Source organism: Mesoplodon mirus, assembly GCF_964341445.2.
Source record: "Mesoplodon mirus genome assembly, chromosome: 2".
Taxonomy (NCBI): Eukaryota; Metazoa; Chordata; class Mammalia; order Artiodactyla; family Ziphiidae; genus Mesoplodon; species Mesoplodon mirus.
In genome coordinates, this window is record NC_138977.1 from 151,567,403 (window position 1) to 151,639,491 (window position 72,089).

General features: G+C 38.7%; 2 protein-coding genes across 2 annotated transcripts; one reads left to right on the top strand and one right to left on the bottom strand.

Annotated features, from left to right (window-relative positions):
* Positions 1–1,131: 1,131 nt before the first annotated feature.
* On the bottom strand, positions 1,132–42,150 carry FAM241A (family with sequence similarity 241 member A). Its single transcript, XM_082641262.1, has 2 exons — positions 41,813–42,150; positions 1,132–6,514 (listed from the first exon to the last, which is right to left on the bottom strand). Exons 1-2 carry the CDS (start codon positions 41,975–41,977, stop codon positions 6,269–6,271), a joined length of 411 nt encoding a protein of 136 aa, XP_082497388.1. The 5' UTR covers positions 41,978–42,150; the 3' UTR covers positions 1,132–6,268.
* A 10,017-nt stretch (positions 42,151–52,167) lies between these two features.
* On the top strand, positions 52,168–52,724 carry LOC309795754 (small integral membrane protein 7-like). Its single transcript, XM_082608463.1, has one exon. It carries the CDS (start codon positions 52,186–52,188, stop codon positions 52,411–52,413), a length of 228 nt encoding a protein of 75 aa, XP_082464589.1. The 5' UTR covers positions 52,168–52,185; the 3' UTR covers positions 52,414–52,724.
* Positions 52,725–72,089: the final 19,365 nt, after the last annotated feature.

The following is a 72,089-nucleotide window of genomic DNA, read 5'->3' on the forward strand; positions in this document are numbered from 1 at the left end:
AATTAAACAATGTTTCACCTTATATGAAAAATCATCATTATGGTTTTGTGCAAGATTAATTTATGTAGGTTAACCTTTCCAAACCAACATCTAAGGAGTGTAATTGTTTCTTCTTGATCTTTATTTGTATGTTACATTTACACATATACTCTTGTGCCTTTTAAAAAGCTGAGAATACATTAAATAATAGACAGGAATATTTTTTATATTACATAGTAAAACCAGGAAAATATATAACAAGCTATCATGAGAGACCTGAGAAGGGCATTCAGTAGATGGCACATATTCTCAAATATTGAGTTTTTACATATCCCACTCCCCTAGCCCCACAAAAATAATTCTTAAGATTTTGTCTTAAAGCAACTATGGTATAAATAAGTATATTGTATATAGAATTTTCATTCTTCCCTTTAAAAAAAATCTCACATTAAAAAATATACCATCAGCTATCCTCTCGTAATACAGGGGTTAAACCCATAACAAAAAAGGTCCGTGGTCTTGTGGTAAAAGTCACTATATTCTATGGTGCTTTGGAAAACTAGCAAAGAAATTTCCAACTGATTAACTTGATCAAAGGTTAAATGATAAAACTTTAGCTGCTGATGTTTATAAAATGGATGACTAATAAGAACCTGCTGTATAAAAAATATATATATAAAATTCAAAAATTCCACCAAAAAAAAAGTCCAAGATGGTACCTGTTAAAACTATGCTATGGTCCCACCTTTGAACTCGGCTCCCCTCCTCAAAAAAAAAAAAAAAAAAAAAAAAAAAAAAACTTTAGCTGCTGAAAAGGTAACAATTCAAATTTAATAAGCATACGAATGACCAAGTCCTGAATCTTAGCAGGCTCCTGCTAAGCTCATTCAATAATTCTAATTTACACAGTAGTCAACAGAAAGAAGAAATACAATTTGGTTGTTATTGATCTAGATTTTCCCACTACTCTATTGCCTGGGAAGCCATACATATATCAGGCCTTGGCTTTCTGCTTCAGCAATATGGATGAGGAAAATAAACAAGCTGTTTTCACTCTCAGGTGGCAATTTCCAAACTTGATGTGGCGGCAATTAACTGACAAGTAGAACACAATATAAGGAGTCAGAAGGGAGACTCAGAATGCAGGGTTGTGAAAGAGTATTCTTTATTAGAAAGAATAACAAAGTATTTATTCTGGAGCCCAAAATACTAAGCTTACATACTTGAGAATTCCTGCCCACAATTCTGAGATTTTTAGAAAATTAAAGTTTAGTAAATAAAGGTCTATTGAAAAATACTGGAAAAATATGAAATTCAGATAACATGAGTGACCCTATGCATTTTGGAGAAACAGTGATTCCACCAAGCACAGCACTGAAAATACATTTTCTCCTAAAAAAGGCAAGCATATAGTAGCAATACTGTATATGTATGCAAATAACAGCAATATTCTTCCATCAGAAGCGAATAAACTTTTTAAATGATAACATATACATCACTCGCTCTATGCACAATAAGTACATTTTTGTAGTCAAAAAACTCTAATGTACAACCAACTCTAGATCTTCTGTTAATGCACTCTGGGGAGAGCATGAATAAATGAAGCTGATTTATTCATTTGACAAAGATTTTGAGCACATACTGTATGCCAGGCATTGTTAGGCAGTGCAGTTATGAACATGAGAGACGTTTTCTGCGGTGTGAAGCCTATTGTTTAATGGAAGAAGCTGACCATAAGCTTTTACAATATATCAATAACATGATAAATGCTGATAGGGGAAATACAGGGTTCTCTGAAAGCATGTGAAGTACCAAAACTGGATTTAAAAGAGTCAGAGAAGTTTTCCCTGGGGACACAATGTCTAAATTGTGGCCTTACAGTTGTGGATATTTTGGTCAGTTTGGTAGGGAGGAGTTAAAGAAAGAAGATAAAGTATGCACAGAGTCATGGAAGGGAGAAACACATCACTCAACTGAAAACAAAATTAGTATAGTGAATCTTGGAAAGAGAAAGTGGAAGTATAGAGAGGTGAGGTCTGTAAGAACCAGTTCATGAAGGACCTTGTAAAACATATTAAGGAGTAAGGATTTTATCATAATGGTAACAGGAAGCCATTGAAGAGATTTAGGCCAAGGAGATTAGAGTCACATTTTAGAAAGATTATTCTGATTATAAAGTGGAAAAACGAAGGCAGGAGACCAATGAGGATTCTGAGATAGCAATCTATGGATGGTGGTATGGACTAAGTGATACTGGGAATGGAGAGAAGTGGAAAGGTTAAAGACACATTTTTAGGAAGTAAAAGAGCAGAGCTTGGTGACTGGTTACAATGTGGGCAGTGTAGGAGGGGATTTTGTCATTGGCTGAGACTGGAAACATAGGAAGAAGAAAAAGTTTGGGAGAAGGATGTTGAGTTCCTTTTTGGACATATTAAATTTGGGGTACTAAGGGATAAGCAAGTACAAATGTTGGGCAAGCAACTGAATGTATGAATCTTATATTCTGTATGGAACTCTCTGAACTGGAGATGTAGACGGGAGAGCTGTTAGTATGAAATGCTAACTGAAGCCATGGGAGTGGTGATATTGCCCAGGGCAAGGTGTAGAGTGATGAGAGAACAGTCAAAACACCAAAAATTAAGGGTTGGGCAGAGAAGTAGGACTTACAAAATACGCTAAATCCAGCAATAATTCTGAAGCCATAATTTGTACATTAGTTTATATTCTCCTTGGTCAAGTCCAGTACTAGAAGTCCTAATAGGTATGAAAGTCTTATTTGATTTTTTTCTCTTCTTTGACCTTGTAAAGCCATTAATTTGCAATGAAAACATTTAAAATAAAGTGAAATCAATAAACTTTTGTAAAATAACTCAAAATAATCACAAACCAAACAAACAGTCCTTTATTGCTCAGTACCTAGCTTAGATTATTTTGAGGTTAATACTTTACAACAGACCTTTACTTATGCTGTAATTTGCCCTCTATCAGTTCTGTAACTGTTTCTTATTTCCTGATCATCTGGATAGTCTTTAATGGATTTGCAGATTAGTGATAGCCTGGAGAGATTTTCTCTGATCAAAAGGTGATTAAACAGAGATATATGTTGGTCAGAAGACAACCATGGTCCATAGTTCCCACATGAAAAATATTCAAATACAGTTTTGGATGGGTCCATGGGGATTTCCCTTAATATGCTTCCTTTATATTTGTAAGGAGTAGAAATGGAAATGTGGCCTCTAGAATGGCTAATCAGTGATGCGCTGGTATATGTTTAACAACTGGCTTGCCAGGAAAAAAGAGCCCTGATTTGTTGTGTTTGCCAGTTTTTATAGTGTAAATACTGCCCCCATACTCAATAACATGCTACCAACTTGATGTCACTAAAGGGAGAGTAGGGATAAAATGTATGCAGTTGGCTCTTGCAAGCCAGTGAAAGCTGGCTCCAGCACCCTACTGGACCAAGAATGATCTGACTGGAGCCTAGGAATGGAAGAATGCCTTGTATATGACAGCTTAACATATGAGACAACTGAATTCTACAAAACTGAGTTTTTCCCTTAATGAAATTGATTTATTCAACTATAGTCAGTTTACTTGTAGGTCTTGACTGTTTCCCTTTGAATTGAGGGCTGGTGGTATGAGTGATATATACACTAATAATCTAGTAATGCAGCCTTGTAACTTCTATCTCTTTATTCATAGCAGTACTAGTTTCTAAACTGGCTCGTATCTGAGATTGAAATGATTGAGAATCATTTTTTCTCCTCCCCCCCACGTTTTTTTGGCCGCACTGCGCGGCATGTGGGATCGAAACTGGGCCCCCTGCAGTGGAAGCACGGAGTCTTAACCACTGGACCACCAGGGAAGTCCCTGAGAACCATTTTGGAACAAATTCCTTATACCGGTGGTCTCTTTTTGGCACCAGAGACCGGTTTTGTGGAAGCCGTTTATTCCATGGACAGGGTGAGGCGGGCGGCAATGGTTCAGGCGGTAATGTGAGCGATGGTTCAGGCAGTAGTGCGTCGGCAGACGAAGCTTCGCTCACTCGCCCGCTGCTTGCCTCCTGCTGTTCCTAACAGGCCCCCGACTGTACCGGTCTGTGGCCCATGGGTTGGGGACCCCTGCCTTATATCATGAAGCAAAGAAATGACCAGTTTCTTTTCATTTCAAGGTATCAGTATAATTTGCATTCTATTATATTTCATAAGAGAAAATATTTTATTTCCATCAAATGAGCAAAGTTTGTTTTTTCCTTATAAAAGCAAATAATTTGATGGTATACTGCTCTAATAATATATGCAAAAAGAATAGCAGCAAACTATCTCATTTTTTTATAGAATTTAATATATACTCTATTAACAGCAGTGTGCAGATGCATAGTATTTGACAGTATACTAAATAATTACAATTAAAACTTACTTTAAAAATATTTTCAATATTAGGCACTGGTGGCACCAGAGCTTTTATTATGCATACATATCTTTTTATATTCCAAAAGGAAATTAAAATTCTTAGTAGTATTAGAAAAGAATACACTTTTTAATATTGAATGCAGATATACAAAATCTCATGACTTCTATTAAAAACCTCTCAATTCTACTGGACACAAAGACACCTTTTCAAATAACTTGCACTTATGCCAGGTTCTATAAAATATTCTATAAAAATATTACAAATCCAATAAAAACACAATAATATAGTACAAGGTCATTTTTTTAAGTCAAACTTTAAAAGTTCTGTATTTATACAAATGCACAATACTTTTTAGTGCCCTCTGACTGGTATTGTTGGTTCAGGATGGTCTAATTTTAGAAATCTAAATTGAACATTTTCATCATTTTTCTGCTTCGGAATGGAAGACACTGAGAACTTACAGAATAAATTTTAAAACTAGGATTGGATAAAAACTTTATAAAGTAGAATAGTAAACACATTACACACTTTAGTTATTGCCCTGCCAAAGATAAAAATGCTCCATTGTTCCATTTTTCCTCTATTTAACTTAAATTTCTAGATAATTATCTTAACTACCTATCCTTTGTCTACATAGAAAGTCTTTCAGATGAAAGTGTAAAGATTTTAGATTCTCTAACAAAATCCAAAATATCAGTAAGCCATTTTCATTTTCTAAGTATATTGAAAGAAATGCTTATTTCAATATAAAACCCCAAAGTGCTGAATTAAGACACATTAATAACATGCCTGGCCAATTACTGTCTTGGCTTTAGTCTTAGAAGAATATTATACAATTGGCTGCTGAGTTCCAAATTTAAGCATTTGGTTTTATACTGTAATACTGTACTTTCTAATACAGATATCAAAGAAAATGAGATGATTTTTTTAAAAAAAAAGAAATAGTAAAGAATTTCAGCCATAATACAAATCAATTTTGGGGGAAAAATATCCATGTCAAGATAGGAAATAGATTTTTTAAATCTTAGAATAATTGCTATAAAAGAACTATAAAATATAAATTTCTGAAAAAAGTACACTGAAAATGTCTCTCTAGGAAAAAAATACACAACTGGTTAGATACAAGAAAATATTCATTACCATGGGGTACAGCCAACTATGAACCTGGCTTATGAGACTTTAAAAATTCACAAAAAGTAATTAGCACCAAAACTGTCTAAAACTTCAAATGACATACTGAAGTGATTCTAAGCCCAAGTATTACATTATAAAAAAGTTACATTTAACTTGGGAAGTTTCCCCATCAATAATAAATATATTTCTTTTCAATCTTTAGAAAATGTGCTAGCTTTACTGATTTTCATCAAAATTTTAAGGTAGTAGTATATAGAAGTTATCATTTACATTGGATTGGGCTAAGCAGGGACAATGGGAATTCAAATTATTTCCCAAATAATATGGGTTTATTTGGTGGGGGTAGGTGGGGAGCAGTTCTCCAATTACAACTTATTTTTAGCTCCTTGTTTCATCCTTTTTCTTCTAAAATGTTTTAGAACATTTAGAAGAGTGAACAGGGGAACATTCCCTGCTCACTTTTTGGTGTTATTCAAGATTTGGCATTGGAATAGGAGTGTTTAAAAGTGGGCACAGATCACAGTAGTTAAACAAGAGTTATGAATAAGCTACAAAATATATATTCAACCCTGTTATAATCGAGTTGAGTTTAATTTTATAACAACATCAACTTATAAATTTAATTACAAAACAGCACACAATTTGAAACAAGGCAAAATTTTCAGCCTTTATGTGGTGAAATACATAACTTCACTTATTACATATATGGCTGCCAAATGTCAGTAGTTCATTCGGCCATATTTTACTGTTGCACATAAATAATGACAAGGCAAAGAATAGCAACTAGTCCAAGGGCTGGTAGGCCAAGGAACCACAGCATAAGCCAAAAGAAAATGACTATTACTGGTTCTACAGTTTGTTCTCCAAAATACATCCTTGTGAAGCCCATGTCAATGAGGCTTTTGTTCAGTTCACCAAAAAGTGTTCCCATCTTTTTGTAGTCATCGCCAACAGGCTCGCCAGTGGGGTTTTGTGATTCTTCAATATCCTTAAAAAACAGAACAAGACAAAACAAAACATAAACATAAAATGAGAAATAGGTGAAGGTCTTTAAGAATAATGACTATCTCATAGTTCTTCTTTATCTTCCAAAGTATGTACTGGGCATACTTCTGATAATCATTCAGTAACACTTGGGAACGTTCCTTTTGATTGTCATAAAAAACAACTGTGTCTGTGCCCACCTTTCAAGAATATGAAAAGCACTGATTTATTGATTTGTGTGGACTCAGCATTGACTGGACACTCAACTGCTAGAACACTGATTTACAAGATGAAGGAAGTAGCTGATTCATTTCCATTCATTTTCTAGTTGCCTGGAATTGCACAAAGACAACTTCTTAAATGAAAAATCATGTTTGTATTTCTCTTATCAATGACCGTGATTTCAGAACAACCTTTTTCTACCAATCTCCTGTTTCGAGGCAGGCTCTGATTGCTCTGTCCTGGTAAATAGGCCTCTTTTTTAGTCCATTCCTTTGACACTAAGACTTTAAGGAACCCAGCCTCAGCTGACTGGAGCAGGGCTTGCTGCTACTATTGAGCCATCCTCAGCTATTACGGCTGTGATCTTTCAGTTTTAGCTGGGGAGCTAAGAACACTTCAGTGTAGGTCCTTGCATAGTTTCCTGTCCAAATTCTATAGATGACCTAAATGTTTCTTATTAATCTCATCAGGAGAAACATATAGTCTCCAAATAGGAATCATTTTGTAAAATAAGCCCAAAAGTCTACGTAGATATCAGTCGCCTAGAAAATGTCCATCTGTACCCAATTATAGATACCAAAAATTAAGTACTATTTCTATTACCTCTCAGTCTTATTACAATTATGGTCTTTATGTCAGTTAATTAAGCTACTATCTCTCAGCTTCAACCCCACCCTTTGGAATTCTGGAAACAATCTGTCTCCCTGTTAGGCTATGCCAATAGAGGAACTTGAGAGACATTGCACAGCTGGAAGAGGAAGGGATTTGCTCTTTCCTTGTTTGCCTCTCATGGGTTTCTTGATCCTGTCAGTCTCTAGTGATAGTTCACTCTGGCAGTAGTAGGTCCTTACAGTAGCAGCCACTGATCTAAATTTAGTGGCTTCCCAACACTTGCAGAATCAATCTCAATGTGCCTTCTTGAGACACCAGATCAAACTCGTGGGTTCCTTTTCCTCAGATATCTGGTTCCCAAGGCCTATGGTGTCTCTCCTTTGAGCTCAGAAACACCAGCACCAGGTGAGCAGTGATTGGTTCTTGGAGGTCTGAGTTTCAGCTGCGTGGGATGGGGCCTTCCTCAGTCTTCTCAGTTTTAGTATTCTACCTCTCTTCTTTACTCTCTCAGGCCCAGGAGTGGTCGCTGCTTCCTGCTGTTACTATCTGTGGCCCTCTAGCCTACTTTAGTGCAGTGGTTTTTAAAATTTAGCATAAGTTACGATCCCTTGGAGGGCTTTTAAAGCATGGATTGCTGGCCCACTGCCAGGGTTTCTGATTTAGTAAGCCATGAGTGGGGCTTGGAGTCTGAGAATTTGTACTTCTAGCAAGTTTCCAGGGGATGCTTATGATGCTGTCTTTTTACCATCTTTTGAATATCACTGCCTTAATGTTTTTGCCTTTTCTATTCTTCAATGCCTACTTAACAATTCTTTATATTAGATTATCTTTGTTAAAATAATTGGTATAGTTTCCCTCTCTTCACTAGCCCTTAATGCAGTCACAAAAGAAAAACTGTCATGTAGATGACATAGTTGTAATTATAATTTATTAAAACTAATTTCTTATAGGAGTGATGATTCAAATCAGTAATTATTTGTTGAACATATACTTGCTCATAGTAGGTGCAAGGTAGAAAATTACTCATGTGTAAAAAGAAGACTTTGGGTATAGGGTTTCACATAATAACAGGTAAGTATTAAATGCCATTAATTTTGCTGTCTATGCCAAAAAAAGTTAATTAGCTTAACTTGAGGCACTCTTCAAACACATGAATCAAACTTAGATTCCTTTAGTAGAAACCAAAGCTTAATCATTTCAGTAATCAATACGTAAATAACTAAATTTTTTTTTTTTTTTTTTTTTTTTTTTGCGTTACGCAGGCCTCTCACTGTTGTGGCCTCTCCCGCTGCGGAGCACAGGCTCCAGACGCGCAGGCCCAGCGGCCATGGCTTACAGGCCCAGCCGCTCCGCCGCATGTGGGATCTTCCCGTACCGGGGCACGAACCCGTGTCCCCTGCATCGGCAGGCGGACTCTCAACCACTGCGCCACCAGGGAAGCCCTAAAAATATTTTTTCATTTAAAAAATGCCTTATTTTCTGTTCTACATATACAGTTTAAGGAAAGAGAGTGAAAAAATCTAATTTTATTTGCAATAGTCAGAAAAAATGATTTTCAATATGATTTTAAGGTGGTGTTTTCCCATATAACAGTAATTCGTGTAGCACACAGAGTGTCATTGGTGTTGTGGAAAAATGAGACTCAAAGGGGCATCACTGTTAAGTCTATATTTTAAGTTTAAGCCAGAATTATTTTTGAGTTAACAAGTACATATAATTTAATAAATTACTTTTGGATTTCCATTTCTACCAAAAAAAGAGAAAAACCAAATGTTGTAGAGATATCTGGAGCGTTCACATCTAGCCTCCCTACACTTCAACTGAATCACCTTGACCAAGTTACTTCATTTTCCTGAGCTTCAGTTTTCTAATCCGTAAAATGGGATTTATATGAACCCCTTTTGATACTGATAATACCCTCTTGAATTATAATTTATTTGTTAACCCTTCCTTATTTTTTGTATTTTAACTTCTAAATTATCTTTTCCTTCACTGATGTGCTGTAATCAATTTTATGTTTCTCAGCTTCTCATACTTTTCTATGTGTTCCATGATAATATACTATATTAAAAAAGAAAAACAAAAATCTTGTTCTTTCCTGAGATTAAGGCTTTCTTCTCATTAGGATAGAACTTGAACAGTTCTTGATTTAGTTTGTAATTCTTCTGGTCCCTCAACTCTCTCTTCTACTCCAGTGTCTAGCATTGCTGGTATCATTTTTGGCCTCTTTTTTTCATTTTTTTATTAAAGTTTTTTTTTCTTTTTTACCACCTCGAATTTCTTTTAATCTATGCACTTATTGTACTTTGGGGTTTTCTGTTGTTACTGAAGCTTTTTAAGACTTTTTCAGTATTTTTGTGGTTTTAGTACAAAGCAAGTACCCTAATCTGAAATGGTTCTTTCTGAAGATTTCTTTGAATTCTTTTACAAACTGCTTGTGGGTTTTTCAGGGGAAGAAGTAGGTGTTGCAATGCTTAGTTAACTCCTAGAGGTCAGGTGGGGAGGCAGCAGTTAATCATATCATCTCAGATCCTGGGAGTAGCTGGGGGGACTGAGAAGGGAAGTAGAAGGCCCAGTAAGGACTGGCCTAGGCGTGCTGTGGCAGCCTGCCGCTTCTTTTTTTAATATGAAAAATTTCAAACACACAAAATTAGAGAAAATAGTACAATCCTTAAATACCTATCAACCAGATTAAATAATTACTAAAAATTTGCCACTTTACCAAAGCACTTCTTAATCTGGGCAATCTAAAGGAGAGGAAAAAAGTAAAGTCACTAGAAGAATGCCTAAAAGCGGCATATGTTCACAAATGAAGTTCTGTGGAAACATCAAAGATATCCAGCAATGAACTGGATGGGGGTTTGAATAATCCTAGAGGAAAGACACTTAAAAACATGGAAAAGAAAATAGGCAGCATTCTTAAATCACTGGCATTACAGTTAATCTCATTACAGTATTTTCTGTATCAGTAAATATTTGTTGAATAGATGGAGAGAATTTATCATGTGTCTGGCAAGCATTAAAGCAATATCTTGATAGGTTTTCTACCTGCTCCACTTTTTGCCAAACAAAAGATGGTCTTATTTTTCCAAAGTATTATTTATTATAGTAATCTCAAAGCAATGTATCAATTTTATGGAATTAGCAGTCTTTTTTTGTTGTGGATATTAATAAGCATCCATCCACTCTTTCCTCTTTCCTATTAGAACCTTAATCCAGTCTGCATTTTTTTTTTTTTTTTTTTTTTTTTTTTTTTTTGCGTTACGCGGGCCTCTCACTGTTGTGGCCTCTCCCGTTGCGGAGCACAGGCTCCGGATGCGCAGGCCCAGCGGCCATGGCTTACGGGCCCAGCTGCTCTGCGGCATGCGGGATCCTCCCGGACCGGGGCACGAACCCGTATCCCCTGCATCGGCAGGCGGACTCTCAACCACTGTGCCACCAGGGAAGCCCCAGTCTGCATTCTTTATGTGAGGAAAATCCCATCTACAGCTTCTGAGGTGATGGGTCTAAGAGTAATCCCCTTCCCTTTACTAGAAGCTGGCTTTTGGAAAGGTCATGTGATCTACTTTGGAATGATGACGTTTGTGGCTTTTCTGGGAAAATTCTTCCTAGCTCTTCTGATACAACTTTGGAAAGTGATCCTTCTTCTATTTCTCCACATATAGACCTTAAGTAGAGAGAATTTACTGTATTTGTATTAATTTTCTATTGGTGCCATACAAAATTACTACAAATTTAGTGGCTTAAAACAACACAAATGTATCGCTTTATAGTTCTGCAGGTTAGAAGTTATGTCAGCAGGATTGTGTTTCTTTCTGAAGGCTCTAGGAGAGAATCTATTCCTCTACCTTTTCTAACTGCTAGAGGATGTCCATATTGCTTGGCTCCTGGTCCCCTTCCTCTGTCTTCAAAGCCAGCAATGTTGCAGCTCTCAGACCATCCTTCTGTAGTTAACTTTTCCCTCTGACCACAGCAGGGGAAGGTTCTCTGCTTTTAAGAACCCATGTGATTAGGTCTAGTCCAGTTAGATAATCCAGGATCATTTCCCCATCTCAAAGTCCTTAAATTTGATCACATCTACAAAAATCTCTTTTGCCATGTAAGGTATCATATTCATAGGTATTAAGGATTAAGATGTGGACATCTTTGGGGGGGATGGGGAGAAACCATTATTCTGTGCACCACAATATTTAATTTTAAAATTATTTCTTTATATATCTATTTCTCACTATCTTTGATAGGAAAGATCAAGTCATTAAAGGCAAGAACCATATCTTATAGTACTAACATGAGTACTTAGTACAGTGCCTTGTGCCTGGCCCATTGTAGGCTCACAATAAATATTTGTTGAATAAACAATAGAAATATTCTAGAATAACATATCAGGTAAAAAAAACTCGAAAAATAAAAACAAACTTTACATGTAACATAAATTATTTTATTTTCCCATGAGTACAGTTGTGAATTTGTTCAAATATTTATAAATAAGTTCTAGATTTAGATTATAAGATATGGGAGCTGTTAGCTAAAATTCACATGCTCAGTTCAATTCCTAAACCACTGTATTTTAAGAGCAGAGGCTAATATGAACGGATGAGTTCTTGAGTCCTTGACTCACTCTCAGATGTGTGTAATTTTCAGAGTAATAGTAGTGGTGGTACTATTGTTAATGGTATAGTAGAACAGCTAACACTCAGTGCTTACTATATGGCAGGCTCTGTGTTGTGCATGCATTCTCTTGTTTAGTCTTTCCAACGGGCTGTGAGGGAGGCACTATTATTTTCCCCATCTGCAGATAAGGAAACTAACTTTCAGGGGAGTTAAATGTCTGGCCATTGACTTATACTTAGTAACTGAAGGAGCTATGATATGAACTCAGATATTCTTACTCCAGAGACAACACCATTAATCCCTATGTTATACTCCCTCCAGTTATTATTATATTATTAATAGCTAACAGCTGTCTAATGCTGCAGAGAGAAATACTGATCTCTGAAAAAAGACAAGCTATGTAAGCACATTTTCATTTTTCATAGAAAAAGTACACTTAACATAGTGAAATCAACATCAGTATCTTTTTTTGCATTACATCTTTTTTCAGTTTACACTTGAAGGTGAGTTTATCAAGCACAAAACTTGCTCAAATTTTAATTTTCATCTTATATAAAAATTTAAACAAGGTAAAGCTATTTGCAGCAGTTTAGCAAATTTTTCATAGCCCTTTCAGTATTGACTAGAATTCAGATTCAAATGTGAGAAAAAAAAAAAAAGAAAGACTCCAAGCAAGAATGAGGAGATAGGCTTGGCTGAGCTGAAATTAGGCAAAAATCCAACCAACCAACCAAACACACACACACAAACACTTCACACATAAAATACACCAATGCAAAAATGCAGATGGCATTTCCCCCCTGTTCTAACATTAGTCACTTTGTGTCTTTGCCAAATTTTTTTCTTTGTATGTGAGGTCCCAATGGAAGAATATTTGTCAAATGTACAGTTTCCTTCATGATCATATGATAGTACTGACTATGACATGCACATTAAAAAGTGTCCTCACCAAAATAGTGATATTATTTTTGTCCATGATTAATGACATAGGGGTGTTATAATTGACTGAAAATCCTTCTTTAAAAATATGCAAAATTAGTGATGAGAAATTAAAGGTGGGTACTTCCCTGGTGGCGCTGTGGTTAAGAATCCGCCTGCCAAGACAGGGGACATGGGTTCCATCCCTAGTCCAGGAAGATCCCACAGGCTGCAGAGCAACTAAGCCCATGTGCCACAACTACTGAGCCTGAGCTCTAGGGTCCGCGAGCCACAACTACTGAGCCCTTGTGCCACAACCACTGAAGCCTGCGTGCCTAGAGCCTGTGCTCTGCAACAAGAGAAGCCACCGCAATGAGAAGCCAGCGCACCGAAATGAAGAGTAGCCCCCACTCACTGCAACTAGAGAAAGCCCGCATGCAGCAACGAAGACTCAACACAGCCAAAAATAAATAAATTTATTTAAAAAAAAGAAGTTAAAGGTGAACCCTTAAATAATCATAGGATTATTAAGAGCAAAGGATCCTTAAAGATAATTTAAACAAAGCCTCTTACTTCAGAAACAAGAAATAACAGGTTAAGTCACACAGCTTATTAACAAAAAACACAGGCTTTGGAAGCAAGGTGGACAGATTCAAATCTTTCTCTGTCACTTATACGGGGCAAATTACTTAACCGCTGACCCTCAGTTTCCCCAGGTATAAAAGGAGCGTATTAATATCTACTTCATAGAGTTGTGATAATAAAATGAGGAAGCAGATAAAAAGCTTTTAGAATAGATACAACAATCATTCAATATATGGTAACTAATATTATTACTACAGTTTTGGTAGAATTTATGTCTTGTGATTTTTACTTCTATTCTCTTTCTATTGTAACATGCTGCCTGAGATAATTAATACCTTATGATCACCTTTCTTGTGATAATTAAATTCAGTTGTATTTTTCTTCAAGTGTTATATGACAATTTCATTATATAGAAGTTGAGGTGGGATGTTTTCTATGGCACATCCTTACCTATGGAACAATCTGTGCACATTAGTATGGCAAAGCCTGCTTATTTACTTTAAGAAGAGTACAAGCTACATTCTATAAACAGGCTTTCACCGAGTGGGTGACAGTTTAAGATTCACTTTCAGCTGTTTTCCTGAGTGCAGTATTGGAAGTCTGCTGTTTTTGCCTGTCTGATTTTTATGCTACTTTCTTCTGCAGGTATCACCTTGATTTAACTTTGGGAAAACCCTCCCCCGCCCACTCGTGGTCCATGTGTTTTGGTTGAATGTGTGCCCATTCCCCAGTTCCAGGCCTGAACAATCAGAACATTTCATTTCCTTGGGCATATGATTAGTTAAGGAATGAGCATGTGACCCAAGACAGGCCGGTGAAAGCTCTACCTGAGACTTTTGCTGCAACTATTGAAAAAGTGACATTTTTTCCCCCCACCGATATTGGTTAGCTGGCAAAATGGAGGGCATCTTATTGGGTTGGCCAAAAAGTTCATTGGGTTTTAACTAAAAATAAAAGACACATTTTTCATTTTCACCAAGAACTTTATTGAACAACATATTCATTAACCAAACTTTTCGGCCAACCCAATATTACAATGAGGAGAAAGCTTGCTATGAATGAAGTTAATATAAAGTAAAGCCAAGAAATTACATAGTTGATGTTGTTTGAATACATGAATCCAGTTAGGGCATCTACCTGTTTTGGGTTTTTTTTTTTTTAATAACATGAGCCAGTAAATTCCTATTTTGCAAAACATAGTAAAAGTTGAATTTTTGTTGCTTGGAACTAAGAGTTCGGACTACAGATGATGATGATGATGATGATGATGATGCTAAAAAGTAGTAATAGCTACCATTAGGGACTTCCCTGGCGGGCCAGTGGTTAAGACTCCACACTTGCAATGCAGGGCATGTGGGGTCAATCCCTGATCAGGGAACTAAGGTCCCACATGCTCTGCAGACAAAAAAAAAGGGCCTGAAACTTGGAGGCGGAAGTAGGGTTTGGGACTTCCCTGGTGGTCCAGTGGGTATGACTCCGTGCTCCCAGTTCAGAGGGCATGGGTTCGATCCCTGGTTGGGGTTGGGGAACTAAGTTCCCACATGCCGTGCAGCCAAAAAAAAAAAAAAAAAAAAAAGTAGTAATAGCTACCATTAACTGAATGTTTTCTACTGCTAGATATTGTGTTAAGCACTTTACATTCATTATGCCATCTAATTATTATTTATTATAATAAGTATTATTAGTTAATTTTGAAGCTTGTGTTTTTAACTGTAGTGCTCAAGAACTTCCTCATTAATTTGGTCTTAATTAACATGATTAGCAATAATTAACATGAAGAATGTATTAATAATATTAAAAAATAATAATGGGGGCTATGCAAGTAGAAGTTTTTAGATATAACTTTCTAAAAGTGTTTAAAAACTACATAAGAATACATGGATAAATGGTTATTGTATTCAGATAACATGAATACAGAGTAGAGACTAAGATGCTGATTTCTCCTTGCCACTTTAGGTTAACCTTCCCTAGCTACCAAGAGGAGCCAGCCTCAATAACCCAAGCCCATGGAAATCATAACTGGGAAGGTAAATTTATTTTGGTATACATATCAAGATGCATACTGAGCAAAAGTATTTTTGGATAGCACATAGTAGTCTGTGAACTGAGGTTTATTAAATGAATGAAGAAATGAATGAATGAACAACTCCTAAATCTTCTTGCTGCAACCTCTTCTCCTTTCAACTTGTTTACTCAACTGTAGGTTTCCCCTGCTATCCAAAAGTAAAGTGTTCCTATAAAAGCTTTCGTAAACCAAAATGGTGTAAAGCAAAGAAGCAATTATCTTAGGGCACGTCTTGCTAATGGATACACAAAATAAACTGAGAAAAAGCACAGATGCTCACAGACACAGTTCAAAACTATGGTGTCCTGATGCTGAGATGCTGAGTGTAGTTCCTGGGGAAGGAGCTTGATGTTGTCACTCTAGCTACTTGGGATGTGTGCTTCCTCTCTAACTTGCTACAAAACAAATGCTGAATGCTATTTTCGCTTTACATCTTTTTTTCTTAAAAGCAAAAATCCTCTTTGGATTTCTTTTGCTTATCGAAAACAGGTACAAACTAATGTAGGTCTTTCATAAAAGTGAAGTGGCAGAAAGCAAATTTTCGAAAGCAGGGAATACCTGTACTCCCACTGTTTTTCAACTTCACTGGGCTTGTAGTCCCGTCTCTAACTTCTCTCAATCCACTAGCCCTCTTCTTCACTTTTCACATTCAGCTTGATTTCTATGATGCAAAGTTTAAAAAACTTTAATAAAACTCCTTTGTCTCATAGGGGAAACCCTAATCTTAGAGTAACAACTATTTTCTATGTCTGCACCTGAGTACCTGTGGTGCTAGAGAAAAGTCACACCATAGGGTGCCAAGAATTTATGACAACCCCAAACAGATCTTCAAGTACATTCCTACTTCATTTCTCTGCTCTACTCTTTTTGTTTTGGGGTTTTTTTTTGCTCTCTACACAGGGCTGTTTCAAATCTCTTCTTTTAAAAATCTTGAACTGCCTCCTACTCCTCTCTTTATCCCTCTCCTCCAGCAAATTACCTGACCTCCTATTTCTCAGGAAAAAGGGAAGAAGTCAGAAGAGTTTCCTTAACTTTGTGATACTAAATGTATCAACTACCAAAGTTTACATCCAACTTCTCTTCATTCTCTTTTGTTACAAATAAAGAAATAAGGAAGTATTCCTCTTTCTATGTCCAATTTCTCTTACCTATGCTTAGGCTCGCATCCTTTCCTACCTTATACTATCCCTTTTCCATTATCCCTCTGTCTCATATATATTCAGTCTTCCCCTTTCAGTTGGCTGCTTCTCATCAGTATTTATACATGCTTAGATTTTTCCCCCTTAATGCCACTAGCTCTGCCTTGCCTTTTCTTCTCCTTCATAACCAAACTGTTTGAAACAATTCACTCTGCTTGTTTCCATATTTTCATCTTTGTCAGGAACTGTGAAGGGACTGATGTTTTATCCTAGTTGCAAGTTAACAAGTTAGCCTGTCTTGGTTTCATGGATACTGGCAGGAGACACAAGCCTCCTCGGTCAGAGACAAAGGACTTCATTCCTCATGCCACAGGAAGCAGCCTGAGTTTCATGTTGATGTTGGTTCCCTTTACCTCCTAAGTCCCACAGGGTGACAGAGTGGCACAAGTTGATGCTGCATACAATGGGCTTATGTCTCAGCTGAAGAACTCTGAGCTTAGGGAACTCTCATCTTTTACAATGGGCTGTAAGCAAATCTGCCTGATGTTTGTCCTAGAGGGAGACATCATTTTTATTACACTGGGTATCAGGAAATCTGCCCTCTGCTCCAAAAGGAGACAATATTCCTATCTTCCAAGTCTGTTCATTTAACAAACATCCTTGAAAAACAGTCCTAAACAAAAGTGCTCAATGCAAGAGATCCATGGAGAATTGCTCCCCACAATCTTCCAGTCAGACCTCAACTTACTCCAGTGTGGCCTCTGTTCCTATTACACCACCAAAACAGTTCTTGAAAAGGTTACCAGTAAACTACCATATCAGTAAATTAGAGGGTTTCTTTTGGTGGCGGTGGGGAGGAGCACTCCCTGGCGGTCCAGTGGTTAGGACTCCACGCTCTCACTGCCAAGGGCCCACGTTCAATCCCTGGTTGGGGAACTAGGATCCCACAGGCCACGCAGCGGGGCCAAGAAAAAAGAAAAAAAAATTAGAGTTTTTCAGTTCTAATTTTATTCAAACCCTAAGCAGAATTAATAACCATTTTTTTCTTTTCTTTTGAATTATATGGTATTACATTCTCCTGGTTCTACTCATTCTATTTTCATCCCTCTGGCTATGCCTTTCTCAGTCTGCTTTGTGGGTTCACCATCCTCAACCTAGCTATTAAATATTGATCCTCAACCTCTGGTCTTAAGCCCTTATCTCTCTCTCTTTTTTTAAAAATAAATTTATTTGTTTATTTACTTATTGCTTTTTGGCTGTGTTGGGTCTTCGTTGCTGCGCATGGGCTTTCTCTAGTTGCGTCAAGCGGGGGCTACTCTTCCTTGCGGTGCATGGGCTTCTCATTGCAGAGGCTTCTCTTGCTGCAGATCATGGGCTCTAGGAAGGAGCACGGTCTTCCGTAGCTGTGGCTCGCGGGCTCCAGAGCGCAGGAGCAGTAGTTGTGGTGCACAGGCTTAGTTGCTCTGTGGCATGTGGGATCTTCCCAGACCAGGGCTCGAACCCATGTCCCCTGCATTGGCAGGCAGATTCCTAACCACTGTGCCACCAGGGAAGTCCCCAGCCCTTATCTCTTTTCTTTCCATATTCTCTTCCCAAATAAGCTCATCCAAACTTTACAGTTTCAATTACCACCAGTAAATCAGTTATTTAAGTATTAGAGCCAGCTCAGACCTTTCTTCTGCACTCTAGACCCATATATTCAACTGCCTTCTCGACATTTACACTTGGATATCTTGAATATACTTCAGTATTCAACACACCCAAGGCCAAACCCATGATTTTCCTCCTCAAAACTGGTCTTCATTCAATGAACAGATTCTCAGGGATAAAATCCATCCTTAATTTCTGCAAGTAAGAAACTCAGGAATGATCTGCAAAACCTTCTTTTCCCTAATTTCCTATATCCAAATTATCAGTGGGTTCTGTTGATTTTAAATCCTAAAATCTCAGGCATTTATAGTTTTCTAATCTTTCTTGTTTGTTGGCTGGTATACAATCTGTCTTCTCAACACCTTCCTTTCTGGTTCTTTTTATTCCTTCCTGTGGATGTGAGTCACTATTTGGTGTCATTTCCTTACTCCAATACAACTTTGTTTCCACCTTTGTATTTTGTGCTGATATTGTCAAATATATTATATTTCAGTATGTTATAGGCTCAACAATACAATTATATATACATATTGTTTTATGCCACTGCTTTTAAATCAGTCAAGAGAAGATGGTGCGATTATACTATCTTTTGTAATTATCTACATCATTGCCTTTACCAGTGCTCTTTGTTTTTTTGTGTGGATTCAAAGTACTGTCTGATATCAGATGCTTTCATCCTTATAATTTCCTTTGATCATTCTTGTAAGACAGGTGTCTGGCAAAAAATTCTGTTTTTATCTGGGAATGTGTTTTACCTTTATTTTTGAAAGATAATTTTGCTGAATATAAGACTGTGGACAGGTTTTTACTTTCAGCACTTTGAATGTGTTGTCCAATTGCTTCTGTCCTCCAAGTCTCTGATGAGAAATCAACTATTGATCTTACTGGGGTTTTCTTTTATGTGATGAGTTGTTTTTCCTTTGCTGCTTTCAAGATTTTCTCTTTCTCTTTCAACATTTTGACCATAATGTGTCTAGATGTGGATCACTCTGTTTATCCTCCTTGGATTTCATCGAATTTCTTGTATGTGTAGCTTAATGCTTTTCATTAAGTTTGAAACATTTTCAGCCATATATATCTCAGAATATTTCTTCTGTCCCTTTCTCTCCTCTCCTCATAGTCCCATTATTTGTGTGTTGATGTGTCTAATCATGTCCTACAGTTCTCTGAGGCTCTGTTCATTTTCTTCCATTCTTTTTTCTCTCTGTTCTTCAGATTGCATAGTTTATATTGCTCTATCTACAAGTTCACTGATTTTTATCTTCTGTCCACTCAGTTTTCATTTGGGTTACTGTACTTTCAACTCCAGAATTTCCATTTAATTCAAAAGAAAAACAATTTCTCTTAATTAATATTCTCTATTTGATGAGACACTGTCATCATACTTTAACTCTTTAAGCATGTTTCCTTTAGTTTTTTTTTTTTTTTTTTTTTTTTTTTTTGCGGTATGCGGGCCTCTCACTGTTGTGGCCTCTCCCGTTGCGGAGCACAGGCTCCGGATGCGCAGGCCCAGCGGCCATGGCTCACGGGCCCAGCCGCTCCGCGGCATATGGGATCCTCCCAGACCGGGGCACGAACCCGTATCCCCTGCATCGGCAGGCGGACTCTCAACCACTGCGCCACCAGGGAGGCCCTCCTTTAGTTTTTTGAATATATTTATAATAGCTGTTTTGAAGTCTTTGTCTGCTAAGTATATCACTGGGCCCCATCAAAGACATTTTCTATTGTCTGATTTTTTTTCCCTACTTATGGATCATACTTTCCTGTTTCTTTTCATGTTTCATATTTTTTTTGTCAATAACTGGACAATTTAGATATATTTTTGCAACACTATATACTGATCCCCTACCACCTCTCTGGAGGTGGTGGTGGTTGTTATTCGCATGATTATTTGTTTAGTGACTTGGCTGAACTAATTCTGCAAAGTCTATTCCTTTGCAGTGTGCATCCTCTGATGTTTCTACTCACATTTTTTCCCCTTATTTTCATCTTTAGTCTAATTACCTAGGGGTTGTCCCTGGGCTAGTATAGCCATTTCTTGGTTAGAGGTTGTGCTTACGGTCCCTTAGACAGTTATTTTCATTCTTTACCATTGGCTGTATCTGTAGCTTGGAAACTGCTATCATAGTTCAGAGATTTTACTTCTTTGCCCCACATTCAGCAAGGGACTAGTAGCTTGGAGGGTCCTACTCTTACTACCCCTGAGAGGATATAGCCTTGGGCATGTATACAATTTTCCGACTGTCACAGGTGATTGTGATATTTTGGAGCCTTGCTTCCTAGGAGTTATCCCTGGGCCAGAGTAGTGTATTGTTCAATCAGTGTTTGGTCACAGGTTGTATTTAAGCCCCTTGTTCTTTGTAAGGCTTCTTCCCTGTGTTGATAGGTCTGTGTGCAGCTTAGGGAATGCTTTCAAGTCTGCCCCACATCCTGCTACAATTGTTCCTGAGTGGGTGCAGCCTAACACATGCACACTTGCCTTCCTGATCCTCACAGGTGACTATGATCCCAAGAAGGTTCTTCATGGCCGACTCTTTCCCTGGTTCTTTCTTTAAAACCTCTGGCTGCTCTGTTTTGATGTATTATGGAGCTACCAGCCTCCTCTTAATTGCTCTTCATCAAGATCTGTACTGTTTTCAACAACACCTTTAGGCATGGAGTTCTCCATTCCTTCTTCCAGTTGAAGTTAGTCTTCTCAGGCAGATCCAAAGAGCTCTTTACTTTTATGGTCTGCCTTTTCTCCTGGGCAGAACACCTGCACCACTGCACTGGAGTTGGGCGCAGGGACCCTATTTTCCTAGAGTGACAATCTGGCTCTATAAGGAGGTCCTGGGGGTGGGAAGCAGCTCTTGGTCATGGCTTGCCTCTCTTGGTGTGGAATCTCTACCCTATAGTGAGTTGGGACGGGTAATTCAGCCTCAGTGTTCTCAGCTTGCTGTGCCTAGGGTGGGGGTTGCTTGGGGGGAGGGAGACTTGGTCCTTTCAGCCATGCCTGCCTGGAATAGACTTCCTGTAACATGGAGCTGAGGGGGAAGGGAGGAAAGGGATGAGAAGGCCTGCCCTTGCAGGTGAAACTGTAGCCCTAGACTGGGAGTTAGGGGGAGAGGGGAACTTCAGCTTCTTGGCTACACATGCTGGGGTTGCAGCTTCTATAACACAGCACTGTGATGGGGAGGTAATGGGTTAGGTTGTGGCTCAAATGCCACAAATACTCACTGTTCTTACCTAGATTTTGTAGATTTTCTTTAATGAATGTTCCTTCATTTGCTGTATGCTCTTAGGGTGATTCCCAAAGAGTTTAAATGATATTTTATTTTTAAATAATTTTCACCAGTTAAATTGTTGTTTTGCTGGGATAAAATCTACTGAGTTCCTTACTTCATTGTTCTGGAAGTCCTGCCATGTTGTTTCTGGACATTAATTACTTCTGATGGTGAACTGAAGGATAATTCCTGTAAGGATGAACCAGGGGATCCTGGGTAGTACTCAGCTAGTTTTCTGGAATCATCCATAGGACCTTAAGCACTTTGAAGAGTCTTTATTTTATTTTATTTTGAAACAAGGTGAAATTTGAGGGGTTTTTTGCCTGCATTGGGTCTTCGTTGCTGTGAGTGGGCTTTTCTCTAGTTGCGGTGAGCGGGGGCTACTCTTGTTGTGGAGCACAGGCTCTAGGCATGCAGGCTTCAGTAGTTGTGGCCAGCTAACATATTTGCTAGACTCTGCTAAGCAAAGAAGGAAAACTGCCTCTTTAATGGTTGGTATGAAAGGAAATGAGAAAGGAGGAAAAGAAACCCATTGTTTTTTTATTCATTTAAGCTTTAAATATAAGTAAATATTTAAAGACTTTTTTAAAAAAAAGGGTTAGTAGAAGAACCATATGATTAAATGGAACTTCAAAAGTTGAACTTCGGCTGGTAATTAACTCATTTTTTAAAAATTAAGTCTAGGGCCTCCCTGGTGGCGCAGTGGTTGAGAGTCCGCCTGCCGATGCAGGGGTTGTGGGTTCGTGCCCCGGTCTGGGAGGATCCCATATGCCGCGGAGCGGCTGGGCCCGTGGGCCATGGCTGCTGAGCCTGCGCGTCCGGAGCCTGTGCTCCGCAACGGGAGAGGCCACAGCAGTGAGAGGCCCGCATACCACAAAAAAAAAAAAAAAAAAAAAAAAAAATTAAGTCTAAGGAAAGTTAACTGGAAATTCTAGTCTCAGAATAGTCCTGATTTTCCCTTTAGTTGCATGTAATACATTAAATTTTACACCCAAGTCTGTATTTTAAAATAATTTTTAGCATAGTAAAATACTTTTTATCAGTATTTATAACTCTCTGGAAAAGTTTCTTAAGAGTTGCAGAAATGTCAGAAGTAAATCAAGAATGCTCTGTGAGCATTAAAATCATCTCCTCCTTCCTAACTCCCCATATTAAATCTCTGGCAGCCCAGAAAGAAAACAATAAACAAAGAAATAAATATACTAATACATATAAGAACAAATAAAACTATCTTAAGCTATCATATATATTCAGTAAAACATTTAAGATTATTTTACTGTAAAAACACTTCTGCTTTAGAGAACCAATTCAATTCTACAAAATTTTCCTGATACCTAAAATGTGGTAGATAAATAAGACTATATCCTTAACTTCAAGAAGCTAACAATTTAATAAAAAGGTTAACATTTATAAAAAAATAAGTATATTTTAAGGCAAAAATATGGTGTGTTTAAGAGTTGCAAAATGCTTGGCATTTAGTTCAAAAAGGGTCAGTATAGTCAAAAAATTAAATCAGGAGAGCTGGCAAAAAAAGTTAATGCAATGCTTTCAAATATTTAGATGATGTTTTAAAAAATGATATGGCATGTTTAACTGCTTTTGTCTTATTATATAACAGAATAGTGGTTTATAGCACTAATGTACTGCAAATTGATTCTGTGGTTAAAACATCTTTACTTCAAAAACAAAAACAAAAACAAAAACCATCTTTACTTCAGCATTTAGTTACCTGCAAAGACTCATTTTTTGCTTTTTATTCCTCTCCATTGCAAAGGCTGGCTCTTTGTGGAGATGCTCTGATATATAAGCCTTAAATACAATAAATAATGTTAAAATGAAGTTTTTAATGAATTTCACAATATATTTATTAATTTTAAAAGCCCTAATACTTATTGAGTATCTATTATGTGTTGGATAGTGTCTTAAGTACTTTGACCTTCAAAACATAAAGAAAACTGAAGAAGAAGGATTATGTAATTTAGTCAAGATCACCTAATAACTGGTGGAGTGAAGACACATATTCAGGCATTCTGCCCTAAAACCCATGTTCTAAAACCCTATACTATATGCTTTCTTATAAATATAAAATCACTCTGTAATTACTCACATTCTATTTATTTTATTTATTTATTTTTAAAAATATTTATTTATTTATTTATTTATTTATTCATTTGGTTGCGCCGGGTCTTAGTTGCAGCAGGCAGGCTCCTTAGTTGCGGCATGTGCGTGGAATCTAGTTCCCTGGCCAGGGATCGAACCCGGGGCCCCTGCATTGGGAGCACGGAGTCCTAACCACTGCGCCACCAGGGAAGTCCCTCCTTCTATTTATTTTAATATATCAGTTTCTAACAGCAGTTCAAACAGTTACACTTGTCTTGATTAATTTATATTCAGTAAAAATAATGTCATTTAAAAATGGTTTTGTGATGGTTACATTTGACTCACTGTACAATATAGCAACTGATCTTAATTGCGATACAGTTTGACCGGATTAAAAATTTTTCTTTCTTTAAAACTAAAAACCAAACCAACATCGAATTCTTAATTCCACCACTTCTCCCCAGAAGAAAAGCAACATAAACTGGCATAAAGACTAAGCACATAGAACACTATTGAAGCAGATTTTTGGTTTCATTTTTCTAACTACATCCAGTTAAGAGAGAAACATATATCTTATTTGGACATAAAATAAACTTTTCTTTCCCTTTGAAATTTTCTTGCCTTCATAGTATGAACAATGAACTTCTAACATAGTAGAATGTGCTCCAATGATCATAGAAAGGCTGCCTTTATAAATAACGTAATTTTTGATTGAATATAATTATGGAGAGACAAAAATGAAGGATGAAGTACAACAATAGAAACAAGCTGGGAGTCAGTTTCAGAGGGATTTTAGACTGAAAGTCTTCCCCTCCAAAATACTGTAATTTTGTTTCTCTCAATCCACCTCACCATTCCACTGGACCTCTCAAAAGAAAGACCTGTTTTGAAAAAGATCTTGTTGCTTTCTTCTAAAAGGGCAGGAGTCTCACATTTGCAAAACATCAAGAGACAGTATCATATAGTGATAAACAAATATGTGAAAATAGATATTAAGAAAGAAGTAATTATAAAAGTTTAAAGCCTCTGGATTTGTTATAGATTTAGCCCTTTATTTTCTCCTTGCAGTTTAGAACCCACAGTCTACCATTTCAACCACGAATTCATAGCCACATATTCTCCCGTACTTTCTGACTTTCAGGAGCCTCCAATTTCCCTGCTGCTTCTTCTAGGCTGCTAAGTGTTGTTGTTGGTAAAAATTGTGCTCAGATGCCTCGTTATAAAATCATGTTGTCTCAGTGTTCTTGGTACTACTTCTATATGCTTAAGTGGAGAGAGTCACCTCTCGGTAACTATCCGTCCAATTCCAAATATTTATTGTTCCAAATCTTTCCCACTCTATCATCCCTTCTTAGAGGTGTTGCTGTTTGTTTTTAAGGTTAACCAAGATTCATAATCCCAAATTCTCGCATCCATACATTTAAGTACAAAAGTGGATTTTATACTGTAACATACTTTCATTCCTAAAGCAAAAGAAGCAAAACAGAGATCCTGATCGAAACTGGAACATTTGTGCATTAGACAAGTCACACTTCCTTTTAAGACAAAACCAAGAAAGGCAAAGATATTACAAAATCAAAGAAACTGGTCAGAATCTGAGGCATTAAGTAGGTGAGGACTGATTCTTAAAATCACTGGGTTTGTCACTGCTGTTGCAGTTGCTTGACCATATCTATTGAAAGAATCATCAACATTTGTGACTTTGTGAATGCCCTCTTTTAAAATTAAATTTTATCATAGGAATTTTAAGTTTGCAAAGGAAGTATTTAGCTTTATGAAAGTTTGAAAATTCTACTTGCTTATGCTATTAAATATCTTTTCCATATTATATTTGAAGAGTTAAAGATAAATATGGCTGGTATGTCTAATACAACTAGGCAGAAATATGATCCATCCTTGTTAGAATTAAGTTGCCTTTAAAGTCAGCTTTTTATCATTAATTTCTTACTAAGATCCATAATGGGATTTTGTCTCAAAGAAAATTTAACAGTACTTATGAGTGGGACAATTTTTAAGAAAGCTATGAAAATGCCACTCACATAACAATGTTTGGGAGGTGTTTATTGTGTTCTGTACAACAATAGCTTCTTGTTTTATATACTGCATTTTTTGTCCAATCCAGTGACTTGGCTGATATTTTTCTTTGTGTTCTGAAATAACCACTGCAGTGCAATTCTTATGAAATGAAATGCCTGTTGAGTTATCAATCAATCATTTGGACTAAGTGGGGAAAAATTTTAATTGCTTCTCATTATTTATGACATTAAAGAATCTGTAGGAATCTAGTTTTGTAAATAAAAGTATGTGGATTTATAAAAGTTCTTATGGAAGAAATTCTTTGAAAAACAGTATATCTATATAAAGCCACCTTATTTTATAATGGAATATATTAGTTATTTAAATTTTGGGTGAATAGTGATATAGTGAAAATGACAAGTTTTCTGCCTACTGTAATGAAGTCTGTAATCATGTTCTGAAGTTATGATCCTCTCCTCTCAGCATGTTTTACACCTGCATTTTATGCAAGATGTGTTGTGCCCTACTTGTGGCAAGCCTGCACAGACCTGACTGATTTGCCAGACTGACAGCTGCTCACTTTCAGGAAACCACACTCTGGTTCTTAGTGTGTGTCACGTCCTCCCTGAGTATCACTAATCTTTGATTACTAAACTCCAACTCTGATAATCACAGCCCTTGACTCACAGAATAGTCTGGCTTGCAAAATAAATCCTTTAGGCAATTTAGTTCAATTCAATAAATAATAATAGGATGCCTACCATGAACAAGGCAAGTGCTGTGAGGTACAGAAAGCAAATAACCTATACTCCTTGCCATTAAGCTGCTTAATATATAAGGAAAGATATGTACTCAAATCACCATATTCAAATCCCCTAACAATTAAAATGACCCATACTTTTATAAAAGATTCATAGTTTCCTTCTGATCTTTCTCAGCTCAGGCAATTTTTCAGATTTCTAGACTTGTATGCTCGATTGCATGTTCAACATTTCCCAGATGTCTTAGAGGACCTCAAACTCAACATGCCCTGTATCAAACTCATAATGATCTGCCTTAAAATTGGTCTTCCTCCACGCGTCCCTTACCTCAGTGAATGGCATAACCCAGAAGTACAAGCAAGAAGCCTGCTAGTCATTCTAGATGTCTTTACCTCCTTTGTCTTGCTTGGTTGACTTTTGTGGGCTCATCTCCCTCTGAGTCTGTCTTGGAACTTCTCAGGGACTTACCTATAGGCCTTCTTCTCTTCTTACTCTACAGTCTCTCTTCATGGAGCTTTCATGTACTTTAGTGATTTTATTAATTCTTAGATGGTTTATATGCTGAAGACTCTCACTTTTTAAATCACACCCTGGCCAAGAGAAAATTATTAGTGAAATATTTTTAATTTCTTCAGGAAAAAAATTCCTGTAGTTTTGATTCTCTCCCCACCATTTAAAAAAAATAAATTTATTTATTTTATTTATTTTTATTTTTGGCTGCATTGGGTCTTCGTTGCTGTGCGCGGGCTTTCTCTGGTTGCGGCAAGCGGGGGCTACTCTTCGTTGTGGTGCGCAGGCTTCTCATTGCGGTGGCTTCTCTTGTTGCGGAACACCGGCTCTATGCGTGCGGGCTTCAGTAGTTGTGGCTTGCAGGCCTCAGTGGTTGTGGCTTGCGGGCTCCAGAGTGCAGGCTCAGTAGTTGTGGTGCATGGGCTTCATTAGTCCGCGGCATGTGGGATCTTACCAGGCCAGGGCTCGAACCTGTGTCCCCTGCAATGGCAGGCGGATTCTTAACCACTGTGCCACCAGGGAAGCCCTCCCCCCACCATTTTTAAAATGGAATCCTCTCCCCATTTTATTTGCTTACTAGTCATTTGTTCAATAAACTTATTAAACACACATACTCCAAGCATTTGCTCCTCACAAAAATACCGTAAGGTGGGTATTTTTAGACTCTAGAGGTCAAGTGACTTCCCCAGAATCAGACAACCAGCCAGAATTCGAGCACAGGAGTCTCCTGACTATAAATTCTGAGCTCTTTCCAATAAACTGCACTGCAAACCTCTAAATCCCTTAGTACAAAGGAACTAAACCAGGTATTAAGAAGAAAGCAAAATATTTAAACAAATTCATTATAAGGTGTGATTATATAATACTCCTTAAGAAATATACTTTTTTTTTTTTTTTTTTTTTTTTTTGCCGTACATGGGCCTCTCATTGTTGTGGCCTCTCCCGTTGTGGAGCACAGGCTCCAGATGCGTAGGCTCAGCAGCCATGGCTCACGGGCCCAGCCGCTCCGTGGCATGTGGGATCCTCCCGGACCGGGGCACAAACCCGTGTCCCCTGCATCGGCAGGTGGACTCTCAACCACTGCACCACCAGGGAAGCCCAAGAAATATACTTTTTAAAAGATGAAGTCTTTAGTTAATTTTCTTAAGTCCATAATTAAAATAGTAATAAAATATAGAAAACTGGAAGCGGGGATGGATGAGAAAGAATTGAGAGTCTAGACTGGGGAAAGATATGTTACCATGATTTCTAAGACTGAGCCTCAAATTTGGCTCTACCCGCCATGGAGTCAAAGCAAAAGGAGGGGGCAAACCAGTAATTCTCACTTCCTTAAGACTCTACTCATATTTACCTTAGTGAGCACTTACATGATCATCTTATTTAAAATAGCACCCCTATCCCATACACATACTCCCCATCCACCTTCTCTACTTTATTATTTTTTTCCATAGCATTTATAACCCACTGATGTACTTGTTTATTTATTCATAGTCTCTCCCTACTACAATGCAAGATTAATGAGAGGAGAGATTTGGCCTGTTTCTGTTTGTTTCTTTGTGTCCTGGTGCCTACAGCACTGCCCAGGAAATAGTAGGAGCTCAATAAATGTTTTGAGTGAATGAATTAAAAGCTACCAAGAAAATAAGGAACAAATAACAAATCATACTGATAAATAATAATAAATAATGAATACAAATAATAAATACAGAAACCATCCATAATACAATGACTGTTATCAGTTGTTAAAGCAGTTGATGTTCCATATGACACAAATGGATAAGGAAAATATCTTTAGTATATGGCCGGGTTGTTAGCACAACTGAAGTCTTAAATTAGTAGCCTAACATAGGGTACTCAAAGACTGATTTCCAAATACTTAGTCATTTAAACTACTTAGTCATTTAAACTCCAAAGGGAAAATACTATCATCCAGAAATGGCACAATCATTATACCATTTTTATGATATTACTGTTAAATAAACTTTACATACTGAATAATAAAGAAAGAAGTTTAGTATTTAATTTTTTCTTCATATATTTATTCTCAAGTGTGTTACACTGAGTATTTTTATTGATATCAAAAATGGTTATAACTAACTGGTTAATTGTCTATGAAGAAATCACTTCATTCTTGCCCTCCTTTAAATTTAAAAGCTTAAACCAAATGTGCTTCTACACTCCCATGAAACTCCTTAGTAGACAAAGTTGTCTGTGAAACCAATAACCATTCAACATGTGGAGAAGGTATGCTAGGATGCTAGGAACAAGCAATTGGGATTTGTGTGCTGAATAAAAACTAGACATGGATATAGAATCCTTGGAGCAGCCATCTTGTTCTTATCAAAATTTGTTTTTAGTAGTTATCTGACTATCAGGTTAATTTTAGTTATAACTCAACAGAAAGAACTTCAAATATAAATCAATCCTTGCTTTTCACATGCATACAAATCATACATTTCCACATGTACATTGAATGTATGTATACAGTACTACCATGGAAGAAGACTAGAATAGAATTAATCTTTTCTAGCAGCATGAGACATTGTAAAGGGAGAGATCCAGTACCCTCACTATCCACAAATTAATCTACTCTGTGTAGTAAATTTTAGAAATTACTTTTTTTCTTTATTACTATAAGAAAATTAAGAATAAGCAAAAAAATATTATGGGTGTCTCCATGGAAAGCTGCATTGTTTATAATACTACTGTTTGGTCTTTATGGCTTTTGAGATATTTTACAAGTCTGTAAATTACAGATAACCAATAGCAATGCAAAATAATTCATATCTATAGACAAGCAAACAAATTCTGTTCCAGTAGAGGTTCAATTGTCTTTCCTCCCTGCCTATGGAAAAAGCCAGTCTCGTGGCCATTTGTAAATTCATTTCAACATACCTTTTCTCCACATACATTTCTGACTGATTTCTCCTTTGAAGCAGTTGTAACATTTGCCTGGTTCTCTCTTTAATGACGAGTTAAAAAACTCCTTAACGTGTTCATTTTATATTTAATGAGCACTATAATTTTACCTCTTTTTGAAAATTATCCTTTAACATTTTGCCACTATTGAAATGGCTGATCTGAATTTAAATCTGTGTTAGCTTTGGGTTTCATTCACTGTCTTTCCTATGTTTAGTTCAAGAAAAATTAAAAACAAAATTGCAAGTTTTTACCAATTACATAAATTAATGCCAGTTAGTATTCCAAGATTCTGTTTGTCAGCCTTTCACTTTCTTGATATTGTGGTGGTTTTTAAACACATCACATCAAGGAACACAATCCTTGACTAAATTCTTACAAATGTTTTACAGGGACCTTTAGCTCAATGCACAAACTAATACCACTTGTTTCTTTTCTGTTGATTCTGACAATAGAGTATGTTCCTGTTACACACAAAGTCCTCTCTCTCTTCAAAACTAAATTTTGTTATGAAAGTTTCCCCTGGGAAACCACATTGCTACAGCAAAAACATCAATTGAGTTTTTACCAGCAGTGTCATTTTAGATTGAAATTTTTATAGACTCTGTACTACCTCAGAGATGCCAAAATAAATGTCTGAAGCATTTGCCTTATGCAATCTCTGCTCTCAGAGATGATGTTTTAGTGTGAGCCTGTGAAGTAGACAGTGGGAAGTGGCAGAGAATAAACATGTTAACAAACAAATAAATAAAATACTTTCAAATAGTGTGAGAGCTATGAGGAAAATAAAAGAGTAATGGAATAGAGGAAGAGGGCGTAGACTGGAGGTTCTTTCTATATATTAGAGCTGAGCTGAGATCTCAGAAAGGTTATAGTTAAGCCGATGATATGAAGATCTGCCAAGGGAAGATTTGGGGAAAAGAGTCTAGGCAGAGGCCTTGAGACAGAATTGAGCTGCCTGGGCTAGTGCAATGATCTTGATTGTGGTCCACAAGAAGATATTTTGTTTCTTGATCCAGAACATATAAATTTCTACGAAATGACATTCATACCATGTGTGATGCATTCTAACAATTTCTGTCCTATCCTCTCCTGTTCACAATCCACTAAATTGATTTCATGGACCAACACTAGCTTGGTTGTTAAGAACTCAGCCTTCAAGCATGGGTTTGAATCTTAACTCAGCAACTTACTAGCTGTGATACTTTCAATATGTTACTTAACATCCCTGTGCTGCAGTTTTTACACCTTTAGAGTGAGGGGCAACAGCAGTCTCTACCCATGAGGTTTGAAACCAGATTTCCCTCCAGAAAGACTGAATCAATTTTACTTCTAACTTTAGTGTATTCTTATTTCATACAGTTTCTTTAAACCCACACCATTCATCTTTTTAATCTTTATCAACTTGATAGATGAAATATTATTCCTAATAGTTTTAATTTGAATTTCTTTTATTTCTAGTGAGGCTGGACATGTTTTCCTCCTCATTGGATATTAAATGTATTTGCAGTTTTTATTTCCTACAAAATGTACAAAAATAATATGTTAAATATAAAATTTTACTAGGTATTGTATTTATAACTTGTTTGTCATTTTTAAATTAAGTGCAAAGTTATAACATTTATTTACATATATCTTCCACTAAACTACATATAACCAATAAAGGAAAAAAACTTTTGGGGGGATGGATACAAATCAATGAGAATATCAGCTAGTTCTTGAATAAGTCTTTGAAATGATTATAAATGGAGAAATACTAAAATTTGTATTCATTTTCATTTTAACCAATAGAATTCAATATTTTAAATCATAGTTACAAACGTAGACAAATGAAACCACCTTCAGGCATACCTACCAAAAATATTAAAAGAGTTGCCTATTGTAGAAGAGAATGGTTCTGCAATGAAAAAATAAATTAATTAAAATTTAATGATGTGCATGAACTAATGATAGATAATAATAGGCCATGAAGTGAAGAATATGATTAATTCAAGCTGCAAATTAAAAATTTCTACATTTTGTACTTTCTCTAAAATCTACTTTTTTTTTTTTTTAAAGAAATGAAGTTTCTGGTGACATTACTGAGTACCTTGTATGCTGCCTGCTACCACAGGTGGAATCACTTGTTTATTTAAAGTAGCCAAAACCAAACATTTTTCCTTAAAAATGACTTTCCTTCTCAATTCTCAATTTGTGACAGTGACAATAGCTTCTGTTATATTTTATTACCTCTGAAAACCATGGAATAAGGAATTCTGAATTCAATCAAACTGATAAAATTTGCCAGCCATGGGAAATCAAACTTAAATTCCCTGCCTCTTTAGATGGTCTGCATACATCCCAGTAAAATTTTGATCAAGAGCATAAAAGACAAATTAATTGGATTAATTGGAAGAGGGAATAAAAAAAAATTTCACAGATGTTAGAAAAAATTATATCAAATGGAATATAGTAAAAACCACAAATGGAAATTTAATTTTCTTAATACTGTTTTAAAAAAAATTTTAGGTATTAAGTATTAAGAGATATTAGATATTAAGTATTAATAGATATTGTTTAGATATTAAGTATTAATAATTAGTTTATCCTTCATCTCCCGTAAAGTTCAAAATATTTGCACCATGCTTTCTCTTTGATCAGAAATCTGATAAGATCAAGTTGTTGCTATAAGAAAACAGCAACAACAAATAAAGCCAACCATTTCCTCTTCCTTAGCCAAGATAAGGCACAGCTGACAATGATGTTAAATGGAAAAAAAAAAACCCCAAAACCCTGGATACGGGAAAAATTAGATCAGCAGATAGAAAGTAACTTCTGCATTAAGTTAATTAGAAATTCAGTTTCTCTGCTCGGATGAAACTACTCTTTGATTATCTTATTAATTGCCTTACACACATGCACACGCACACGAACACAGCACACACTTAATGAACCAAAACATGACTAGTGGAGACTCTTAAGGTTTTTTTGAAGATATGTGGCTGTTACTGCAAGACAAGACTATGACTCCAGAGAAGACAACGATGGGAGCCAAAGCTAGTGTGGCTGGGGCTTAAAGAAGGCCTGGGAAAGATACAGTTTCTACTTAGGTCTCTTAGGGCAAGGTTAATGTCATGGTACTACTTTAAGTTTTACCCTTTAAACTTGCTTTACCACTTCTCTTGAATAGTAAATTGAAAATAACTTGTACAGAGGAGGGTGGGTATTTTTCTCATCAAGGATCAGTGATCCACAACAGAAAAAAAAAATCAACTGGTGATCTATACAAAAAGCAACATATTAATAATTTAGGTTGGTGGGTTAATTTTTTTAAAGAAATATGAAACATCTGATTTTTAGATTAGGAAATCTTAATATTTTGTTCAATAAATAATATTTATTCTATAAATCTGAAAATTACATGTACTAAAAATACAGTTCTATGATGTGGTTAGTTAAGAAGAAGAAGAAAAAGGGAACCAGAAAAAAAATATGGGAGAGAAGATCAGGGCAAAATAGGGAGCTAGGGGCTTCCCTGGTGGCACAGTGGTTGAGAGTCCGCCTGCCAATACAGGGGACATGGGTTCATGCCCTGGTCCAGGAAGATCCCACATGCCACGGAGCGGCTGGGCCCGTGAGCCATGGCTGCTGAGCCTGCGTGTCCGGAGCCTGTGCTCCGCAACGGGAGAGGCCACAACAGTGAGAGGCCCGCATACCGAAAAAAAAAAAAAAATAGGGAGCTAATATTCACTGAGGACCTACTATATGCTAGGTATTTCATACACAAAATGTTACTGAATCCTCATAAGAACTTTAAGTGGATAGCATTATACCCATTACAATGAGGAAACTGAGTCTCTGAGGGATTATTAGGATGACAAGGCTCAAACTTAGAACTGTCATTACCCAAAACCTTTTTCATTGCTCCATAATGCTCAGCTTCTACAGAAGGAGGAGGCAGTGGGGTGGAGAAGATGTATAGAAAAAAAGAGATAGTGGCTGAGATGGGAGGTGGGGAAGAATAACAGACAATGGGAGAATGAGACACAGTAGAGAGAGATGAAAAAATGATGGGTAGTAGGACAGAGGGGCAGAAAAAGAATATGAGAGTATATGGCTGTTAGCATAACTGATGCCATCCTGGGCCCATACAGTTCCTATTCTTCCACTGATCCCACCCAGGACAGTACTGTGAGGTAAATCACATCTCTGTTCTCAAGGGCTTTGTAGCTAATAGATATTGTTTAATAATCATTGGGACCAGGTTGGCCTCTTTGCTCTGTAATCCTCAAACAGTGATGAAAACTTTTGCTGACTTATTCCCTGTGTCCACAAGAGGGGTTCCCAACTCCCGGTCCAAGGCCTATTAGGAACCAGGCCGCAGAGCAGGAGTTGAGCCATGGGTGAGCGAGTGAAGCTTCATCTGCCACTCCCCATGGCTCCCCATGGCTCTGCATCTGTCCCCATCGCTCCGCATCTGTCCCCATCCCTCCCCATCGCTCCCCATCCCTCCCATCACTCCCCATCCCTCCCCATCGCTCCCCATCCCTCCCCATCCCTCCCATCTCTCCCCATCCCTCCCCATGGCTCCCCATCTCTCCCCATTGCTCCCCATCGCTCCCCATTGCTCCCCATCCCTCCCCCTCCCTCCCCATCGCTCCCCATCCCTCCCCATCGCTCCCCATCCCTCCCCATCGCCCCCATCCCTCCTCATTCCTCCCCATCCCTCCCCATCCCTCCCCATCACCTCCCATCCCTCCTCATCGCTCCCCATCCCTCCCCATCGCTCCCCATTCCTCCCCATCGCTCCCTATCGCTCCCTATCGCTCCCCATCCCTCCCCATCCCTCCCCATGGCTCCCCATGGCTCCCCATCGCTCCCCATCCCTCCCCATCGCTCCCCATCGCTCCCCATCCCTCCCCATCACTCCCTGTCGCTCCCCATTCCTCCCCATCGCATCCCATCCCTCCCCATCGCTCCCCATCGCTCCTTATCCCTCCCCATCGCTCCCCATCCCTCCGCATCCCTCCCCATCGCTCCCCATCGCTCCCCATCTCTCCCCATCCCTCCCTCTCGCTCCCCATCCCTCCCCATAGCTCCCCATCGCTCCCCATCCCTCTCCATCACCCCCCATCGCTCCCCATCCCTCCCCATCGCTGGCATTACCGCCTGAACCATACCCCAACCTCCGTGGAAAAACCATCCTCCTCGAAAAGGGTCCCTGGTGCCAAAACGGTTGGGGACTGCTGGTCCACAAGACTAGTTACCCATTCATAAATATTGACTTAGGAATGCATTTCCTGTTTCCAAGCACATACCCCTACACCCTATGTTAACTATAAAATTGTCTCAGTGGCCCCTTGGCAGTGTGGATTGCAGCTGCAAACGCTTACAGATCATCTGCCTGATCCCACCCTGTGAGCAAGTTACCCTGTAATATACTGATCCATTGATTATATGGAGCTGCCTGCCTTGTTTTTCAGTCTCAAGATAACTTCTCAGTTTGGTGGGCGCTTTTTGTTCCCTCTGTTCTCCAACAAAGAGGGAAAGCAAAATAGAGAAAGTTGCATATAAGGAGTTGCTGGAAGAAGAGATGCAAGAAAAGATCTGTAGGGAGACTACCTGTTTGGAATGTAGGTGTCAAAAAAATAAACAATTATTACCTATCCATTGGAATATCTATCAACAGAGTAATTATTCTTGACAACTCAAACAACTACAATCCTAATACATTTTGAGCAGAGTTTCTCAACGTCAGCACTAGTGACATTTTGGGTCAGGCAATGCTTTGCTGTAGGTGACTGTTCTGCACATTACAGGATGTTTAGCAGTAACCCTGGACTCTTCCTATTAGATGCCAACGGTACTGTACTCCCTTAGTCTTAACATTCAAAAATGTCTCCAGACATTGCCAAATGTCCCCCATGAGCAAAATTGCCCCCAGTTAAGAACCACTGATTTAGAAGTTCCACTCTTGAAATAATGATAAAAAATGGACAAAAGATATCTACCATACACACTGAGTTAGTGACTAGATGCCCATTGGAAAAAAATTAGATTTAAGTTTAGGGCTGAGTTTGTCTAAACTCAAAGCACTTACTATAGTATTGCTTGCGAACTGCTTTTAAAAGATGTGAAAGGAAGTGGGTATAATTAGATATCTATTTTTGAACTACACAATCTAAGGGGGAGCAGCAGATTTATCAGACTGTTCTCCCATCATAGGTGAGGGCTCTTTGCATTTCTGAAACAGAAACAAAGCCGGCTTTGGAGTTTGGAGACCTGGGTTCTGGTATGCTCTAGTACTAGTTAATTGTAAGCCCTAGGGCAAATCACTTGGCCTGGAGAAGCAAGGCTTGTTGGCTTCTTACACTTTACCAAGAGTTCTAATACACCTTTCTAGGGAAATAGTAAAATAACTTCCTTATGTATATATATCTGTTACTGATACTATGTTGAAGGGCAAGTTTGTTGAATACTGTGGATTGGTTTTCTTATTATTCCCTTGCCACTCAAAGTGTGGTCCATGGGCATAGCATCAGCATCACTTTAGGAGCTTGTTAGAGATGCAAAATCTTGGGCCTCACCCCAGAACAACAAAATCACAACCTGCATTTAACAAGAGATAATTTGTCTACACATTAAAACTGAGGAGCACTATTCTATTCCACCTTCCTCCTAGGGTGGCTTTCTAACTGCAGAGTCTGGAAAACTTAAAAATAACATTTCTCAGATATCTTTTCACTTAGGTTCTAGTTGAAAATTAGGTCCAAAAGCTAACCCTTACACGTTTATTATATGCTAAGTACTGCTCTAACACTTTACATATATTACAAACATACATATAACAGTTCTATGGGGTTGATACAACTATTATTCCCTTTATACAGATGAAGAAACTGAAGGCCAAAGAGGTTAATTAACTTGCCCAAAGTTACAGTTAGTAAGTGGCAGAGTTAGGATTCAAACCTAGGTATTCTGGATCTAGAATATGTACTGCTAATCATATCTTTGATGATAGATCAAAAAGGAGGTATAGGCTTCCCTCTGGTACCATTTTTTTTTTTACAGATGATCTCATGCAACATTCTTTGATAAATGCCGTTATACAGGTTCCTTCATTTATTTACTTAAATATCTAAAAGCCAACATTTATCTGAAAGTTCCAGCATTGCAAAAGGCAAGAAATAGAAATGAAGCATTACCATCTGAAAGGAAGCAAAATCAACCTTATCTAGAGAGTGGACGATTATATACCTAGAAGATGCAAAAGGATCAAGTCTAATAGATACTAGTATATATAAGTATTAGAATTAACAAAAGAATTCAGAAAGGTAGCTAGTTTAAAACTAACTAAATAAAAACCAATAGCTAGAAACCAGCAGCAAAAACATGGTGTGGAAAAAGAAATCCCTTTCACAATGCCAACGGAAATGTAAAGGCTTAATATAGACTTCAGTATTTATAACTGCTATAAAGGATTGCAAAGCCAGGGAGAAAGTGGATTATTCAATGATTAGGAAAAACAAAAAAGATCAGCTCCATACCTCACACAATACATAAAGTCATTCTAAAGAGATTAAATATACAGAGTAAAAAAAAAATAAAACTATAAACACACACATAAGAAAATATTGGTGGATACTTTAAGTGTAGGATTAGAAAGAATGTTCTAAACAAATATAATAGATATATGTATGTATGTATGGGGTGTGTGTGTGTGCATGTATGAGGGTGTGAGATGTGTGTGTATGAAATTAACAAAAAATTCCTTTGGCTAACAAAAATTTAAAGCATTTCTAAGTCAAAAACATCATAAACAAAATTATAAAGTAAACAGCAAGCAGGGAAAATAATTATAATCAATGTGAAACATGAGTTTAATATCTTATAATAATGCCAAAAGAAAAAATGGTCACAGAACACAATAAAAAAGAAATACAAATGCTCAATAAATATATGAATGGTTTAGTAAACCTCTCCAGCAGTATCTTACGACAATAAGATAATTTTTGCCTATTAAGTTGGCAAAGATTAATCTATAAATTATACTGTTTGTTGCTGGAATGGATGGTTTCCAATTGGCACTCTTACATACTAATTCCAGAAGAGTAAAATGGTGCAACCTTTTCTGAATGCAATTTTTTAGGATGTTTCAAGAGGATTCAAAGAGTTTGACTTATTGACCTAGTTCTTCCAGTTCTAGGAATTTATTCCATCGTGGAACTGTGAGAAAAAGGTAGAACTTTATAAGCAAAGATTTTCATTACAGCATTATCTATAAGAGAAAGTTTGAAGCAACTTAAATATGTAGTATTAGGGGAATGATTATTAGGCATCCCTAAAAATAATTTTTACAAAGAATTTTTGATAACATGGGAAAATGACACAACATGCTAAGTAGATAAAAACAAGATACCAAATCCAAATATTACATTAAAACATGTTAAAAAATATGTGTGTATATATGCATATACACACATACAGAGAGATATATGAATGTAGTAACATCAAATGTTTCATATTTTATAGCACAATATTACTCAGTGAGATATCAAATGCTTTTGTTTTCTTCTTTAGATTGTTTTATAGTTCTACATTTTCTGAAGTACACATTACTTTTATAATAATAAAGAAAGGCCTTAAAGCTAAAAATAATGATTCTAAAGTCAATCCAATATGGGACCCTTCTATCCCACCTAAGGCAGGGCCATCTTAGGTTATTCAGGTTGTAAAATGCCACATGCATACATAAATGTAATAAAAGGACTGGAGATATTTAACCTTCCAGGTATGCAGCAGGGCAGAGGCTCTCTTACCTAAAGGGACCTGGCATTCACAGTCATGAACATACTTGGATCATCTCTCATGCACACAGTTACCAACACACATGTAGGACAGCTGTGCCCTGTCCCTTCAGTTCCTTGGGCGTTTTGCCTCTCTCCCTGGCTTATCTTTCTTAGAGGTCAAACTCCTCCTTCAGACTTGACAGTTCCTTCATCTAGGGAACCTGGTCCAGTCTTTCAAGTCCTCCTTTCCTAGGATAGAGGCTGCCTTGTCAATCATGTACCTGGAAAGACTTAGGCCAGAAAGACAGAGGAACCTTAGTTTTCTCTCAGATGGAGTAGTACTTAAGGATAAATAGTAAAAAAAAAAAAAAAAAAAAAGATGCTTATAATATCTTAGTTATTAAGAAAACACCTATATAAATACCGGTATTTTGGTATTACATGAAATAAATACCATTTTGATCTGGTATCATAATAACAATGAGCCAAAGAGATGTTTTGTAAAGTCAAAGCTGATGCAAGAGGCTTCCAGGTAGATGGAAGGGCATGAGTCTTTCAGACAGGAATAGAAAGAAAAATCAGTGAATGTAAGGACGTATGTAGAGGAGCCTTTAGGCTGGGGAATAGCCAAAGGAAGAAAGCTCCTTCATCAAATGATCAGGTAAGGGCAAACTGTGAAGGAACTAGAAATAGAAAGGGATTTAATACAGCAAATTAGGGGCTGACAAAAATCTTTGAAAGAGCTGGAGGAGCAAAAGTCAGGTGCCTTCTGGAGCTGCTGCATTCAAGAGCACACCGCCTGAAACCCTGATCCAGATATAAAGGAGCCTCTGCTATTACTGCTGCCACTGCCACTACTACCAATTCTCTCTTAACATGCACGACGCTACTCAGATTCTGGAACATTAAGTGAGTGTGCTAAGCAGAAAGGACAGCAGAGAGATGGCCTCTGTCTCATTTCCAGCTAATTAGTTTTGGTTCTGTTTCTGTTTATATCATTGTTTCTATGGAAAAGTTCCCTTTAAGTTCTAAACAACAAGTTTACAAACGAAGTTTTCAAAAATACTCCGTTTGTAATTTGGAGTCCATGTGTCCTTAAAACAACAAAACAAACACACAGCATCTGCCTAAAGAAAAACAAAATAAAACAAATCCTTAGACTATGCTTTATAGTTGTTAATTTCATTTACCTCTCCCTCAAATATCTTTATATCTCTACCATCATTGCAAAGCAGTGCATACAAATTTTAAATTTCATTTTCAGGACTTGAAAAAAAAGCTACACTTATTACCAAGAAATGACTTATCACAAAAGCTTGCTTTTTACACCAATGAGTTGGGTTGTATCAATTTTTTGTTTATTTTTGACTTCTTTATAAGAAGTTCTTCTTTGGTGCTGATATAGGAGGAAATGCATAACTCAGGTGTAATTTTCAAGTATTGTGTATGTGGACTTAGAGTACATAAATAAATCATGTGATAAAAATAAATGATAACATTTTCAAAGGAGTACAGGAAAATAAATTTACATGACATGCAATGAAAGAAGCAGGTATGCAAAGTATATCTGTTTTCTAGGCTATATGTTTCATTCTTTTTTCGTTTCATCCCTTGTCGTTGTACCATAAGTAATTTTGTTAAGACCAGAGCTACTAATGATGAAAAATCCACAGAAGCTTAAATTAAGTATTTTACATGCTCCCTTAAAACCACCTGAAAATTACTTTGGGACCTTCAGCTCAAATACATCCGCCCCCCGCTCCCCACCAGGGAGTTCCTCTTGCTGTTTTCTTCACTTTTCCAGTTGAACAACTAAAGTAAGAGGAAACAGTCCTTTAGCTACTGAGTCACGGTACAGTTAATGGGGGAAAACTACAAGGAAAGCAGTCAGGAAGATCTCCTAGCTACCAATTATTTGCTTCAGTCACCATCTCTTACATTGTCAAAAGAATGAAAAATTACACTTCCACATGGTGAGCAAACCTAATGCTAAGGCATATTTTGTGCGTGCCACACAATTATTTCTGTTTTCTAAACAATGCTGAGACACTAGAACTTATACTTTATCTATTAATGCATTTACTGATGATGTTGGAGTTTGTGAAATGTGACAAAAAACAGATGCAGAGAGGGGACAGGTATCAACTGATCTCAACAGTATACACTGTAATAAAGGCAAATAATCATTTTAATTCTTGGTCTTTAATGTGATTCTGAAGGCTAGTTTATCTTGGGTATTTTTGAAGGTCTAATTACTGTATTTGCTGGTGAAAATTCATCCCACATATAATTCAATTTCTTTTATTAAACTTCTTGCCTAATCTTGAAGATAAGTGATGTATTATAATGCCTATTATCACATACTTAACTTAGTGAAAGCAAATTCTGAGAGTTTCATAAACTACCCAACTTCTCTTTTCCCTTATTATGGCTGGACTCATACTTTTTTCCCCTTTGGTACCAACTGAAAGCAATTTTCTTGCTTTTTCAGTTTTTTTTTCTTTCTGCCTTAGGCATTATTTTTTTACTGAATTATTACTCAGCTTTTTCAGTTTTTAAATGAAATTTAGATCCCCTTTGGGTTCATGTGAAAAACTTGCTCTCGGAGAGTCCCTGTCAAGACACCTATTGTAATACTCGCTCCTACACGTCTTCAGATACTGATTGCATGTCTAGAGAAATACACCCACACCTTACAAGAGGCGCTAGGTGTGAGTTCAGAAATGACAAGATGGAAGTCGGGAGGGGAGCCACTGGCCCCTAAAACACAGCACCGGGGTATGAACTCGAAGCTGAAGAATGTTTACATGTAAGGCTTTTAGACAAGTGACCGTTATGGAGGGCACTTCCACAGACCCCCGGGCTCCGGCCTGAGAAGCCTCTGCCCGACGGGTGGGTAAGGGCGGCGCTGACCCCGCCAGGCACGCGACTCCGGGCCGGCACTTGGCAGCGCACACGCGCGACCCCGTGGCCCGGCCCCGAGGGCTCCGTCCAACCTCCCTCCGGGGCCGCTTCCCAGAACGCCGCGGCGACCAGCGCCCCGCGGCGACCAGCGCCCCACGCCGAGCACAGCCCAGGCGCCGCCCGCCCGCCGGGCCACTTCCCTCCGCTGCCGCGTGGGGTTAGGGAAACCGGCCGGACCGCGCCGCCCCTCCTGGCTCACCTGCTCTTGCTCCTCCTGCGGCTGCCGGTCGCGCCGCCGCGGGCTCGCCCCGGGCTCCGGCTCGGTCCCCGCCGCCGCCCGCTCCGCCAGCGCGTCCCCGTCCTCGTCGCGCTCTCCGGCGCCGCCGCCGCCGCCGCCTCCAAGCAGCTCCCCGGCCGAGCACATCCCGCCGCCAACTCCCGTCGCCCGGGACGGCTGCCAGAGGGGCCAAGCCGCGAAACCGGAGGCAGCGATCGCCGCCCGAGGGCCGCCCCGGGATCGGCCGCGCTCGCCGCTGACAGGAGCCTACGGAGCGCGCTCCGGCGGCCTGGGCGCCGCAAGTACCAGCCGGGCCCGGCCCCTCCTGTCACCGGCTCGCCCCGCCCTCGGCCGCCGGGGCGGAGCCCACCCGGGGAAGGGAGGGGCCAGGACAGAGGCGGGGCCAACGGGGGCGCGCGCGCGCGCGCGTTTGTGAGAAACTATGAGTGTGTGTGAGACTGTACTTTATAGACTGTGTGTGAGAGAGATTGTGAGAGAGAGAGTGTGTGTGTATGAGAGACTACGTACGTAAAGACTGTGAGAGATTGTGTATAAGAGATTGTATGTGCACGAGACTTTGTGTGTGAGAGCTCGTGTGTGTGAGAGCCTGATAGGCACTGTGTTGAGAGAGACTGTGAAAGACGCGGTGTATGCGTTTGTGAGGGAGAGAGGAGAGCGTGTGTTGGTAGGTGTGTGAGAGAGGGAACCACACGCCGACATAGAGCTCCACACTCCAGCGGGGCCCCTCTGTGCTTGCCTGGCACTGGCAGTGTGCCTGGGTGTGATGCTGGCTGCCTGTCCTGAGTAGCTGTCCATCCTTTACAAGTAATACACATTCTCCGTCTATTTTGTTCCTTTTGCCTCCTCTCTGTGTCTCTCTGAAGGTCTGAAGGTCTCTCTCTGTTGAGTGCTTCCCTGGTGTGTGTTGGTTGTTGGAGCCTTGGGAGCACTTGGTGGTGTATCTGCCTTTGCGTATATTTCTATAAATGGGTAGGAATATGTCACTCAGTGTGGTAAGGGAGACATCTAGTTTATAATTCTTTTTCATGCTACCTGTGGTATCGCAATTTATAATAATAAATATATATATATATATATATATATATAGCCTTTGTCCCCATTCCTGGCGCAGAGCTCCTAAAACCTTGGAGTTTCCTAAGTGGTGAAAGGGATAACGATGCTTTTGTTATGTTAATAAGGCAACTTTTTGATAGCCCCTAGGTAACCTAAGGGTGGGGCCTGGTTGTCAGAAGAACCAGCCTTGTGATTAGAAGATTGGAACTTTCAGTCCCCCCTCTGATCTCCTGGGAGGGGAGCGGGGCTGGAGGTTGAATTGATCACCAATGGTCAGTAGTTTAGTCGATCATGCCTTTGTAATGAAGACTCCATAGAAACCCAAAGGATGGGGGTTTAAAGAACTTCCGGGTTGGTGAACACGTGGAGATGGGGGGAGAGTGGCAGCTTAGAAAGGGCATGGAAGCTCTGCGCCCCTTCCCGCATACCTCGCCCTATGTACCTTTTCATCTGACTGTGCCCCTGTATTCTTTGTAATATACTTTATAATAAACTCCTAAAAGTAAGTAAACGTTTCTCTGAGTTCTGTGAGCAGCTCTAAGCAAATTAGTGGAACCCAAAGAGGGGATCGTGGGAACCTTCAATGTATAGGTGGCTGGTAGAAGCACAGGTAACAGCCCGGAGTTGCAATTGGCAGCTGACGTGTGTGTGGTGGGTGGAGTTGGAGCAAGGGTGAGGTGGGGGGGAGGGGCAGTCTTGCGGAACTGAGTCCTTGGCCTGTAGGATATGTGAACTTATCTCCAGATAGGTAGTGCCAGAACTGAGTTAACTGCTTAGTGGTGTTGAAAAACACACATCAGACTACCCTACCCATTTTGTTAAAGGGAAGTTGAGGGCACTTAAATAAGGTATCAAATTTTGTATATCTCTTATCTGTATTTTGAGAAGGTAATAGACTATTGTATAGATAAAATATCAGGCTATCTTTCAATGGAAAGTAAATATGCCTAGGTATGGAGAAGACTGAGTTATTTGAGATGTTCTATTAAAAATGTCTCAGGGGCTTCCCTGGTGGCGCAGTGGTTGAGAGTCCGCCTGCCGATGCAGGGGACGAGGGTTTGTGCCCTGGTCTGGGAAGATCCCACATGCTGTGGAGCGGCTGGGTCCGTGAGCCATGGCTGCTGAGCCTGCGCACCCGGAGCCTGTGCTCCGCAACGGGAGAGGCCACAGCAGTGAGAGGCCCGCGTACCGCAAAAAAAAAAAAAAAAAAAAAAAAAAGAAAAAAAAAATGTCTCTAGGCCCAGAGGGAATTAAAATAGGCGGGAATGTAAAGACATTTTAAAGACCTGTTTCCTGGTTTTGGTAATCAGGACTGTAGAAGCTAGAAAATATGCCTTTGGCTATCACAAATTAGAAAGAAAATGAATTTGGTTTATTTCCTTTCTTAAAAGCCTTTAAAACCCCAGAGGAAAGTATTTAATATTATATATATATATATATATATATATATATATATATATATAATCAGAAACAAATGTCACCATGGGAACCCAAAAGCATTCCCTGTTGGACCTCATTGCTTTCCTCTAAAGACATTTTCATTCTTGAAATTTTGCTTTGGCTCTTAGTAGTGTTTCTTATAAAAAATGACCATATATATATATTTAAAACAAAACTTTAGGATTATGTATGTGGCACAGAGAATATCAGCTTTTTACTGCCAACTCTGTGGAGCTTAAGGCACATTTTGAAGTTCACCCTCTTTTGGCTTGTAGCTGTTAACTTGGTAAATCGAGTGGCTATGCACTCTTCAATCAGGTTACAGAGTGAACAGAAACTCCTTCTATACTTGAGGACTCAGAAGGCATAGAATATATATATCTGGCCAGGAAAAAAAGAATAATACAGAATTTAGCTTTGTTCAACTTAGGAGACAAGTCTTACTTAAGTGCTTTAGAACATACTGTCTGGCCTTTTGGAAAGTCAGGCTTCTCGATTCTTTGAGAAGTGTATTCATTCAGTTATTTAGCAGATATTTATTGAACACCTCTAGGCGTTAGGCCCAGGTCTAGGTCCCTCCTCTCATGTAGCTTCCATTTAATTTTCTTTCGATTTCTATTCTGCTTTTCCTGGCAAAAGCCAAGAACTTTCACCGAAAGGTGGCCAGAATCCTCTGATTCCTGCCTAGGACTGATGTCAGAACCTCTTCATTTTCTTGGTATCTATCTTTTATTTAGTGCTTGGGTTTCCTCTTTGAACTGTTATTCATTTGTTTATAGAGACTTTAGTCTTTCCTGAAGATTTAGAGAATCACCTCTTTTTAAAAAACCCAGTAGTAGCATTTTATACAAAAGACATTATTCAGGTTACATCACAGATAACATACTTTCAAGTGTGTCTTATGAGAGGGGAGGACTGTTTTCCCTCTGTTGCATACTATGAATAATAAATATATAAAGCTATTACTGCCTGTTTCCCATGGGAAATATAAGATTGTTATTACCTAGGCAACTATAACATGTTGGTCTCAAATTGTATGCAGTTTAGTTGTGATTTTATTAGTGTCTTTACCTTGTGTTTTCCCAGGAATTAACAAGTGTCAAAAAACAGACTCATTTCTCAGGAGTGGCCTGTGTAGTGCAAAGGTGTCTTGCTTGTGCAGTTGCTGTGGGAACTCTCTCACTTTCACACCTTTAATATCTTATTTTTAATGTTCTTCCACTCTTATGTGTACATCTTTCCAGAGAGAAAAATGAACAAATCAGAGTGATCTGTACTCATTTAGTAATATAATATTAGAAACAAATGCAGTTATTTTAGAAAATGGGCCAAACTTCATTTTTCAGTTTAATTGTTGACATACTATGATGTTATTATATGCTTCCTGTGCTTTAATTTTTGCCTCTCATTTTTTTAAAAAAAATCTGTTTCTTTCCTGTTTAGCAGAGCCTTTAGTATGGGGAATAATTTTTGAGATGTTTGAAATCTTAACTAAAATCCCAGGAAAAACTATGGTTTCTGGACAACATGTGGATTTAAAGGAAAAGGAACTTATTGGAGAACACTCACTTCCTTTATCATTCCTTTATTTTAAGGAAGCTATATCAGAAACATGGTGAACCAATGCTTTCTCAATGTTCTCTAGCCATCCCAGAGCGTCCATTCTGATTGGGAGAAGGAAAAATTTACCCTTCTTCTTGGAATTAATTTCTATTCTCTCTTTTGTTAAAGAACAAAATTCAACTGAATAACTTTTAAAGATCTTATTGGTTTTATTCAGCCATTCATGAATCAGGCAGCATCCAATCTAGCAGATAGAAAGGAACTCCAAAGAAGTGTACAACTTAGCAGGGTTTTATAGACCAAAGAGAGCAGGAACAGGAAAGTTATACTGGGCATTTGCTGATTGGTTAATGCTGGGTTATCCCCTTATATGGAGCAAAGGAAATCTTGGGGCCTGGTGAGGTAACTTGTGCTGGGCAGGCAAGGGCTGATCAGTTGACCTAGGCCTTCCTTCTCTGAGGCTCGAAATTTAGTTAAGTTTTGGTTTGTCGATGTGGTGTTTAGCATGAGTGACTTCATCTTGGGCCTAATCTGTTTACCTTAACTGTTTTATTCTCTTTTTCTGGTGTGACTTCTTTGCATCCACATGTACTACTGAGTTCTCTCCTTACAGTAGGAATGTAGATTAAGAGTTGTGTTTTCACTAAAAAAAAAAAAAAAAAAGAGTTGAGAAGGCTATTCAAACTCACTAGTAGAGAAAAAAATGGAAAAGTAAACAATTATAAAGTACTACTTAACATGTTAGCAATTTTTAAAGCGTTGAATAAAACCTGATGTGGACAAGCCTTAGGGAAATGGTTAAACTCAATTACTGCTAGTAGCACTGCAAACTGATGGCATTCTTTTGGCGGTATATATTCAGAACCATAAAAATATTCATACTCTTTGGCCACTAACTGCAGACCTAGAAAAAAATTCAAAAGAAGTTAAAAAAACAAAACAAAACTGTTTGGTGTTCAAGGCAAAACTATAGCGAAAAGTTGAAAGAAGCCTAAATGCTCTCCAGTAGGGACATGTCTGAGTAAACTATGGAATTCCAACACAGGCTGACAGTAGCAGAGCCACTTAGCCTGTATCTCAGGAGCTGGGAAGATAAAAAGTGTAATACGGAACTTAATTCTGTTCAACTTAGGGAATAAGTCTGACAAAAGTGAAATTATGTGAACATATAGGTCAAATTTGGAAGAGAAATTTTTAAAATGTTTTCTGGGTTGTGTATTTCCTAGTAAAATTAATTTTAATGTTGTAATTTAAAAATAATCATTTTTAAAGATCTGTTTCTGTTTTCTTTGTAAAATTGGATGGCTGGCATGCAAAGTCTGGTTGCCTCAACTTCATAGCTGAAAGTTCTGTTACCTTTTGTTGAATAATTTAGTTGTTGAATGGGTTTGGATCTTTTATTCATGCTGTTCTCAATAATTTAGAATCTTAAGTTGGAAGGAATCTAAGAGGTATTTTAGAACAACCTCCCACCAGTATAGGGATCCCTTCTATAACATTCCTGACAGACTGTCACCCTCCTTCTGTTTGAAGGCTTCCAACTATGGGAAACTCATTACTTCATGATGCCACCTGTTCAATTACTGGATATCTCTAGTTGTTAGAAAGTTCTTTACATCTACTGAGTTGAATCTGTATCCTTGTCTCCTCTGCCTATTGGTCCTAATTCTTTCCTGAAGTACAAGAGAACTGATTAATCTTTTTTTTTTTTCCCTCAAGACAGTCTTTTGAATGTTTTTTAAAAGGCAGTTTTTGTCTTCTCTTAGCCTTTATTCTTTCAGCTGTTATTTATGGATAGATGTAGAATTTGTAGATTTTGCTATTTATTATCTGTACCTACTTCTATGTTAACAGTACCCCAGCTTTTTTTAATTGATTCAACTCTCTCCCACTCTGTCTGTGATTTCAGTGAAGATGACTCTATTCCTGGATCCAGGAGTGGAGAATATGACCTTTACTAAATAAATCAAATGCATTTCACCCTTCCTACCTCCCATGGCTATAGTGACTGATTTGAGGATGTGCACATGGCCCAAATCAGGACCGTCAGGGCCAGTGAAACTCAATTCTGGGATTTTTGTTTGTACTGTAGAAAAAGCAAAGTCTTGTCTACAGGATTGGTGTGTGGTGATATGAGCTTGGAACTACAGGAGAATCACCTTATAAGGGCCTGAGAATGAAGTCTGTCCAGCAGAATGCATGGCTGAGAGATGAGCTTTTTTTTTTTCTTTTTTTTTTTTTTGCGGTACATGGGCCTTTCACTGCTGTGGCCTCTGCTGTTGCAAAGCACAGGCTCCGGACGCACAGGCTCAGCGGCCATGGCTCACGGGCCCAGCCGCTCCGCGGCATGTGGGGTCTTCCCGGACCGGGGCATGAACCCGTGTCCCCTGCATCGGCAAGCAGACTCTCAACCACTGCGCCACCAGGGAAGCCCGTGATGAGCTTCTTAAAGACAGCTTTTTAACTACTCCAAAAGTTGAGCTACCCCTGTATGCCTTTTTCTGATATGTTAGCCAATAAATATATCACCATAATGCCACTCCCCCTCTTTTTTTTCTCATACGTCATCTTGGGTTGGCTTTTTATCACTTACTAAAGAAGTTAGGATGATACAAGCTCTAAACTAGGGTACAGAGGAAATGAAGTAGTTCTGCTACTATCAGACTGCAGAAATGTGGGCAGTTCATTTAAAGTCTCTGGTACTGAATTTCATCATCGGTAAAATGAACAAGTTTAACTGGACAATTTGAAAAACCTCCTCCTGCTTTAAACTTCTATGGTTTCTGTATGACTTTGCCTCTAGATCTAACCTGAGTGTCTTGGCTGCTGTCATTTACTTTTATTCCAGTTGGTCAAGTTGTTCTTCTCGGAGAGGTTAACTCTCAAAAGCAAAAGGATAGATGGAATTTTCTTATGCTGCATCTTTTTTTAATCACTCATATTTAAATTATTTTCCCTATTCCCTACCCCTCAATCTTTTAAAATGTTTTAATGAACATTTATAAACAATTATAAATTGTTTATTTATAACAATTATAAATTGTCCTAATATGATTCTAAGACATCAATAATTTTAAGACTTTGTCATGAAATAACTCCCTTTACTCAGTGAAAATTAGGTCTATTACTCTCTCGTCTCTAACTTTTCATTTTGAAAAATTTCAAACCTTCAGAAAAATTGCAAGAATAGTACAATGAACACCAGCAGAACTTTTACCCAGATTGGCCTGTTGTTGATATTTTTCTGTATTTGCTTTCCTGTGTGTGTTTTCCTAAATAAATCTATTATTCTTAATGTGTCTTTAAAACAGTATGTATTTTTTTTTTTTTTTTTTTTTTTTGTGGTACGCGGGCCTCTCACTGTTGTGGCCTCTCCCGTTGCGGAGCACAGGCTCCGGACGCACAGGCTCAGCGGCCATGGCTCATGGGCCCAGCCGCTCCACGGCATGTGGGATCTTCCTGGACCGGGGCACGAACCCGTGTCCCCTGCATCAGCAGGCGGACTCTCAACCACTGCGCCACCAGGGAAGCCCTAAAACAATATGTATTAAGAAAACTAAGGACTTCTAAGAGGATTCCTGGAACCATTTAGAAGAATCTGGAAAAGTAGAGTTGTTACAGGGTAGGGACTAACAATTCAGAGTCTTGACTTTTCCTGAATTTCGATCCTGGCTCTCTCTAATCTTCAGTTCTCATATTTGTGAAATATGGGTATTATTGGCACCTATTAATTAGTATTAATTAATTAATTAATATTAAATACATTAATTAGTATTATTATGTGAGTAGAGCTCACATGAGATGTGTGTGATTTTTCATTGCTTGTGGGAAACCATAGTTATCTGTGCTCTGCTAATGACATTGGAACTTGAGTTTCCTCACATGGGAAATAAATTTGTGGTTGGCTCAAAAGGGAATGCAAAGAGCTGAAACAGAAATTAAAGAATATGTGTTTTTGGCTGGGCAAGAAATTAGAACCCATGCTGAAAATTTCAAATAGCATCTGCCGGCAAGGTACTAGTGGAAGTAAAACTAGATAAGGGTAGCAGATGGGTTTTATCTCATGTGCCAATTACTCTTCATGGCTGCCTGGTACACTGTATAAGATAGCTTGGAACTTCTGGGGAAAGAATAATTGCCATGGTGCAGGAGATATGAGCACTGGCACAAGTGCCATGTATTTGCCTCTTCAATCTAGGTCTGAAAGACAAAGGAGGCAAGTTTCAGGAATGGGAAGTGAACTCGACAACTGGCTAGTAAATACATTTAAGACTGAGGAGATTTTCTGCCCCTTCCTATGGGCTGGAAGCTTCCCTCTGGCCAGGCTGCTGGCAGCCAGAGCCTGTCCCTTTTCCTCTCGCACCCAGAGGAGTGTTTGCACTCTTAACCAGAGCTCGCAGGGCGTCTGCAGAGATTACATCCTACTGCATCCTTGACTTTCCTGGTGCGGTGCCACCTTGGTGCCACAGTCCCTAATTATTAGGACAAAACCCATTCTGAGAAGCAGCATCCGCCCTCCCACCCCGTCCTCCCTGTGGGTGTGGGGGCAGCATCAGTGTTTGGACACCAAGTGAGGACCCGCGCTGTGTCTCCAAAGGCAGTCAGTTCTGTCAGGGATGGAGGTCAACCCAGAGTAAGGACTTGAGTAATTGGGGGCCCACATTATAAGACCCTGAGCCTGGAGGAGAACCAAGATGGTGGAGTAGAAGGACGTGCTCTCACTCCCTCTTGTGAGAACACCAGAATCACAACTAACTGCTGAACAATCATCGACAGGAAGACACTGGAACTCACCAAAAAAGATACCCCACATCCAAAGACAAAGGAGAAGCCACAATGAGACGGTAAGAGGGGCTCAATCACAGTAAAATCAAATCCCATAACTGGTGGGTGGGTGACTCACAGACTGGAGAACGCTTATACCACAGAAGTCCACCCACTGGAGTGAAGATTCTGAGCCCCACGTCAGGCTTTCCAACCTGGGGTTCCGGCAATAGGAGGAGGAATTCCTAGAGAATCAGACTTTGAAGCCTAGTGGGAAAAGATTGCAGGACTCTGACAGAACTGGGGGAAACAGAGACTCCACTCTTAGAGCGCACACACAAAGTAGTGTGTGCATCGGGACCCAGGGGAAGGAGCAGTGACCCCAGGGGAGACTGAACCAGACCTACCTGCTAGTGTTGGAGGGTCTCCTGCAGAGGTGGGGGGTGGCTGTGGCTCACTGTGAGGACAAGGACACTGGCAGCAGAAGTTCTAGGAAGTACTCCTTGGCGTGAGCCCTCCCAGTGTCTGCCATTAGCCCAACCAAAGAGCCCAACTAAGCTCCAGTTTTGGGTTGCCTCAGGCCAAACAACCAACAGGGAGGGAACCCAGCCCCACCCATCAGCAGACAAGCAGATTAAAGTTTTACTGAGCTCTGCCCACCAGAGCAACACCCACCACGAGTCCCTCCCATCAGGAAACGTGCTCAATCCTCTTAGATAGCCTCATCCACCAGAGGGCAGACAGCAGAAGCAAGAAGAACTACAATCCTGCAGCCTGTGGAACAAAAACCACATTCACAGGAAGATAGACAAGATGAAAAAGCAGAGGGCTATGTACCAGATGAACGAACAAGATAAAACCACAGAAAAACAACTAAATGAAGTGGAGATAGGCAACCTTCCAGAAAAAGAATTCAGAATAATGATAGTGAAGATGATCCAAGACCCTGGACAAAGAATGGAGGCAAAGATAGAGAAGATGCCAGAAATGTTTAACAAAGACCTAGAAGAATTAAAGAACAAACAAACAGAGATGAACACTACAATAACTGAAATGAAAACTACACTAGAAGGAATCAATAGCAGAATAACTGAGGCAGAAGAACGGATAAGTGACCTGGAAGACAGAATGGTGGAATTCACTGCTGTGGAACAGAATAAAGAAAAAAGAATGAAAAGAAATGAAGACAGCCTAAGAGACATCTAGGACAACATTAAACACAACAACATTCGCATTATAGGGGTCGCAGAAGGAGAAGAGAGAGAGAAAGGACCCGAGAAAATATTTGAAGAGATTATAGTCGAAAACTTCCCTAACATGGGAAAGGAAATAGCTATGCAAGTCCAGGAAGCACAGAGAGTCCCATACAGGATAAAACCAAGGAGAAACATGCCGAGACACATAGAAATCAAACTGCCAAAAATTAAAGACAAAGAAAAATTATTGAAAGCAGCAAGGGAAAAATGACAACATACAAGGGGCTTTCTGTTCTGACGGATGCTCCGGCAGTAACAATGATCGGGGACATCCTGCTGTTTGGGATGCTGTTGATGAACGCTGGGGCGGTGCTCAACTTTAAGCTGAAAAAGAAGGACATGCAAGGCTTTGGGGAGGAGTCGAGGGAACCCAGCACAGGTGACAACATCCGGGAGTTCTTGCTGAGCCTCAGATATTTTCGAATCTTCATCGCCCTGTGGAATGTCTTCATGATGTTCTGCATGATTGTGCTCTTTGGCTCCTGAGCTCCAGGTACAGAACTGGAAACACACCTTCTCAGAGTGTCTCTTCCTCCATTCCTGATGACTTCAAGAATGTTTCTGACCAGAAAACCAGTGACCTTCCCAGAAAGTCCAAGCTTGTGGTGGGTGGAAAAAATGTTCGCCAAGATGAACACAGTTTCCCAGCCACGTCACTGTTTTCTTTTCAAAGATATTTTCACTTTGATCTCTGCCTTGAAATGCTGTCTACTTAAAAGAGTTTGAAGAGTGTTTATGTGAGGGGCTGTGGTGTCTAGATTGTTTAATCAGATCAGAATCCCTCTTCTACCAAACTTTCACTGGAAACCCATTTCTGGGTATTTCTTGGTTTACGTTTAATAACCATCCTTTTTTGGTTCAAATTATACAGATTTTTAAATATCTTTTGTATCCACGGATCTGAAACAGAAAGATTGGCTTTAAGTTTGATGCAGCCTCTTATTGGACTGCATTTGTGAGGAATGAACAAGTTCATTGTTGTTGGGTCTGTGTCCAACTTCCTTCCCCATCCCAATGGGCTCTGCTTGGCCACTCCATGCTGCTGAGGTTGTCCCCTGGACTTGAAGGGTGACGTGTCATGGGTTCCTGTGGAAAAGAGGTGCAGAGCAGTTGGCAGGGTGGATGGGGGTTTTATGAGAAACTTTGCCTTGCCTTGAAGCCCTCTATTAAAGTAACTTTTGGGGCCATTAATTGTATAGTTTGTAGAATGAGAGTGATTTATGTGGTGATATTGGGACCCAGTTCTGATAGCTTGGTTTTGGGGGTCTGCTTTTCAAGTGGATGATTTCAAGGTTGTAAAACAAGCCTCACTGGAGGAAATATAGCATTTTGCATAGAAGTTTCTTTGAAAGGGAGGCCTGGTTTAATCGCCAACATGACACTTGGGTGGTCAGTGCCTGGATCCTACAGGTGTTTGATTTGTTTGTTGTGGTTTTTGAAATCCTAACTTGCAGGTAACCTGGTGGGAGGAAAAAATAAATATGCAGGCTCTTAGAACTAAAGAGCATTGAAAATAAAGCTCATTTCTAAAAAAGAAAAAAAAAGAAAAACCATACAAGGGAACTCCCATAAGGTTAACAGCTGATTTCTCAGCAGAAGCTCTACAAGCCAGAAGGGAGTGGCATGATATACTTAAAGTGATGAAGGGGAAGAACTTACAACCAAGATCACTCTACCAGCAAGGATCTCATTCAGATTCTATGGAGAAATCAAAAGCTTTACAGACAAGCAAAAGCTGAGAATTCAGCACCACCAAACCAGCCCTACAACAAATGCTAATGGAACTTCTCTAAGTGGGAAACACAAGAGAAGAAAAGGACCTACAAAAACAAACCCAAAACAATTAAGAAAATGGTCATAGGAACATACGTATCAATAATTACCTTAAACGTGAATGGATTAAATGCTCCAGCCAAAAGACACAGGCTTGCTGAATGGATACAAAAACAAGACCCATCTATATGCCGTCTACAAGAGACCCACTTCAGACCTAGGGACACATTCAGACTGAAAGTGAGGGGATGGAAAAAGATATTCCATGCAAATGGAAATCAAAAGAAAGCTGGAGTAGCAATACTCATATCAGATAAAATAGACTTTAAAATAAAGAATGTTACAAGAGACAAGGAAGGACGCTGCATAATGATCAAGGGAGCAATCCAAGAAGAAGATATAACAATTATAAATATAATGCACCCAACATAGGAGCACCTCAATACATAAGGCAAGTGCTAACAGCTATAAAAGAGGAAATCGACAGTAACAAAATAATAGTGGGGGACTTTAACACCTCACTTACGCCAATGGACAGATCATCCAAACAGAAAATTAATAAGGAAACACAAGCTTTAAATGACACAATAGACCTGATAGATTGAATTGATATTTATGGGACATTCCATCCAAAAACAGCAGATTACACTTTCTTCTCAAGTGCGCACCGAACGTTCTCCAGGATAGATCACATCTTGGGTTACAAATCAAGCCTCAGTAAATTTAAGAAAATTGAAATCATATCAAGCATCTTTTCTGGCCACAATGCTATGAGATTAGAAATGAATTACAGGGAAAAAAACGTAAAAAACAGAAACACATGGAGGCTAAACAATACGTTACTAAATAACCAAGAGATCACTGAAGAAATCAAAAAATACCTAGAGACAAATGCCAGTGAAAACACGACAATCCAAAACCTATGGGATGCAGGAAAAGCAGTTCTAAGAGGGAAGTTTATAGCTCTACAAGCCTACCTCAAGAAACAAGAAAAATCTCAAGTAAACAATCTAACCTTACACCTAAAGGGACTAGAGAAAGAAGAACAAACAAAACCAAAGTTAGCAGAAGGAAAGAAATCATAAAGATCAGACAGAAATAAATGAAATAGAAACAAAGAAAACATTAACATAGATCAATAAAACTAAAAGCTGGTTCTTTGAGAAGATAAACAAAATTGATAAACCATTAGCCAGACTCATCAAGAAAAAGAGGGAGAGGACTCAAATCAATAAAATTAGAAATGAAAAAGGAGAAGTTACAACAGACACTGCAGAAATACAAAGCATCGTAAGAGACTACTACAAGCAACTCTATGCCAATAAAATGGACAACCTCAAAGAAATGGACAAATTCTTAGAAAAGCACAACCTTCCAAGACTGAACCAGGAAGAAATAGAAAATATAAACACACCAATCACAAGCACTGAAATTGAGACTATGATTAAAAATCTTCCAACAAACAAAAGCCCAGGATTAGATGGCTTCACAGGTTAATTCTATAAGACATTTAGAGAAGAGTTAACACCCATCCTTCTCAAACTCTTCCAAAAATTGCAGAGGAAGGAACACTCCCACACTCATTCTATGAGGCCGCCACGACCCTGATACCAAAACCAGACAAAGATACTACAAAAAAAGAAAATGAGAGACCAATATCACTGATGAACATAGATGCAAAAATCCTCAACAAAATACTAGCAAACAGAATCCAACAACACATTAAAAGGATCGTACACTATAATCCAGTGATATTTATCCCAGGGATGCAAAGATTCTTCAGTATATGCAAATCAATCAATGTGATACACCATATAAACAAGTCGAAGAGGAAAAACCATATGATCATCTCAATAGATGAAGAAAAAGCTTTTGACAAAATTCAACACTCATTTATGATAAAAACTCTCCAGAAAGCGGGCATAGAGGGAACCTACCTCAACATAATAAAGTCATATGCGACAAACCCACAGCAAACATCATTCTCAATGGTGAAAAACTGAAAGCGTTTCCTCTAAGATCAGGAAAAAGACAAGGATGTCCACTCTTAGCACTATTATGCAACATAGTTTTGGAAGTCTTAGCCATGGCAATCAGAGAAGAAAAAGAAATAAAAGGAATACAAATTGGAAAAGAAAACGTAAAACTGTCACTGTTTGCAGATGACGTGATACTATACATAGAGAATCCTAAAAATGCCACCAGAAAATGACTAGAGCTAATCAATGAATTTGGTAAAGTTGCAGGATACAAAATTAATGCACATAAATCTCTTGCATTCCTATACACTAATGATGAAAAATCTGAAAGTTAAATTAAGGAAACACTCCCATTTACCATTACAACAAAAAGAATAAAATACCTAGGAATAAACCTACCTAGGGAGACAAAAGACCTGTATGCAGAAAACTATAAGACACTGATGAAAGAAATTAAAGATGATACCAACAGATGGAGAGATATACCATGTTCTTGGATTGGAAGAATCAATATTGTGAAAATGACTATACCACCCAAAGCAATCTACAGATTCAGTGCAATCCCTATAAAATTACCAATGGCATTTTTTATGGAACTAGAACAGAAAATCTTAAAATTTGTATGGAGACACAAAAGACCCCGAATAGCCAAAGCAGTCTTGAGGGAGAAAAACGGATCTGGAGGAATCAGACTCCCTGTCTTCAGACTATACTACAAAGCTACAGTAATCAAGACAATATGGCACAAAAACAGAAACATAGATCAATGGAACAAGATAGATACCCCAGAGATAAACCCACGCACCTATGGTCAACTGATCTATGACAAAGTAGACAAAGATATGCAATGGAGAAAAGACAGTCTCTTCAGTAAGTGGTGCTGAGGAAACTGGACAGCTACATGTAAAAGAATGAAATTAGAACACTCCCTAACACCACACACAAAAATAAACTCAAAATAGATTAGAGACCTAAATGTAAGACCGGACACTATAAAACTCTTAGAGGAAAGTATAGGAAGAACACTCTTTGACATAAATCACAGCAAGATCTTTTTTGATCCACCTCATAGAGTAATGGAAATAAAAACAGAAATAAAAAATGGGACCTAATGAAACTTAAAAGCTTTTGCATAGCAAAGGAAACCATAAACAAGATGAAAAGACAACTCTCAGAATGGGAGAAAATATTTGGAAACGAATCAACAGACAAAGATTAATCTCCAAAATATAAAAACAGCTCCTGCAGCTCAATATTAAAAAAACAAACAACCCAAACCAAAAATGGGCAGAAGACCTAATAGACATTTCTCCAAAGAAGACATACAGATCACCAAGAAGCACATGAAAAGCTGCTCAACATCACTAATTATTAGAGAAATGCAAATCAAAACAATGAGGTATCACCTCACACCAGTTAGAATGGGCATCATCAGAATATCTACAAACAACAAAGGCCGGAGAGGGTGTGGAGAAAAGGGAACCCTCTTGCACTGTTCGTGGGAATGTACATGGTACAGCCACTATGGAGAACAGTATGGAGGTTCCTTAAAAAACTAAAAATAAAATTGCCATATGATCCAGCAATCCCACTACTGGGCATATACCCAGAGAAAACCATAATTCAGAAAGACACATGCACCCAAATGTTCATTGCAGCACTATTTACAATAGCCAGGTCATGGAAGCAACCTAAATGTCCATTGACAGATGAATGGATAAAGAAGATGTGATACATATATACCATGGAATGTTACTCAGCCATAAAAAGGAACGAAATTGAGTCATTTGTTGAGACGTGGATGGATCTAGAGACTGTCATACAGAGTGAAGTAAGTCAGAAAGAGAAAAACAAATATGTATATTAACACATATATGTGGAACCTAGAAAAATGGTACAGGTGAACCGGTTTGCAGGGCAGAAATTGAGACACAGATGTGGAGAAGAAACGTATGGGCACCAATGGGGGAAAGCGGTGGGGTGGTGGTGGTGGTGGGGGATGAATTGGGCAATTGGGATTGACATGTATACACTGATGTGTATAAAATTGATGACTAATAAGAACCTGCTGTATAAAAAAAATTTGTTTTGCCAATATTATGGGTATAAAATGGTAATTCACTAAAAAAAAAAAAAGATTGAGGAGAGAGAAAAATTAGCAGATTTAAATGAAGTATTCCATCAAGGCTGTTAGCAAACCAGTAAAATATGCATATGTCTATCCTAGCATTTACCACATTATATTGATAGTAATTCCTATGTTTGTCTCTCCAACTGGAATATAAGTTTCCAGAAGGAAAATCCACTGTTATCCTTTGTGCTTTACAAACTGCTAGGTATGTAGGAGGTACCTAATCAATGTTTGAGCTGATTCAGCTGTATCTAAATTTTTATTAGGTTTGGGTTGAAAGTCCTTATCCTGTAAGGCTTATTCTGTTTCTATGCTTATTTTGGAGCCTCCTGCTCTGTTTAGTTTCCTATTAAAAATATCTTTGGAAAATTCCCATCTTATAGTAAGTAAACTAAGAGCAAAAAGATGTTTGCCAAACTTTAATCAGAATAGAGAGGGAGCAGTAAGTCCCTGATTACTAAACCCTTTTTCAGAGTTCATGTAGGACAGAATTCAGGTAGGGAATAGAGATATGGAAGACCCTGGAGATGCAAATTTTAGGCCTTCTGTGTATACTAACCAGCTCCTTTCTACTTCTGCAACCCATTAGACACAGTGTCTATTAAAAACTAAAAAACAAAATCAAAATTCTATGATTCTGTCTTCCTAAATATTAAAATTGTAGATAGTCCTTTAGTCATAATTTCTGAGACTTTGTCCAACTTGTAATTTCCACATCATTAATTGACACTCATAAATAAAATGGGTACTGTTATATTCAGCAGCTGAGAATGATTATTCTGAGCCATTAGAGGAAGTGGACCAATAGCTCAGTTTTGGCCCCATTGTCACCTTTTTCTGAACAACAGTGAATCTTGACATAACATTTTTATAGATATGAGGCAGTGTTCTAGAAAAATAAAAGTTCTGTTGAAACGTAAGAGGTATAGGCCTCATAAACTTAGTTGCAATTGGGCAAAGGTAAAAATCATCTGGCATGTCCCTAATGGCACAATTTTGGCATTAACATTACACTAGCTTTAGCGTGTTCAGTTTATCTGTGAGATTCATTTATCAGGGAAGGTAAAAATAAAGTGTTGATACAAATTGCTAGACATGTATTTTCAAATTGCATGACATATATTTTCAAACTGCACCAATCAGATGTACCTACATTTTTTATAGTCTTTAGCCTTCTGAGAATGTACAGTTTTGTTTTATTTTAACATCTTTATTGGAGTATAATTGCTTTACAGTGTTGTGTTAGTTTCTGCTGTATAACAAAGTGACTCAGCTATCCATATACATATATCCCCATATCCCCTCCCTCTTGCGTCTCCCTCCCAGCCTCCCTATTCCACCCCTCTAGGTGGTCACAAAGCACGGAGCTGATCTCCCTGTGCTATACGGCTGCTTCCCACTGGCTATCTATTTTACATTTGGTAGTATATGTAAATCCACTGCTACTCTCTCACTTCTTCCCAGCTTACCCTTCCCCCTCCCTGTGTCCTGAAGTCCGTTCTCTACATCTGCGTCTTTATTCCTGTCCTGCCCCTAGGTTCTTCAGAACCATTTTTTTTTTTTAGATTCCATATATATGTGTTAGCATACGGTATTTGTTTTCTGAGAATGTACACAGTTTACTCTCATATAGCTCTTCAGAAATCTATTATATGCAAAAGTACGGGCTGCCTGTATTTATTTTCTTTGATAGTTACCTCTTTTCTCAAGTTGTACTTGAATGTCTTCAGTTTTTCTTGCTTTAGTCATGTCTTGTTGTTTTCTATTTCTGCCTCTTAATAACCTTATCTGTTGATAACACAGTTGAGAATAAAGAACCAAACAAAAGACCTTCTGAAAGACTCCTGAGCATTATAGTTCCTCTACTCAGAAAAAAATGCTGCTTGGGTCCTTACTCAGAGTCTGTTTTTTCACAATCTATTCACATTCTAACAATCTTGGTGCAAAAAGACACCTATATGTTGTTTAAATTCTGTATGCAAGGTGGTTGTGTATGGAATGATTTATGTGAAGGGGCACAAAGAATATTGAGACTTCTTATTCTCAGGTGGTTAAACCTTAATAAGCCCTATAAAGCATTTACACAACTAAGAATAAAGCAGTGTAGAATGAGGAAAGTGTCATAAGGAATTACAAATGAAGTGCTTTGTAGTTCAGAAAAGAGGGAGATTACTTAGTTACCTAACTTCCTTAACAGTATACATCTGAAATAGCAAATTTAGAAGAGGGAAGAACTGCTATATGCAGGCATGCTGTCAGCCACTACCATTACAGCTGATAAGTTAGCATCAAGAAGTAAATTAGCAATATTCTAGAAAGCAGGTATGTGAACTTAAAATGTCCAGGAGCCACTTAGTGTTAAGGTCAACTTTTAGAGGCTTTGAGGACATCACTGAATAATGCAATAATCAGTGCTGTAAAATGATTCATAGACTTTTAGAATTAGAAGTTCTCTTAAAGCTTGTCTAGGCTCCACATTTTATTAATGACATTTAGAAAGGGTAAGTTACTTGCCTCAGTCTAGCGGGGGAGAGGGGCTCATACTTGACTCCTTTTTACTCTTTCCCTCACCTTTACCAGTCTTCCCACCTGCATCTCCACCTAGGCAATCACCTTGTCTTTTTGCCTCCATTTTCCTCACATTTATATTCCCTTTTCCATTTCAGTTTTCACTGCCTTATATCAGACCTTTAATATCTCTTGCCTGGAATTCTTCCATGGATTCCTAACTCATCTTTCTCCTTCCATTTCTGATCCTTCTTAAATCTATATACCACTTATCCAGCCAGAGACATCTGGCTGAAATGCAAATCTGATGGTAACATTCACTGACTTTATTGCAACAGCTTCCCATTGCCTGCAAGATGAACTTCGAACTCCTATCCAGACCTTCCCTGCTTTCTACCACTCCTTATACTATATGTATAATGGGGGGGGGGGGTTGGCACATTGTCCCCCTCTCCCTCCTCACTCTCTCTCCAAATTCACTTGGCTAATATCTCAACCTTTAGGAGTCACTTCATATGCCATCCCCTCCAGGAAGCCCAGGTTAAGGTAGAGGAGGTCTTCCCTGTCCAGTGATGGATTTTCATTATATCCTATTATTGGACTGACTTATACTATAATTACGTATTTGGCTACCCTGTTTGAATGTGAACTCTTTGACAGACCTTGTTTTATCCATCTTTGTATACCGAAAACCATATTAGGTGCTCAATTTTAGGACATATCAGATGTCCAATCATTGTGGTTGAATGCATGCACAGTTCTTGGAAATAAAGCTACCTGAATATTAACCATCAGGCAAGTGTTCTTCCTCTTATACTCTCGGTTTGTGAAACTGGCTGTGAACCAGAATCACCTGGGAAGATTTTTAAAAGCACAGATTTCTGGGCTTCACTCCTGCCCTAGTAAATCAGAATATCTTCTCCATATTTTTATGAGGTTTTCTCAGGTGATTCTTATGAGTCAACCTGGAACCTGATCTCAGGCTGGAGTTTGTTAATCATTGCACAATGTTTCTTATCATGAGCCTTTAAGAATAAACAATTTAAGAAGTCAAAGTAATAGATGATATAATAATAGATTGAGAAAGATTTGCATTCAGGATAGTTAAACTTCTCCCAAATGTGTTAGATGAAGGATAAACGTCCAGCTCTCGAGAAATCTCTGCTCACCATAATTCATTCACTAGTGATTCTGGAGAGACAAGGTTTTAATTTTGGTAACATTACTCAAAGTTTTTTTTTCCTTTTCTAACTTCTTTGAAATGGATTTTATTTCTCATATTAGTTTTCTTTATGTGATCACTTAATATTTTTCTACTTTTTCCATTTATAATTAGGTAAATACCGTTCCTTCATGTTTAAAGTCTCCACTTCTAATGAAATGTATCTTTTTATAGCTTTTGCTTTTTAAAACTCTTGATACTTCATTCATCTGCTCTGTGGGCTGGTTAAGTGTCTGCAATGTACCTAAACATTTCTGTTTACAAGAGAAGTGGGTCCTGCTTTCATCTCGCCATCACATTGAGCCATTTGGTTTCTGTGAGTTGTCAGGGTGCTGCTGAGGAGAGGAACTGGTGTGGGTGGGAATTTGGCTGACTTCACAGTTTTCCATATGCATGTGCTCCTCGTGCTTGAGCTGGAAGCTTGTCTCCACAGGAAGACAGCCACTGTGTAGGTGGTTTTGAAGAAACCTCACTCTGCTTTCTCTGTGCCCAGCTGGTTTTAAGTTTCTGGGCAGTAGTGCTAAAATAGCCTTCAAGTTTTGCCTTTGATTTAGTAAGATTTCAGGCCTGTGTTAAAGATTGCCCTTGGTTCTGGACCTATATTTTCATGTATTTTACAAGACTGTTTATCTCCAGCTTTGGTGTTCCATTAGATACATTTAATGCACATGTTTATTATTTTTAGTTTTAATTATGTAATTGGGTGCAAATCTAATGATCTCCCAATGAAAATTTATACTACTCTCACCCTAGTTGTGGGGGAGGGAATGAACTGGTTATAATTTTTGTTTGTGTTATGATTTACATGGACTTAAGTTACATTCTGCATGAAAGGCATGAAACTCTTAAGTTTTTTGTAAAATACCCCCTGAAGTTTATAGCTTTCGGGTCACCAAGAATATAGGCCAACTTAACATCTTCTGATATTATTTTTCTTGTTGTTTTGCTAGCTAGCAACACATACTTAAGAGATCCTCCATGTTGTCAGGTGCTTAAAATCTAATAGGGACTATAAAACATTTACACAACTAAGAATAAGTGTTTTGGAGTTGAGAAAATGTCAAAACAATTTAATGGAACATCTCTAGGGTCTTCAAAGATTCCTATTCTGAAAAAACATCTTCGTTCTGCCTTGTTCTAGACCTACACTGGCTGACTCATGTAAGGAGAGGAGGACAATTATGGTTAGAAACCATAATTGTTTTGGTTTTGGTATGGTTTTGGTATCAGGGTGGTGGTGGCCTCATAGAACAGATTTGGGAGTGTTCCTCCCTCTGCAATTTTTCAAAGAGTTTGAGAAGGATAGGTGTTAGCTCTTGTCCAGATGTTTGATAGAATTCGCCTGTGAAGCCATCTGGTCCTGTACTTTAGTTTGTTGGAAGTTTTTATTTTTTTAATAAATTTATTTATTTTGTTTATTTATTTTTGGCTGCATTGGGTCTTCGTTGCTGTGCGCGGGCTTTCTCTAGTTGCGGCGAGTGGGGGCTACTCTTCGTTCCGGTGCGCAGGCTTCTCATTGTGGTGGCTTTTCTTGTTGCAGAGCACGGGCTCTAGGCACATGGGCTTCAGCAGTTGTGGCACGTGGGCTCGGTAGTTGTGGCGCACAGGCTTAGTTGCTCTGTGGCATGTGGGATCTTCCTGGACCAGGGCTCGAACCCATGTCCCCTGCATTGGTAGGTGGATTCTTAATTATTGCACCACCAGGGAAGCCCCTGTTGGAAGTTTTTAAATCACAGTTTCAATTTCAGTACTTGTGCTTGGTCTGTTTATATTTTCGAATTCTTCCTGGTTCAGTCTTGGAAAATTGTACCTTTCCAAAAATTTGCCCATTTCTTCGAGGTTGTCCATTTTATTGGCATATAGTTTTTTGTAGTAGTCTCTTACAATCCTTTGTATTTCTGTGGTGTCAGTTGTGCTATCTCCGTTTTCATTCCTCTCCCTTTTTATCGTGATGAGTCTGGCTAAAGATTTATCAATTTTGTTTATCTTCTCAAAGAACCAACTTTTAGTTTTATTGATCTTTGCTATTGTTTTTTTGTTTGTTTGTTTCTATTTCATTTATTTCTGCTCTGATCTTTATGATTTCTTTCCTTCTACTGACTTTGGATTTTCTTTGTTCTTCTTTCTCTAGTTGCTTTAGGTGCAAGGTTAGATTGTTTATTTGAGATTTTTCTTGTTTCTTGAGGTGAGATTGAATCACTATAAACTTCCCTCTTAGAGCTGCTTTTGCTACATCCCATAGGTTTTGGGTCATCATGTTTTCATTGTCATTTGTTTCTAAGTATTTTTTAATTTCTTCTTTGATTTCTTCAGTGATATCTTGGTTATTTAGTAGCACACTGTTTAACCTCAGTGAATTTGTGTTTTTTACAGTTTTTTTTTCCTGTAATTGATTTCTAATCTTATAACGTTGTGGGTGGAAAAGATACCTGATGCAATTTCATTTTTCTTAAATTTTCTGAGGCCTGATTTGTGACCCAAGATGTGATCTACCCTGGAGAATTATCTGTGTGCACTTGAGAAGAAAGTGTATTCTGCCACTTTCAGGTGGAATGTTCTATAAATATCAATTCAATCTACCTGGTCTATTGTGTCATTTAAAGCTTCTGTTTCCTTATTTATTTTCATTTTGGATGATATGTCCATTGGTGTAAGTGGGGTGTTAAAGTCCCCTACTATTATTGGGTTACTGTCAATTTCCCCTTTTATGGTTGTTAGCATTTGCCTTATGTATTGAGGTACTCCTATGTTGGGTGCATACATATTTATAATTGTTATATCTTCTTCTTGTATTGATCCCTTCATCATTTTTTTTGACATCACTACAGTTTTTTTATTGATATTAAAAGGATAATAAGGAAATATTGTGAACAACTGTATGTCAACTATATGAAAACTTAAATGAAATGGACAAACTTTTAAAAAGTCAAACCACGAAGGCTTACTCAAGAATAACGATAATGGAATAGCATAGCCCTAACTCTAGTAAAGAAATTGAACTTATAGTTAAAAACTCTCCCCCCCAACACACACAACAAAAAACAAATAAACAAACAAAAACCAGAAAAAGCAAGACTCCAGATCCAGAAGTCTTCACTGGGGAATTCGACCAGATGTTTAAGGATGAAATGATACCAGTTTCATCCAAATTATTCCAGAAAAGTAGAGGAAAGAATTCTTCAGCTCAGTCTATGAAGCCAGCATTACCCTCACCCCGACACCAAATCCAGAATGTTTTTAACCATTTAAAAAATTTTATTTATTTATTTTTGGCTGTGTTGGGTCTTTGATCCCTTCATCATTATGTAGTGTCCTTTCTTGTCTCTTGTAACAATCTTTATTTTAAAGACTATTTTATCTGATATGAATATTGCTACTCCAGGTTTCTTTTGATTTTCATTTGCATGGAATATTTTTTTTCCATCCCCTCACTTTCAGTCTGTATGTGTCCCTAGGTCTGAAGTGGGTCTCTTGTAGACAGCATATATATGGGTCTTGTTTTTGTATCCATTCAGCCAGTCTGTGTCTTTTGTTTGGGGCATTTAATTCATTTACATTTAAGGCAATTATTGATATGTATGTTCCTCTTACCATTTTCTTTTTTTTTTTTTTTTTTTTGCGCTGTACGCGGGCCTCACACTGCTGTGGCCTCTCCCGTTGCGGAGCACAGGCTCCGGACGCACAGGCCCAGCGGCCATGGCCCACGGGCCCAGCCGCTCCGCGGCACGTGGGATCCTCCCAGACCAGGGCACGAACCCACGTCCCCTTCATTGGCAGGCAGACTCTCAACCACTGCGCCACCAGGGAGGCCCACCATTTTCTTAATTGGGTTTTTTTGTGAGTCTTTTCCTCCTCTTGTGTTTCCCATGTAGAGAAATTCCTTTAGCATTTGCTGTAAAATTGGTTTGGTGGTGCTGAATTCTCTTAGCTTTTGCTTGTCTGTAAAGCTTTTGATTTCTCTGTTGAATATGAATGAGATCCTGGCTGGGTAGATTAATCTTGGTTGTAGGTTTTTTGTCTTTCATCACTTTAAGTATATCCTGTCACTCTCTTCTGGCCTGCAAAGTTTCTGCTGAAAAATCTGCTGATAAGCTTATGGGGATTCCTTTATATGTTATTTTTTGCTTTTCCCTTGCTGCTTTTAATATTTTTTCTTTGTCTTTAATTTTTTTTTTTAGTTTGATTAATATGTGTCTTGGTGTGTTTCTCCTAAGGTTCATCCTGTATGGGACTCTCTGTGCTTCTGGACTTGGGTGGCTCTTTCCTTTCCCATGTTAGGGGAATTTTCGACTATAATCCTTCAAATATTTTCTCAGGCCCTTCTTTTTCTCTTCTTTTTCTGGGACCCCTGTAATTCGAATGTTGGTGCATTTATTGTTGTCTGAGAAGTCTCTGAGATTGTCTTAAATTCTTTTCATTCTTTTTTCTTTATTCTGCTCCTCGGCAGTTATTTCCACTTTTCTGTCTTCCAGCTCACTTACTGGCTCTTCTGCCTCTGGTCTTCTGTTATTGATTCCTTGTAGTGTATTTTTCATGTCAATTATTGTATTGTACATCTCTGTTTGTTTGTTCTTTAGTTTTGCTAGGTCTTTTTTAAACATTTCTTGTATTTTCTCAATCTGTGCCTCCATTCTATTTCTGAGATTCTGGATCATCTTTACTATCATTACTCTGAATTCTTTTTCAGGTAGGTTGCCTATTTCCTCTTTATTTATTTGGTCTCATAGATTTTTACCTTTGTCCTTTATCTGTAACATATTGTTTTGTCATCTCATTTTTTTTTTTTTTTTTTGCGGTACGTGGGCCTCTCACTGTTGTGGCCTCTTCCGTTGTGGAGCACAGACTCCAGATGTGCAGGCTCAGTGGCCAAGGCTCACGGGCCTAGCCGCTCTGTGGCATGTGGGATCTTCCCAGACCGGGGCACAAACCCGTGTCCCCTGCATCGGCAGGCAGACTCTCAACCACTGCGCCACCAGGGAAGCCCCATCATTTTTTTTTTTTTTTTGATGGGTGGGATTGTGTTCCTGTATTACTGGTGGTTTGGCCTGAGGCTTCCAGCCCTGGAGTTTGTAGGCTGTTGGGTAGAGCCACGTCTTGGTGCTGAGATGAGGACCTCCGGGAGTCCTCACTCTGATGAACATTCCCTAGGGTCTGAGATTCTCTGTTAGTCCAGTGGTTTGGACCTGGAGCTCCCACCACAGGAGCTCAGGCCTGACCTCCAGCTCATGAACCAAGATATTGCAAGCCAAGCTTGGCTGCAAAAAAAAAAAAAAAAAAAAGTAAAAAAGGGAGCAGAGGGCTTCCCTGGTGGCGCAGTGGTTGAGAGTCCGCCTGCCAATGCAGGGGACACGGGTTCGTGCCCCGGTCCGGGAAGATCCCACATGCCGCAGAGCGGCTATGCCCGTGAGCCATGGCCACCGAGCCTGCGCGTCCGGAGCCTGTGCTCCGCAACGGGAGAGGCCACAACAGTGAGAGGCCCACGTACCGCCTAAAATAAAATAAAGGGAGCAGAACAATAACAAAGAGTAAGAAATAAAATAAGATTAGAAAACTAACAGATATGTTAGAAAAAATAAAAATATAGATGAAACAACAACTGGAAGGTAAAACAGAACCACAATAGCAAAGAAGAGGAAAAAAAAAGAAAAGCCAGAAAAGGCCTTGGCTGTGGGGGATGGGGCTTAGGCAGGGGCAGGGTATAGGTGGCAGGAGGAGTCTAGGCTTAGGACCCATGTGGCCAGAAAAGGCCCTGGGGGTGTGGGGCTTAGGTTCAGCATGGCCTCGGAGAGTGGAGGACCAGGCCCAGGACCCCAGCAGCCTCCCTGGGCCCCAGTGGGTGGCGGAAATGCCAGGCACATTCCCCCCCTCCCCCATCCTCTGATTCCAGAGGATCCCTCCCCACTCTCCTCTCCTCTTCTTCTCCCCCCCTCCTATACCCCTAGGACCCATGTAGCCAGAGGGGGCCCTGGAAGGCAGGGGACCAGGCCTGGAAGCCCATCAGGCTCCCCAGGGCCCAAGTGGGCAGGGGAAAATAGCTGCGCTTCCTCTGATCCTCCCGTCCCAGAGGGTTCCCCACCCCTATCTACCTTTCCTCCTCTTCCCCCCTCCTCCCTCCCTCCTATGCCCCTAAGACCAATGCAGCCAGAGGGGACCTTGGAGCAGGGAGGACCTGGCCCGGGAGCCCAGCAGGCTTCCCGGGGCCGGATTGGGCAGGGGAAACATTAGCTGCGTTCCCCCCCACATCCTCTGAACCCCCGAGGGTCCCTCCATGTGTGGGAACTTCTCCCATCCCCCAGCCACCCCTCAGGGGTGCTGGTCCCATCCGGCCTCCACTTCTCCTCCCCCCTCTTCCCCCCTCCTCCCCCCTCATTCCCCTCACTCCTCGCCACATCCTGCCCAGTTGCTCGGGGGTTCCTCCTGTCCCCTGGGGTGTCGAGTTCCCCCACCAGCATCTGGTAGGTGCCCTAGTTGTGGGGAGACACGAACTCCACATCCTCCCACTCCACCATCTTTACTCCGACTGTAGAAGTCGGTTTTAAATACCACATGTAAAAATACAGAGTATAGTTTTTGGGTTGTCATTTAAAAAATTCTTTCAGGTGGAATAATATACCTTACAACTGTAGCTATTTTGTATTCAAGGACATAGTCCATTATGAACTATTCCTTAGATAACTGGTCTCAATAGACTTGATATTTTTAAAATGTACTAACAAATATTGAATATACTTCCCCCCATCTAAACCAAAAGCATGACTATTATCACTTATTGTAATAATAAGCAATTAAGTAATTGTGCAAGAGATATCAGTTATGAAGTTAGGAAATATGGCATTTTTATATGTGTCAGGGCTACAAGTAGAATGACAGCTAAGTTCAAAGCTGGACATTACTTGGTGAATTCATTAGCTTTAGTGCATCAGTGAAGAGCTGAGGCTCTGTAGACAGACTGAGTTTTAATTTTGATTCTGTCATTCACTAGCAATGTAACCTCAGTCAAGTTTCTATTTTCCTTGTCTCTAGAGTGGGACTAAGGTACCTACCTCATTGTGATAATTATGTGGGAAAATATATGATGTACTTAGCATAGTGCTTAGCACATAGTAAATACTCTGTAAATGTTAGTTAATATGGTAATCAATAACAAGACATTTTAACAATTTACACTTCAAAATTACAGATGATTATTTATATGGTAGATTGTAAGTTTGTAAGGTATTAGCTACTTTCAGTCAAGTTTATTTGCCTTTAACAAATATACTGTGATTGTAAATGCTTTTTTTTTCTAAGAAGAAGGCTTAAAAATCTTTTTATTTAGAAACATTTCAGATAAAAACCTTATTTTAAAATTGGATTTATAGGATGGTAGAGCCATACTTAAGAGATCATCTCTTCTGCCTATTAATTTACTAGTGAGGAGGCTGAGTCCTATAGAATTTAACTGACTTACTCTAGTTAAAATATAAAAGGAAGAAAAAACCATAAATTTGAACGTTGTCTTTTATGGTGGTAGACATTAGCCCCTCTTGGAAAGAGGAGAAATAGGATGGTCACCTGGATAATAGAGGTCTGATACATTTTTAAAATAAACTCTACAAATATTTAATGATGATATTTTCTTTTTATAGACCAAGGTTCTATTGTCTTGGTGTAATTATTAGTGCCCCTTTCACCCTCAAAAGTGTCTCAGTTTGGATAATATATCATATGCTCTTCCAGTTTAGTTGTGTTTATGCAGGCAAAAAGTAGTAACCATCTGGTAATTTGTGGACTGGGTAGATCCCAGAATAAACTATTTTTTTCTTGATCTAAAATTGGGAAATGGTTGAAATTACTAGACAATTACTCAATACTTTCTTCATCTTCTGAGTGTAGTCCTCTAGAAGAGAAGTTATTAAACGATAGCTTGACAGGGATGGAAAGATCTATTAATAGCTGGAATTATATGCAAAATGGTGTGTGTGTGTGTGTGTGTGTGTGTGTGTGTGTGTGTGTGTGTACATTTTTCTGGGAAGTGTGTCCATATTTTCTGTCAGAGTCTCAAAGTCTCTACAACAGCTCAAAAGACTAACAAACATTGCTCCACCTTATGTTCCATTCTTACTGGCTGTTGTTGCCCTACTTCACTTTTTAAATACCCAATTTGTGAGAGACAAGAGGAAATTAATTTCAAATAGTGCTTTTATAACTAAAATACTTCTATAACTTTAAAACTCTTTAGTGAAAATTATTAAATCGAGCCATATGAAATGTTGACAAAAATCACTTGAAGGTGAGGTACCTGATGGGAGAGCTCGTTTACAGGGAAGGAGGAAGATAACATCAAACAGTGGGTTTGGGCCCACTGTTGAAATGAAATGAAATTCATTTGGGCCAGGAAATGGAATTCTTGCCAGTTTTTAACCTGAGGAAATGGCCATTTGATAAGGCTTAACAGAATGATCTCACAAGTGAATTTAATTCAATGAACTGTATTGAGAACACACTTTATGAAATCATTGTACAAAGAGCTGTTCAAGGAATATAAGTATCATTTAGACATCCCTCCCCATTTTAGGAGAATTTGGAGAGCTTTAAATTGGGAAATGGCTAGTTTTTTATTCAGTGTGACTCAGGACTATTCTGACACAACACTCAAGGAAAAATAATTTTGATGGGGAAGACAAACATTTAACTAACTCACATAATATACAGCAGAATCAAATAAGCATCAAATGGAGTCTCAAGGAACATGCTGAGGGTCCACAGAGGAAAGGCAGGGTTAATTGTGACTTTAGTGATCATGAAGGGCTTCACGAGCAGGCAATGATCTCTTGTGGAGAGCAGATGGTGGACATAACAGATTCAAGGAACTTGATTAGCTGTGATTTTTTTTCTTACTGCTTATCCTCTTTTCCTGTTCTTAATCAATTTTTTTTTTTTTTTTTTTTTTTTTTTGCGGTACGTGGGCCTCTCACTGTTGTGGCCTCTCCCATTGCGGAGAACAGGCTCTGGACACACAGGCTCAGCGGGCATGGCTCACGGGCCCAGCCGCTCTGCGGCATGTGGGATCTTCCCGGACCGGGGCATGAACCCGTGTCCCCTGCATTGGCAGGTGGACTCTGAAACAGTGCGCCACCAGGGAAGCCCAAATTTTTTCTTTTTTATTAGCCCCCGTAATTTTTCTTGAAATGGGAAAGGAAAAAATAATGATATTTTTTAAGATGACCAAGAACAGAAGAGAACATGCTTTTAGAGTGCAAGCACTCAGCTCCCTAGGATAAAGAGTCTAAATATATACTTAAATCCAAATATAGATGGATAGAAGAGTATCTGCTGTGTTCAAGGGAACACACTGACCAGTTGAAGAAGGTTTGCTTTATTCTCTGTTTTTTTAAAAAGTGCTTTCAGTTTTTGAAATGATAGCTATTAGAAAAAAAGCAGTACAATTGCTCAATTTTAAATAACTGCCTAACTTGGGAACAGAGTCCCAGGAGAGGGCTGGCAGAAATGGCTCATGATTTTTTTAGCTGTCTGAATTTTAATTTTACACAGAAGAAAATAGAATCTGTGCAAAGTATGCACACGTATGTATAGAATTAGAAGGCCTAAGTTGTTAAGTGGGTAAAGATTCCTTCAAAGCATACTTAAACATTCAAGCATAATAATACGCACAAACACACACACACACATAGAGGGTTAGAATTATATATTTTAGCTTAGTAACAAAGAGACACAGTTTCCATCAGGAGAAAAAGAAAAGCATAATAGATACTTCTACCCATATATAATAGGAAGTATTTTTGGGGGTGTCAGGAAATAATCCTTATTACTATTTATTTAATTCATAAATATTAAACATCTTTGAAAATGTGATTCTAAAGCTAATTTTCTAGGGCAAATGTTAACAGCATGCAGATACTGGAGGTCATCTCGCCCAAATTTCTTATTTCACAGTTGAGAAATTGGAGGCCCAGGGAGAGACTAGGTGGCTTGCTCGTCTTCTCTTCCATTGGGTATTCAGCCCCATAGCCTCTCCACTATCTCACTTATTTTCATGAGCTTTCAGGATTCATGGCAACCAGTAACAATAAACATTTTATAAGAATATATGAAAATTGAAGTCACTGATTATTACATTCCAATTCTCTATATATCTTAATTGTTCCAAGAAAAGAAAGACATCTTAATTGTTTAGTACATGTTCCTTGGATGTAACTCTGTACTTGGAAAGGAAAGAAGAAAATGGAGACAAATATCAAAATCTTAGTTCTCAAAATAAATAACAGCTATATTGAGATATAATTTACGTACCACAAAGTTCACCCTGAAGTGTACAATCCAATGGTTTTTAGTCTGTGCCCTATATTGTGCTTACATCACTATTATCTAATTCCAGAATGCTTTCATCACTTCCTGACAGAGCCCTGTATCCATTAGCAGTTATTTCCCATTCTCTTCCCCCTCCCACAGCCCCTGACAATCACTAACCTACTCTTTATCTCTAGGCATTTTCCTATTCTGAACATTTGATGTAAATGGAATCATACGTACCCTTTTGTGTGTGGTT

Bases quoted from the DNA above. Each gene is read 5' to 3' on its own strand.
- FAM241A (XM_082641262.1), bottom strand. From the start codon at position 41,977: ATGTGCTCGGCCGGGGAGCTGCTTGGAGGCGGCGGCGGCGGCGGCGCC. The intron at 6,515-41,812 runs GTGAGCCAGGAG...CTGTTTTTTAAG, and splicing joins CGCAGGAGGAGCAAGAGCAG to GATATTGAAGAATCACAAAA.
- LOC309795754 (XM_082608463.1), top strand. From the start codon at position 52,186: ATGATCGGGGACATCCTGCTGTTTGGGATGCTGTTGATGAACGCTGGG.